The sequence below is a fragment of the Mesoplodon mirus genome (assembly GCF_964341445.2).
Source record: "Mesoplodon mirus genome assembly, chromosome: 2".
Taxonomy (NCBI): Eukaryota; Metazoa; Chordata; class Mammalia; order Artiodactyla; family Ziphiidae; genus Mesoplodon; species Mesoplodon mirus.
Window position 1 is genome coordinate 205,286,956 of NC_138977.1, and position 72,089 is coordinate 205,359,044.

The 72,089-nt window shown below is 42.8% G+C and overlaps 1 protein-coding gene across 5 annotated transcripts; it reads right to left on the reverse strand.

The window, feature by feature from the left end:
- Nucleotides 1–18,956: 18,956 nt before the first annotated feature.
- On the reverse strand, nucleotides 18,957–59,821 carry STN1 (STN1 subunit of CST complex). Of its 5 annotated transcripts, XR_014295103.1 has the most exons (11): nucleotides 59,432–59,820; nucleotides 58,872–59,064; nucleotides 51,532–51,627; nucleotides 46,683–46,751; nucleotides 41,969–42,127; nucleotides 41,119–41,242; nucleotides 39,827–40,001; nucleotides 34,974–35,096; nucleotides 31,963–32,035; nucleotides 19,971–20,114; nucleotides 18,957–19,791 (listed from the first exon to the last, which is right to left on the reverse strand). XR_014295103.1 is itself a non-coding variant. In XM_082633684.1 (10 exons), the coding sequence occupies exons 2-10, from the start codon at nucleotides 59,002–59,004 to the stop codon at nucleotides 20,098–20,100; spliced, it is 969 nt and encodes a 322-aa protein (XP_082489810.1). In that variant the 5' UTR covers nucleotides 59,005–59,064; nucleotides 59,432–59,820; the 3' UTR covers nucleotides 18,957–20,097. The 5 variants fall into 5 exon arrangements, 4 of the variants coding, with proteins under 4 accessions (XP_082489810.1, XP_082489807.1, XP_082489808.1 ...); XM_082633684.1 differs by having other exon boundaries at nucleotides 18,957–20,114; XM_082633681.1 differs by lacking the exons at nucleotides 18,957–19,791; nucleotides 19,971–20,114 and adding an exon at nucleotides 22,949–23,717 and having other exon boundaries at nucleotides 59,432–59,819.
- Between the last annotated feature and the right edge of the window lie 12,268 nt (nucleotides 59,822–72,089).

Consider the following 72,089-nt stretch of genomic DNA (forward strand, 5'->3'; position numbering starts at 1 on the left):
TCCATCCCTGGCTGACCTCTGGCAGGAAAAAGCAGGAGGGCCTGGTACCAATAACCTGCCAGTTTACAGACTATAAGCAGTCCAGGGTGTACATGCATCTCTTTCTTCTCCTTCTTTCTCTCTCTTTCAAATCAGCCCTAATAAGCAAATGTTTGGGGAGTGTCTTGAGAATGGTCTTTCCTGAATTTGGAGTAGACAGTAAGATCAACTTCCGTTTTCTCCAGAGGCAAGTAAATTACTGGCCAGACTTCTCCTTTCCTTGATTGCTGGGGAATGGGACCAGGATGAGACACCAGAATTGCCCTGTCTGCTTAGCCCCATTGTTTGTTAATTGCAGCCATAATAACAGGCCCCTCTGCTTGCCAAACCACAGGTGATGGAAACCACCTTTCTCTGACTGCCAACACAGTAAGTTCATCAGCAAAATCTCAACGGGCTTCTATACAAGATGCCATGGAGAGTCTTAGCCTCCTGTCTTAGCCTTGACTCTGGTGAGGGTCCTTATGCAGCAGAATTTTTTGATAGAACCTTGTCAAGTTCCAGCCTTAGCAAAGGACCATGGCCCTGGAATACCAGAGGGAAATCTGCTAACTTGCATGGCCAAAGAAGCCAAGGACACAATTAGAGTCACAGAGCAAAAAAAATATTATTCCATAATTCCAGGCTGCATCCCTAACACTGACAGGACATCTGGTCCCCAAACTAGCACACTGTGCTTTAAGAACTTCAAGGATGAGGGTGTGGATGGTTTCACACATCTATCTCAACTACTGAACATGCCTTCAAGTGTATTTCTGCCTGGTAGGGGCTTACCAGGATCATTTTGGTACAAAAGATCAGTGTGCATAGTTCCATTTTAACCATATGCCACCACAGATTTTCTTTTGCAAAATCCCCTGGATTTTCCAGGAGCCAGTAAACCCTGAGTTGTCCACTGGATGACAAAAAGAACAGGGAAAAAAAATCCCTTGGGGAATTCAAAGGCAGTTTCTTAAAATAGCCTGAAGCCACCAATAACCAAAATTATGAGTCTGGTTTTGGTTTGATCGCTTTTTTTTTTTCCCAGTTCTCTATTCAGAAATGTTAGAAATTACTGTTCTTCATCCTGTTTGCATCCACATGTCTATTTCAGGTGAAAGAGTCAAGACTCTCAAAAGTCAAGTCTGGCTCCAGCTCACGTCCTGCTCTCTCTGTCTCAAGCAGAAGATATCCCCATAGTTGGTTCATTTCTTACCCAATAGGCTAGGGCAGGTAGAGGAAGATTTAGTAGGCTGGGTTTTCCCACCTAGGTGAATCTGACTGGGATTCTGACTGTCATCCATAAGGTGTGGCCCTAGGCAGATTACTATGATCACTTTGATTAGTCTTGCTGCCTAATATATAAATAGCATGTTTCAGTTGAGACTCTTTGGTTTACAAGTGCTAGAAATTGAGCTGAGCCAGCTAAAAAAAAGAGAAGGGGCTCTATTTCCAATGTACCATGGTGTCTCATTATCCATGGATACTTGGGCTTCTCAGAGCAGAACCAGGAAGTAGCAAATCTTTGAGAACATGATACTTTTCTCCATTTCTTATCTGTGCTTAGCACTATGTTTCTGTTTTATTCTTCTCAATCTGCAGATGGTTTTTCTCTACTTCTTCACCCACATAGCAGGAGTCCCCTTCTGCCCAAATGTCTACCAGTCCCTCAATTCCAGACATACCTGAGACTGGTTGCCTCTGCAGTCTTGATCCCAGGTCCCAGGAAAAACAATCTGATTGGCCCAGCTTGGGTCATGTGTCCACCCTGATCCAGTCAATTATCAGGGGGTGGAGCCACATAGCACAAAGGTGACTATCAGAGCTAACTCATTGGGCTGCGGAATTAATTCTAAGAAAGAGGGCTGGTGTGAGTGGCTTACACACCCCAAAACACACCTGCCAAATTATTGTTTACTTTTTCAAGGACATTATTCCTTTATTTATCCATTCAGTGCCTATTTGTTAAGTTACCAACCTGTGTCACCCACTTTATTAGGAACTGGGGCTACACTTGGGGTAAACCAGACAAGGTCCTTGTCCTTAGGTAGTTTTATCACCTTTGGGGAAGATACACATTGTTTTACAAACCATCCAAATAAATGTAAAATTATAATTGTGACAAATATTGTCAAGGTGGCACAAACATATACTAAAGTATGAATGGTGGTACTCTCTGGGGGTAGAGATATAAGTTTAAAATTTTTAATATCAATTTATTTAAACCTTAAAAAATTCTATAGTACTGTACACATGTCCTTCTGTAATCATAAAAGGATTGTTTGGGGTTTTTTTAAATCTGCATTTTAAAAGGATCAGGATGGTCCCCTGGTGAGGGGGCCTGCCTGGAGTATGAGGGGGGCATTTGGTAGATCTGCAGTAGGATACAAGAGGTGATGACATTGATGTATACACACTACTATATATAAAATAGATAACTAATAAGGACCTACTGTATAGCACAGGGAACTCTACTCAATCCTCTGTAATAACCTATATGGGAAAAGAATCTAAAAGAGAGTGGATATATGTATATGTATAACTAATTCACTTTGCTGTACACCTGAAACTAACACAACACTGTAAATCAACTATACTCCAATAAAATTTTTTTTAATAATTAAAAAAATAAAGTGTTGACCTAATAAAAAAAAAAAAGAGGTGATGATAGCTTAGACCGGGCTGATGGTCCTGGGTAGAGCGAAGGGAACTTTAGAAGGTGAAGTGGCTTCTGTTTGGTGATGTCTGTCAGGGATGAGGTAAATGGAGGTGCTAAGGACAATCATAGTTTCTTGGCCTGCATACCTGGAGGGATGATGGTGCTACTTAGTTTTCAAATCTTTTTTAGCCTGTAATATACAGGAGCTTTTCTAGTCAATATTAAAAGTTCCCTTTAGCTATAATAATAATCATCATCATAATAATAGTAACAATAACAATAGTAATATCAGCAATTGTTTATTAAGCCCTTATGTGTTGTACCAGGCATTGTGCAGAGTAAGCACTATGTTCCTGTATTTATTCCATAAATGGGAATTTAGTCACAAACAAGAGTGCCCTCCCTTGTGGAGCTCACAGTCTAGGTGGAAGAAAAGATGAATTAGATAAGAAAAAAAAAAAACACAAGACTTTGGGCCCCTTCGACTCTCTAGTATTTTTTTTTTTTTTTTTTTTTTTGCTGTACGCGGGCCTCTCACTGCTGTGGCCTCTCCCGTTGCGGAGCACAGGCTCCGGACACACAGGCTCCGCGGCCCTGGCTCGCAGGCCCAGCCGCTCCGCGGCATGTGGGATCTTCCGGGATCGGGGCACGAACCCGTGTCCCCTGCATCGGCAGGCGGACTCTCAACCACTGCGCCACCAGGGGAGCCCTCTCTAGTATTTTTTAAATATTTGTTCAGCATCTATTTAATGAGGGCTGGAAGAAATAAATTTTCTATTAAGTGTGCACTTCTTTCCCTACATTCAAAGTAAGGTATTTATTACATGGGCTGAAAGCAGTATTTTCTAAGCCGTCTTTTATTTCATGGTTTTTTCATACCTGGATAATGTCACTCACCTGCTTGCTATGAGTAAAAGTAACTTACGTGGATACAGCTTTAAACTCTTAAGAGATGTTTTAAGAGTTTGTTTGTTTGTTTTCACTTTAATGGAGGTCAGATGTTTCCTATTTTTCTGGAGTCCTTGTTTTCCCTTTAATCTGGGGGGGGGGTGGGGCGAAGAGGAGGAAGTTTCTGAATAGTTGACTTCTTGGGAAGCATATTCAAAGGTTTGAAGTTACTTAAAACAAATCATTCCTTCCAAGAAAACAGCACTAGGCCTGCACTACTGCACGTTGACCTTGACCTTGCAGCTGGGGGTGACTACTGCCGACACACTGGGCTATCTGCTGGCCGGAGTCAGAGCTGGCCCAGCCCAGCCCACAAGGGCAAAGCATCCTGCACCAGCACCCTGCAGGAATACTCCACAAAGATGGGACGTGCTAGTGAGGAGGGATTTCGAATTTCCACTTGAGGATGCTGTTTCCTGTGGTAGGAACTGGACCATTTGTCCCAAGAGAGCCTTGGAAAATCCCACTCTTTCAGGCCAGTTCGTCTACCCTGCCTAATACGTGAAGGATCATCATTGCTCAGACCTTTAGAAACAAAATAGAAAAAATCTCACCTATGGACAGTTAAGAAACCATGTAGATAATGTCTGATTTTTTTTTTTTGGCCGCACTGCAAGGCATGTGGGATCTTAGTTCCCCGATTTAGGGATGGAACCTGTGCCCCCTGCAGTGGAAGTGCAGATTCTTAACCACTGGACCACCAGGGAAGTCCCCATAATGTCTGAATGTTAATTCATGATATTACTGAAATATAAAAATGCCAGCTCTATAAGCACAGGGATGTTGGTCTGTTTTCTCACCATGTCACACCCCCAGTGCTGAGAACAACGGCTGACACATGACAAGTTTTCACTAAATATTTGTTAAACGAATAACAGTAAATATTTTCACCTTTGGGGGCCATATAATCTCTGTTACAACTACTCAACTCTGTCTAGTATACCTATACTATGACCTGGCAATTTCCTTCCTAGATATAGATCCAAGAGAAATCAGTACATACGTCCACCAAAAAAAATGTGTGAAAGTATTTATAGCAGCACTATTCATAATAACTCAAAACTGAAAGCCACCCTAATGTCCACCAATGCTGAGTGGGTCAGTAGTGGTGTTACGTTCATACAACAGAATACTATATACCAATGATAAAGAGCAAACAACAGCTTCCTGCAGCAAACTGGTTGAAGCTCACAGACACAATGGTGAGCAAATAAAGGCAGACACAAAGGGTACATACTGTATGATTTCATTTACATAAAGTTCAAAACAGCCCAAATTAATTTATAGTGCTAGAGGCTATATTAGTGGTTGCCTCCGAGAAGTACGAACTGAGAGGGGGCACAGAGAACTGTGGCATGCTGGCAGTGGTTTCTATCTTGATCCGAGTGGAAGTTTAGCTGTGCACCAGAGTTGTGCACTTCAGTGTATGTATGTTACAGCTTGCTATGGACTGTTTGTGTCCCCACAAAGTTCATATGTTCATTTAAATAAAAGGATTTAGCTAATAACAGCTTTTCTTGAATCAGATAGAGAGTAATTTCTTGCAATCATTTCTTTTCTCAATTGAAACGGTCATACTAGCATCTTGCTCTGGCCTGAAAAGTAAAAAGTAAATTCTGGATCTCACCGCCCATTTTATTACAATAACCCAGAAATGTCTGAAAAGTTTTCAGTGTGAAGACAGCACCTCAGCATCACTGAGATGTCACATGAAATGCATATTAAGATACTGTATTCTTGATGATGGCTAACGCTTGATGTGTGCATCATATAATGATGGCTTAGCCCCGGTACAGGCACAACTTCATAGAAGCCACTGCTTCCTCACTTTTCCCCCATCATTGTTTTCTCCCCATCTGAATGTCACTACTACATTTTTGCCAACATTTCATGGCAGGTTAAAAAAAAAAAAGATATTTCTCTTGATAGCTTTTCTTTCTTTCTTTTAAATTTATTTATTTATTTTTGGCTGCATTGGGTCTTTGTTGCTGTGTGCAGGCTTTCTCTAGTTGTGGCGAGCAGGGGCTCCTCTTTGTTGCGGTGTGTGGTCTTCTCATTGTGGTGGCTTCTCTTGTTGCGGAGCACGGGCTCTAGGCGCGGGCTTCAGTAGTTGTGGCTCACGGGTTCAGCAGTTGTGTCTCGTGGGCTCTAGAGCTCAGTGTCAGTAGTTGTGGCGCACAGGCTTGGTTGCTCCGTGGCATGTGGGATCTTCCCGGACTAGGGCTCAAACCAACGTCCCCTGCACTGGCAGGCGGATCCTTAACCACTGTGCCACCAGGGAAGCCCTTGATAGCTTTTCTGAATTGCATATATGGCAGAGGAGTGAGGTGAGGCGAAAGTGTGGGTCTAGCTTTGGATTCCTGCTCTACTGTTATTTTTTGTGCACCTTTGAAAGTTGTTTCACCTCTCTAAGCTTCTGTTTCTTGTCTGTAAAGTGGAGATAATAATGCTTACCTTATGGAGTCATTGTCAGGTGAACGTGAGGTCAGTCACAGAGAATGGTCAGCACAGTGTGGGCACATGGTAAATCCTCGGTAACTGTTACTCATTATCATTACTATTATTATCATCATTTACTAAAAGAAGCACCATTTGTTCTCTGGTCCTGCTGGTCTGTACAGATCGTACATAACTTTAATCTTCAAACATCAAGCAAGTTGGCTTCGTTCATTCATTCAACATTGAGAACAGTCGGGGTTCCGCATCCACAGGGACAGAGGGCCGACTCTACTGCGCCATTTTACATGCAGGGCTTGAGCATCTGTGGATTTTGGTATCATCTGGGTGTCCTAAAAGCAACTCCTCATGGATAGCGAGGGACCATAGTATTTACTCTGTGAATAAGATAGACCAGAGCCCCGCCTTCAGGGAACTTGCATTTCTCGTGCAATTTGTGCGTTTGCGAATTTCTCTCTGGGCAGAATGATCTGGCAGCAGCTATCGCTCTTTCCCAGCAGCCTGCTCTTTCCATGTTCTCGTAGCCTGATCGCTAATAGGTCTTATTAACAGGAGCTCGAGTCTCCCTAAGCTCTTCCTTAACGGATGTCCTCCTCCTTCATGCACTGTATGTGCATTGCCATCACCAGCCTTGTGTATGTTTTTACAAAAACATTAAGCGGTTCATTTTCCGTGGAATGAAACAGAAAGTTTGTTTTGATGCTCCGCTGTGTTTACTCTCACTGCTTGGCAGGGTCTATACAACTAATGTGCAAAATGTACTACACAAAACACATTTAGGACTTGGGTAACTTGTACTGCCATAAAAGGTGACTTTCCCAAACAAGTAAATATTATCATTCTCTCTTGTCTTCGAGTGGTTTTTTTTTTTTTTTTTTTTGCATGAGCATTTTCAGCATATTGCTTTCATCAGCTATTGTCAGTGAGGCTGATGCTTTGAAGAATTGGTCTAAGGTGGGATATTTGGTATCTTGGTCCTGGTGGAACTCATCACAACCAAATTTTCTTCCTAAATGTCCTGTTTTTCACCTGTGAAATCCATTTTCAGTGTTAAGGGTAGTTGTTTAAGTCTGCTTGAGGAAAATCTTACATTAATATACATTAGCTACTCAGGCACTCGTATCTAATAGCTAGAGTAGGATAGCGCCTCCATGAGAGGTGTAACATATAAACTAGTTATTGCAGGACTGACTTTTTTTTTTTTTTTGCGGTACGCGGGCCTCTCACCATTGTGGCCTCTCCCGTTGCGGAGCACAGGCTCCGGATGCGCAGGCTCAGCGGCCATGGCTCACGGGCCCAGCCGCTCCGCGGCATATGGGATCCTCCCGGACCGGGGCACGAACCCGCGTCCCCTGCATCGGCAGGCGGACTCTCAACCACTGCGCCACCAGGGAGGCCCAGGACTGACTATTGAACTATAATGAGGGCATTAGCCCTGTGGTCACCAGGATTCCCATGTGGAATTATAGCTCACTGGGATGTGGATATTGTTGTTTGAGTTTGAAACATAGTTAAAACATAGTTTTGAAGTTTCCATTTTTACAGAATAATGTGTAACAGAATTCTGTTTACGTAAAGGGATTTACAGATGTGTATCAGGCACCATCAGTGCCCTGCCCATTTGCCCTCAGCCACTGCAGAGATCTGCGGCTTCAGCGGACTTTCCTCATACAATTGCAGCTTCTGCCTTCAAGCACCTGTGTCTCTCTGTTTGAGAGCTTTCTCTGGCTGTATGCTCCAGAAGCTCTAGCCCCACAGGAGCAACTTATAACCATGAGGGATGGGAGTGGTGGATAAATTCCCTAACTTCCTTGTCCCTTGGACAATTCTGCGGTGTGTTCTACACAGTCTCTCAAGGGGCACAGTGGAATTGAGACCACTTGCCCAAAATGCTAATCTGTTCATTAACACACCTTCATTGGCTTTCTCCCTTTCCTGTCTCACTTTCCCACTTCTTCACTGTGCTCTTTGGATCATATCCCTCCAAAATTACTTGCATCCAGATCACTGACATGGGCTGCTTTGAGGGGAACCCACAATGAGACACTATGTAATACATACTAAATGATGTGGATTCACACCTAACTGATAATGGTGAAGTCAGCACAACTTGAAATGGCTGTCCAGCTCACAATAGTTGTTCCACTTACCACATATATGCTACCTCTTTCCTTTTGAAGAACTGTTCTCCTTCCAAAGGGAACTGTCTCCTTTGGCCATAGTTATTGGTTGGGGTTGGGGATCTGACCGAAGCTATTAACAATACCCAATCCCTGGCAACTGTGATTGGTCTATAGAGAGAATGTAACCTACACTGGACAAATCAGAGACCTCTCCTGAGATTTTCTAACTGGTGCTATGGGAAGAGATCCCCCTTCTTCTCAGAGCTAGAAGCTATGAGCCCACAGCGCACTTCAGCCATCTCTCTCATCACATAGAGAAGCCTGCTCACAGTGAGACTGTATAGAGCTAATTCTCAGGCAGAGGCGAGGGATGAGTGACAAGAGCATCTTCATGGCATTTGAATCCCTAGGGCAGATAAACCCAAACCAGCTCCACTCTGCCCCTCACCACAGTCTGGCTATGTAGGCTGGCCTACACCTCATCAGATGGGCATAAGCCAGCTAAAGTCTTTAACACTTACAAGCAAAGAACCTTGTTGCGGATGTTTAACTCTGGGGCAGAAAGTTGGATTGGGAATGAGTATGTGGAACAGGAGGATCATTTTTCAGATACTGTGCTTTTCAGGTCTACAATTTCCATGTGACTCTTTTATACAGTTTTCAGATCTCTCTGGAATTTTTCATCTCTTCGCCAAGTATATGAATCTTTTACTGTAGACTCTTTAACATATTAATCAAATTTATTATAAAGTCCTTGTCTGCTAATTCTGACATCTGGGTTGTGTAAGTCTGTTTCTATTGACTGATTTATCTCTTGGTTATGGGTCCCATTTTTCTTTTTCTTCCCATGTCTAATAATTTTTGTAGAGTGAACACTGTGAACATATCCTAGAGACTGGATTCTGTTATCTTCCTCTGATGAGCATTTTCTTCCAGTGGTGGATCACATCACTTAAAACTTGCTTGTAGGTTTGGTTAGGATGGGTCTATTTTAGTTTTAAACTGAGTGCTAGGGTTAATGCCTTAGTTGTGGAAAAAACAATCAAAATGGAATGGTATTGTTAAGAGAGCTCTCTAAAAAGGAGCTGGGAGGGCATTGAAGAAGTGTGACTGATGCATCTCTCAGCCCAGGTGGGATGTGAACTTTGACCACTTACTGTCTTAATGAAGGCTTCCAGAATGTCTGCCCAATGTTCCAGAAACTCAAGATACTTATTGGACCCTTACCCTAAGATAACTCATGACAGCCTACCTACTTATTCAACCCTAAATAACTTGTGCACAACCTATTCCTTGAGGACAAATGTTTCCTTTCTTGCATCAGGATCAATCATAATTCTTGCCAAGCAACTTTAACAACCTTGTGGCTTTTGCCTGTATAAGCCCCAGACTCCTTCTCATCTCTGGAACACTCTTACTGTTTTACCCAAATCAGTGTCTCCTGAATTGCAATTCCTAAGACCCCAAATAAATTCTTTTCTTATCTGCAGCCTTCTTGGTCAACATAGTCAGAGATGTAGCCTTTGCTCTTAGAGTGTAGCCCTTCCATGGTTTCAGTTGAAAGCTGCAGTTGTTTACCAAACCCCTATCACTTGGTGAGACTTTCAGGTCTAAACTTTGTCACCCCCGTGATGGGCAATGGCTAAAATCTCTGCTCAATCTCTTTCAGCCATCAGCTGTTGTTTTTCCCATGGATCCCTTGGAGTCTCACTTGGACATGTACAGTTCAAGAGTCAGCCAAGGATTTGAGGAGAATTTATACACATATTTTGGGGGTTTCCCCCTCTGTGACTCTCTCCTCCCCAGAATTTTCACCACAGTTTCCAGCCACTCTTATTTGCAAACTCCTTCTCAGAATCATCAGGCCACTAAGCCTGTGGCTTTAGTCCTTCAATGACCTCTACCCTGTGTGAGCTGACAGTGGTTCTCAAAGTGTGGTCCTTGGACCAGTAATTAGCATCACATGGGGAATGGTTAGAAATGCAAGATTTGGGGCCCCATCCCAGACCTAGTGAATTAGAAACTCTAGGTGGAATCTAGCAATCTGTATTTTAACAAACTCTAGTTTGAGACTGACTGCCTTAGTGGTAAAGCTATAAAAATGTGGGTCTCACCAGAGTGGTTCCCTTCCTTTACTGTCTGGATGCCTTTCAGTGCCATCAAATAGGGTTTTTTTTGAGGAGGGGGTCCAGAATTTATTATTATTATTATTTGTAGAAAGGATTAGCCTTAAAAGAGCTACTCTGTCAAGATAGGAATTTGGGCATTCACTTTGTAGTATATATTTCATTCTATATACTGTTTGATCCCCCCCCACCCAAGCATATAAACTCTTTGTAATTTAAAAAATAAATTTAAATTATTTTAAATTGAGATTTGAATAAAATATTTGTGAAACCCTGAAAGCGCCTTATAGTTTTATGGAACACAGCTTGAAAATCTCTAGTTTAAACCACGTGATTGACAGTATGGGTCAGGATTAGCTTCAACCATGCATAGCAGTGTCTCCATGGCAACCGTCACCATAGCATCAGGCCTATGACAGAGGTGGTAAATGAACTTGTACAGAGTGGGGAGGAATGCAGTGTGGTATCTTCCTGGTCCCCCTTCCAGGAAATCCCAAAGACATGCCTTGCACCTTGATAGAGGAAGCCTGCAGGTAATGACCAGATGAAAATGACCTCTCTACTAAGAGCAGTCACATTTCCAGCATTCCAACATGTTTTCAGAATGAGGCTCTTCTAAACTCCCATGGGTCAGATTCGTATCAGCTTTGTTTCATCAAGCCTCACATGTTAACCTTACCTGCTCACCTTCCCCAAAGTGCAGAGGGTCTTTGTTCCTCAATGAGAGGAAGGGACTCCCCCTCAAGAGCCAACTGACCTCTTTCAACTTCAAGAAGAGGGAATACCTTTACAGTATTCTCACCCTACCAGACATGTAGAATGGAGAGAAAGTCCATCTAAAAACTCACCCCAGCTTCTCCTCCTTTCCCTGCCTCCACCCCAACAGACCCACTTGTGTTGATTTATCCACTGGGGAGCAGGCACTGGGCAGTACTTTTCCAACTTTAATGTGTACACAAGTGCCCTGGGGATCTTGTTAAAATGTAAATCCTGATTTAGTAGGTATTATGGACTGAACTGTGTCTCCTCAAATTTCATATGTCGAAGTCCTAATCCCCATTACCTTAGGATGTGACTGCATTTGGAGATACAGTCTTTAAAGAGGTAATTAAGGTAAAATGAGGTCACTGAAGTGGGCTCTAATCTAATATGACTTGTAAGAAGAGAACACAGACAGACAGAGGAAAGACCACTTGAAGACACAGGGAGAAATCAAAGAGAGAGACCTCAGAAGAAACCAAGCCTGCTGACACCTTGATCTTGGACTTCAAGCCTCCAGAACTATGAAAAATAAATTTCCATTGTGTAAGCCACCCAGTCTGTGGTACTTTGTTATGGCAGCCCTAGCAGACTAATATAGTAGCTCTGGGGAGGGAACTGAGATTTTGTATTTCTAACATGCTCCTGGATGATGCTGACGCTGCTGGTCCAAGGACCACACTTTGAGTAGCAAAAACCTGGAGAATCAGATTTCCTTTTTGTTTTATGGCATGGTCAGCAGCTTCCCAAATCACCTAGCAGGTTGGAGAGGAGGACACTTTTTCTCTAACTCTGCTTTCTTTAGGATGGATGAGGCAATTGTTCTCAGCCTTTTTATATTTGCAGTATTTTTGAAATATTATAAATACGGTGGCACCTTTCACGGGATGAGTCACAGGTTAGCTTATGCAAACGAATGAAGTGGGCTGGATAAACAATAAGACATGATGGATGCAGTAGGTAAACTAGGGAGCTCACACCTCATCTAAAGTGGGCAGATCTACTCTGTCTCCAGGCCAGAATATGAGCTTAATGTGGTCAGATTTCCCAAAATTTCAAGAGAAGGTAGAAATTTGGATTTTTATATTAAATCTCTAGAATTTTAAACTTTTATTTATTCATTTATTTTGAGTAAATGAATCTTATTTTATTTTTTAAATTAATTTTTATTGGAGTGTAGTTGCTTTACAAGGATTTAAAAAAATTTTTTTTAAATGTTGGCAACTCTGTCAATTTATTTTTGAAATGTGAGGCAAAGAAGTCCCCTGAGGTCCTGGACATGTTATTGATCTATATCTTGTGTTGGGTCTTGTCTTATTTACATGTGTAAAAATTCATCAAGCTGTATGATTAAGACTTGTACAATTTACTACTTGTAAGCTATGCCACAATAAAATACCTGCATTGGAATGATGCACATCAACCTCAAGGTAGTTGTTACCTGTGGGAGTGGAGGCAAGGAAGGAATGGGTTTGGCTTTATCTGTATCTCTAACATTACGTTTCTTTCAAGAGAGAGAACTGAAGCAGAGATGGGAAAACATTAATCAGCTGCCTCATCTCAGTGGTATCTAGGTTTTCTGCTTCATTATTTTCTGTATGTTTGAAATGTTTCATCATTAAACATCTTTAATATTAAAAAAAAAAACCTGAGAATACCAATGCTGCATGGGCTAAACCAAATCCCTTGGAGGTTACTGAACCATATTCTCTTGGTCTTCCTCTGGGACCACATTGCTGTTTAGATAGGAATGTTTGCTGCCTTGCCCCAGATTTCCTACATGCTTCCGTAAATACCTGCTCCCTCCTTGCCACCAGTGTGACATGATATCACCCCACCCACTCAGCCCAGCGTCCCATATAACCTTTATCATCAGAAGTGGTGTTCTTAATGCAGGCTCAGCTGTAGCAAAAATAAAATCTATATATCAGCCTAAATTTGAAGACACTGTGTTGAGTTCACAGTTCAGAGGCACCAGAGAATAGGCTTCTCTGATCATGAAAGCAGTACAGCCTAGTGGTTAAGCTCACTGGGTAGAAACCTGGCTCTTCCACTTACTAGTTGCATATACTTGGGCAAGATAGTCTTGGCCTCAATTTCCTCATCTGTACAGTGGGAATGATACTAGTACCTACTTATTTAGGTTTATGTGAAGATTTAAGTTGGTTGGGTGATTGGTACATAACTGTTCAATAATCATTAGCTATTATTAAGTACTTAACATTAGTGTGATTTTACTTTGTTTGTTTGCTTGTTTGTTTGTTTTCCGGTACGCGGGCCTCTCACTGTTGTGGCCTCTCCCGTTGCGGAGCACAGGCTCCGGATGCGCAGGCTCAGCGGCCATGGCTCACGGGCCCAGCCGCTCCGCGGCATGTGGGATCTTCCCGGACCGGGGCACGAACCCACGTCCCCTGCATCGGCAGGCGGACTCTCAACCACTGCGCCACCAGGGAAGCCCCTACTTTTTTTTAATAAATTTGTTTATTTATTGCTGTGTTGGGTCTTTGTTGCTGTGCACAGGCTTTCTCTAGTTGCTGTGAGCAGGGGCTACTCTCCGTTGCGGTGCGCGAGCTTCTCATTGTGGTGGCTTCTCTTGTTGCGGAGCATGGGCTCTAGGCACAGGCTTCAGTAGTTGTGGCTTGCGGGCTCTAGAGCGCAGGCTCAGTAGTTGTGGCTCATGGGCTTAGTTGCTCCACCACATGTGGGATCTTCCCGGACCAGGGCTTGAACCCATGTCCCCTGCACTGGCAGGCAGATTCTTAACCACTGCGCCACCAGGGAAGCCCCTGATTTTACTTTAAACCTCTTGGACTAAGTCTGAGGTGAGGCCACAGTGTTAATAAATTGATATCTGACCACAGAGTCTCAAAGGGAAAATATTTTCAACTCTGATTCAAGTAGCAAATGAGATAAAATTTTGTCATGCACAGGGAAAGAGAGTCACAGAGGCTCTAGGCTAGGTCATTTACTGGTTGCCTCAAACCTCAGGGCTGGGGCACCTGCTCCTCCTCTTGGATGGTGATGTTGCCAGGGCAGCCCGGCTTGTTGACATGCAGTTGCTGTTTGGGGCTGGTTGCTCAAGGTAATCCTCCCAGGACAGCACCCTGCCGGCGGTTCTGTGACCCAAAAAGGGCTTTAGCAGTGACTAATAAAGCTGTAAAGGATGCACACAGATCCAAGAAAATCCATTCCCTAAAGGAATATGATTTAAACTACTTCTCAGTTGGTGCTTCTTTGTCTTTTTAACCACAAGCATCAAGTATTTCTGTTTGAAATTCTAGTTCTCCCATGCTGTGTTCTCCAGAGAGGCTGTTTTCTCTGGAAAATCACTGAGACACTACTGCTGCCTGGAATGGGGGACAGGAGCTATTTGCCTCTGAGAGCGCGTTTCCTATGTGGGCTTCTCCTTGCATTTCAGGAGATGCGCTCTTTCAGGACTTCTGCTGCATCCAGTTGGGAAGGCCCACACATCTCCTGAGCCCTGTCTCCCTTCCATTTGTTTAAGGCTGCTGTGGCCATCACCGTGGTGTGTCTTGCGGACCTGGGAGTTACCCTGGCCTTTTCCACACTCCTTCACTCCTCAATCAGTTACCCACCTCAGGTCTGTTTCACTAATGTCTCTGTCACCCGTCTCCCTGCCTCCGTCCCGGTTGAGGTCCTCACCACCTTTCCCTGGATCCCTGCAGGCACGTCTCTCTGGTCTACCTGCCCCTGAGCCACGCTCCTCTACTCTGCTGCCGAAATATTCTTTCCAAAATGTAAATCTGGTGCCAGCTTTCAGCTTAAAGTCTTTTAATGCTGCCCTTCTGCCCACCTACATACTGTTTCCAGACTAAATGTTCCCAGTACTGTCAGAATCCTGAGTTGCCAAGAAAAATGCAGGACTTCCCTGGTGGCACAGTGGTTAAGAATCTGCCTGCCAATGCAGGGGACATGGGTTCGAGCCCTGGTCCAGGAAGATCCCACGTGCCACGGAGCAACTAAGCCCATGCGCCACAACTACTGAGCCTGCACTCTAGAGCCCGCGAGCCACAACTACTGAGCCCACATGCCACAACTACTGAAGCCCGCGTGCCTAGAGCCTGTGCTCCGCAACAAGAGAAGACACTGCAATGAGAAGCCCGCACACCGCAACGAAGAGTAGCCCCCACTCGCCGCAACTAGAGAAACCCCACGCACAGCAACGAAGACCCAACACAGCCAAAAAAAATAATAAAATAAATAAATAAAACATTTTTTTAAATGCTCTAAAAAAAAAAATCCAGAGAGCTGGATTTTGGTGTGAATTCCCCATCCCTTTTTTGTTTGTTTATTTGTAGAGGTATAGCATTTTACACAATAAAAATTACAAAACATTGCAATAAATCTGCTACCCACTCCCTGCTCCCAATTCCCTATCTGAAGAGGCCAACCCTGATACCAGTTTCTTCTGTGGTCTTTCAAACACACACGCACACTACATTTTTTAAAAAAATACAGATGGTAGCTAATTTTTTATGTTGGTTTAATATTTTTAACCATAATAGTTTTAGTATTTTTAAACCCAAGGGTCAAACAATACCATGTGCATCCATGGGTTTTAAGTCATGTAGGCATGTGCTTATGATCCACTTGACTGAAAGTTCCCTGGAACTTTGGTTGGAGCTTTGTCTTGGCATCCCCTCTACACCTGGCACAATGCCTTGCACACAGTTGGCACTCAATAAGTACACTGCCCATCCACTGACACATTTATCAAGCACCACTCTGTGCCTACTGCTGGGTCCATCACAGAATTCCAGGTGAACTGTGATGTGGGCAATCTCTGAGGGAACACGTGGGAACAGCTAGTTAAGTCTAGTTAAGTCCCAGAACTCAGCTGGCTATAGGTTCAGAACACGCCCACCTCCCATTTTTCCTGGTTACCTGGGTCCACAAGAAATGGACAGAAAAGGCAGATCACTCCCCCTCTCAGGCTCGCCCCAACAGGGTGTGTGCTTGGGCTGACAGCCCAGCCCCTGACAGAGTGCTGATACCAGCATTCTCAAGCCGGCTGCCATTCTCAGGAGCGGCGTTTCTATTTCTTGCCCTCCACCAGGTCAAGGCAAGCTGGGACTGGACAGAAACCACACAGGCTGCTTGCTGACTCTTCCTGAGGTGCTGGGCTGGGCTGGCTGCTGGATGAGTCAGGCCTTTTCAAGCTTCTTCATGTTGGGAGAAGACTCACTGTTCAGGTGGTTTGGAGCCTTCTGCTAAGTTAGATCCTCTTTGCTCACTTGCCTGTGGTCCAGGTCACCTCTGGCTGATCAGCATACATGATGGTTGCAGGACACGGTGATATTTTCAGCTCATGATAAGACGGACCTCACTGAGGAAGCATAACAAACTCTTATCACATTGCCCTCCCCCATCCTCTGAGGCGGTGATTTCCAATTGTTTCCACAGTGACGCAGCTCTGTGGGAGGGTCATGAGCAATTTCCCTGGAACCTTACCATGACACTGTACCTTTCTTTACCACTAAGAGACCATTCTGGAATGCAAGTGGGTGGGAATGTGACCTTGTTCAAAAATTCATCTTGACATGATTCTAACTGTAGTGATATGAATCCTACTCCCAAAACTCAGATGGGTGAGACATCATATTCCTTTTTTTATTTCAAGTTAGCTGGGGCTTGGCGCCTTCATTCTCTGCTGGAAAGAAAATAATTTTGGTAGTAGTTGGGTGGGGCAGGCTCTCCCCTTCTCTAGAGATGCGTGAAAAACCATCACATAAGAGGGTACGTGGTGCCTGGAAAATGGGTGATGTGTCCACTCTTCTAAGACCAAGCCTTCTGCTGATATCCCCAGTGTGTCCCTTTAGAGAAGGAGGCTTGCAGAAGCTTCCATTCCAAGCTTAGGAATCTCGGCTGAAGCTGGGGATCATAGGCCAAGGCTTTAAGTCTGCAAGAGACACTGCAAAACCTCTCCACAGAAGTCCTGCCAACCTGTCACCTGCTGCAGGCACCATGGGCAGCACATTCTGGTCTGCAATGCCTGGAGCCCACTAATCTCCAATCCCTCCCAGGCTCCAGGCTTCCAGAAAACATAAGCCAGCTTGTCTGCACAAACAACTTCTGGATTTGGCCTCCAAACCAAACCTCCCGGAGGCAAGGCTGGCCTCTTGCTCGGAAGAAGTAAAAGACAGGAAAAACAAATCCCATGCTAACAGCTCAATATATTATTCTGCCACCAAATTTATATTAGAATAGACTAATCATTCACAAGTTTCAGCACATGAGAAAACTTAGTACTTATCACAAGTTCACGGTGCCACGTATCACAGCTATGTGACACAGCTGTTGCTTTGCTCTAAAGTAGAGCTTAAAAAAATGGAAGAATGCTCTGTCCTCACCCCTACTTTACTTCCTCCATTCACTGATTGTCCTCAGAACAAAAATGAAAAAGCTTCTCCCTGAGGATGCAATTTCTAGCCAAGATTACCAAAATGGGTGTTGCCCAATGTCCCAATTAACTGTACCAAGCCCCAGTCAATGATGAAAATGCAAGCATCGCCTTATTATGATAATTAGGCTATGCTGATTAAAGTGGAAGCAGCATTAAGACCATTTCTATTACTAAAGCTATCTTCTCCACTTAATTAGCACTTTCTTAAAAACATCTTTAGTTTTTCACATTTATCTGACTGGGGACAGAGTCACTGAACCAGAGCTGAATGGCATCTGGTTTATGAGAGGTCTCAGTTCATAATATGGTGATTGGTTTTTAAAAGATTGCTGCCTTCATGTATTATATAACATTTGGGCAGGCATGTGTCCAAGCACTTGAAGTAGCAAATTGGGAACAATGAGGTTTGAGGTCTTCAGGATGTTTATTCCAGCTGTGTATTAGCTAGGGCCTCAGTGTCTGGCCTTGGACTGTTTCTGCAGCTGACACCACTGCTAGAACATATGACCCGGGCCTCCCTCAGCCTCTGCTGGAAGCAATGGCTAATGTCCAGGGCACAAGGCATCTGTCCAAAGGTTGCCTGGAATGAACTGATGCTTGATGCCACTCATACCTAAAGAAGTAAAAATGTAAACAAAACCCAGAAATTGTTTTTACCTATCAGATGGACACTGATGAAAACTGTTGATAACACAAAGTGTGGGTGAGCTTGGGACTTTGTGACAGCCCTGACAATCAGAATGCCATGGAAGAGACACTGTGTGGTTTCTGGGGTTCTGCACAAAATGGCCATGCAGCTTCCGTCTGGGGTGTGCTCTTCCTTGGGATGCCTGCCCTGGGAACAGGGCACACTGTGAGGAATCCCAACCTAACCCACATTTCAGTGGTTTTGGGTATACTCAGGGTCGTGCATACATCATCACTACCTAATTCCAGAAAATTTCTGTCACCCCAAAAAGAAACCCTGTACCACCAACTCTCCTCCTGCCCCTACTAATCTATTTTTTGTCTTCATGGATTTGCCTATTCTGCACATTTCATGTCAATGGAATCACACAATATGTGGCCTCTTGTATCTGACTTCTTTCACTTAGCATACTGTTTTCAAGGTTCATCCATGCTGTAACACGTATCAGCACCTCATTCCTTTTTATGGCTGAATAATGTTCCATTGTATGGATATACCACATCTTTTTATCCATTCATTAGTAGTTGGACATTTGGGTAGTTTCCACTTTTTGGTTATTAGGAATAATACTGCTGTGAACATTTGTGTACAAGTTTTTGTATGGATGTATGTTTTCAAATCTCTTAAATTCAAGTACTTTAAAATCACCTATTAATATTAAATGGTACACAATACATAAAAATTAAATGATACTGAATAATAACAAATGATATATAATTTAAATAATTCTTATTCATTAAAGCAGCTTTCCTCAGAGCGGCAAACCTGTTCCCTTATAGTAATTCAGACATAATATGAAACACTGGGTAGACCGAAAGTCATAAAATGGCACTATTTCAAACCCAGGTTTTTCACTAGTTTACACAAAACTTTCACCACATCAGTCTGAACTAATGAGACACCACTTTACTGTTTCTATCTAAAAAAAAAACTAGGGCTATTATGCGGTCTTCAAAATTCCTCTTTTGATGTTTCAAAGTAAAACTTATCTTTTTAATTTGACATACAGGGAGAGGCTGGAGTCTCTTCAGGAATTTGGGGTTTGATTTAGAATTTTTGTGAACACGTAAAACCTGGGACTGATCTGTTTGGGTTTACCTAATAAAAGTTCAATAAAAATAGGCTGTTTTGTTTTTTTGTTTTTGTTTTTAAATTCTGGATTAAGTAAAAACTCACTTATGTGGGAGTTTGGGATCACATTTAGAGCCTCAATCAGTAGCCTGCTGTGCAAACAAAAACTCTATTGCAAGGTTCTTCGTCCACAGACATGATTTCCCTTCAGGTTGGTCCTGCTTCTCTTCCCGGTGTCTGCTGCTGTCTTCTCCAGCAAGCCTCACCACGGTCTTCCTGAGTTTGCCCGTGTGCTTCTTGTAAATCTAGTAAGGAAACCATGAGGTGCTTTTCTGGGGGCAGTTGCTCTACAGGCCACTTGTAGAGAAGAGACCAAGCTAATAAAAAAGTGTGGATGTTTTCTCCAGTGGAAAATTACAAGTTTGTTTGATTTTCATCCTTGGCACCAAGTCTTGGGTTCCTCATCACTGAATAGACTTCTTTCCGCTCGGCTTTCTCCCAGCCAGTGTCCTGGCACACTATCAGAGGGGGAAATAATTAGAAAGAAGTGTCTTAAAGGGATGAGAGGCACTGGTAGCTTACCAGATGGGGAAAATCATGGATCTTCAAACAAACCCTCGACCAGACAGAGAACTATTTGTCTTCTCGCCTGCATTAACTATACACAGTGTTCACAGCTCCTGAAACATGTACGCACCGAGAGAGGGGGAGGATGTCTGCTCAGCTTCCCTCCTTTTCAGGGGGACCCCTTGGTTGCTCTTCGGTACATGAGCGGTGACCCAACTGTAGCCCCAGAGAGTTTTCCAAGAGCTTCCCTCAACTTCTCATAGTTCTTCTGTTGCTGTGGAGGAAAAAGTCTCATCGCATTCTTGGTTCACTCATGATTTAGGTTATGTGAGTGGGGGGTGGGAAGTGAGAGACGGCTTTGTTATTTCTGTATAATGACACTTGCTAATTGTAAAACTATCAAAGTATAGATATGTAGGTTAAAAAGCATCTGACATCTCACCTTTCAGGGGTAACAAGTGTGTCACTCTGGTGAGCATTTCTGGTAATCTCTGTTTGATGTGCATAATTATTCATAAGAATTTATCAAATATATTTGTGAACATAGTGTTGTGTTCATCCAGAAGCTGACCCTGAGACAAGGATCAGAAAGGAAGCAATTCATTTGCAAGGTGCAGCAAAAGGTAATGGAGAGTGGGAAAGTAAGACAGGAAGGTAAGGTAGCCAATTAAGGGTGATTATCAAGTTAGCTGCTGCTGTGGGTGGATGGAGCTTAATCCCACAGAGAAACTCTGGAAAGTGCTGTAGAACAGGAGCCTCAGAGATATCTCAATGGAAGGGTGAGGGAGCAGAAGTATTTATACCCCAGGTCCCACTGGCTGAGGCTGCCCCTGGTGGGTGTTAATTCTGAGTACTTCCAGCCTGAACAGGCTTCCAAGACATTGGAGAAAGTCCCCCAGGAAAGAGAGGCAGCTATTAGCAGGTGGAGGGCAGCCAGACACACACATAGAAGTGGTATTGCTTGGAAGATGTGCCAGGCACTGTTCTAGGTGCTGGGACACAGGAAACAAAACAGAGAAAAAGTCCTGCCCTCATGGAGCATTTTTTCTATTAGGGAGAATAAATATTGAATAATAAGCAGGGTAAGTAAGAAACATACGGAATGTGTTCCACGGTGACAAGGAATGTGGAGAAAAATAAGTACTGTGGAGTTCTGGGGAGGAGGGAGAAGGGGATGGTTGCAATCAGCAAAAGAGGGATCAGGGCAGGCCTCACTGAAAAGGTGACACTCAAGGGAATGACCCAGAGGAGAGGAGGGGGAAGCCCACCACATGGTTATCCAGGTGAAGAACATTCCAGGCAGAGGAAACAGCAAGTCCAAAGGCCCTGAGTCAGGAATGTCCCTGGTGTGTGTGAGGAACAGCAGGGCCTGAGAAGCTGAGCAGAGGTGAAGGGGAAATGTCAGGAGAGGAGGCCCTGCAGAGCAGAGCCCTGGTGACACTGTGCTGCCTCAGGTGCCGGAAGCAGAGGACGGCAGAGCCTGAGTCAAGCTGTGCTGCTGTGCTGACAGTGAACTGAAGAGGGGCCAGGGGAGCAGGGAGGGCAGTAGGAGGCCCCACAATACTCCAGGTGGTGGCGGTGGAGGAGTGAGATGCTGCCGCCATTGTGCGCAGGTCGGATGTGGGATGTGAGAGAAAGGAGTCAACGGGTTTGGCCTGAGCGACTTGAAACATGGAGCTGCCTTTTCCTGAATCAGGGAAAACTTCAGAAGAAGCACGTTTGGGGTCAGGGGTGGTAGGGGGCCTGGCTTTGGGCATCTTATGTGTGTGATGTCTGTTGGACACCTAAGTGGGACTGTCAGCAGAAGGCTGAGTGTAGGTCAGAAGTTCGAAGAGGTCTGAACTGGATGTAAACTGGGGAGTTTGTCAGCGTACAGATGATCTGAGACTGGTTGAGATTGCCATGGGAGCAAGGTAAACAGAAAAGAGGCCTGGGACCAAACCCTAGGAGTGGAGTGGTCAAATGTATGTACGTGTATACACACTACATTTATACAGATGGATATGAGAAACACGCTCTCTGTTTAGATATATACATACACACACACACAGGTAGTTTCAGATCAGTGGTATTATATAAACAGATCTCAATTTTCTTCCCACTAAATCTACTGGGAATACTGCTCCATTAAATTAATGGCTGCATAGTATTCATAGTGTACATTACCATAATTAATTTTCCTCTCTAGACAAATATTTTTCCCAATTACGGAATTTTAAATTACACAGCAATGGGCATCATGTGCATTCATCCTCTCCCATCTATGTGATCATCTCCTTGGGATAAACCCTAGAAGTGGGGCGGTTGTGGGCGAGGATGTGTCCTTTTTATGTTCTGATGCAAGACTCCTTCCTGGCAGCTCCAGTCATCTGAGATGTATTCAATATGGATCAGCTGCCGACCTTACGGAAGAACTACTGGGATGTCATTCTAGGTAAACTTTGTTCTACAGGGACCCTTCTCAACACGGGGCAGCTTTCTGGGTAATCGCTGTTAGCAACAAGGCACAGAGGTTTAGGTCAAGTCAGAAAAGTCCAAGACAGGAAGCAATCTGTCGGTACTAGCTTTTGGTCTGACATATGGAGCTACAGCCAATTTCTAAGTGTAAAGCCACTCCATTTCCACACAGAGCAGAACAACGCGCCAGGCCTGCAGGCTCTCCAGCAGAGCCATTAAAAGCTTATTACATCAAGTGCAAATGCAGCAGCCAAAGGCAGATGTGCCTTTTGTGAAATGACTGTAATTAACGCCAAATCTTTCTCCGAACTTTCTTTTCACTGGCTGGATTTGTCATCGTCCTGTAAGAACAAGCCTATTACATACCTTGGATTTTTTCCCTTTACCTTGTCGTTCTGAGCAGAAGCATGACCCATCACCTGTCTGGGCAAATACTGAGTGTTTGGATGGTGTCAGGACGCCCTGCACGTTCAATGGTAACCTTGAAAATAACATCTACCACTGCCAAGTAATTGGTCAGCAGCCTCTGCCAAGAACTTCAGGGTATTAAGGGATAATGTATTTAGTCACAGTGTCCTCAAGCACAGGGAAATGTACTGAAACACCTTCTGATTCAGAAGGAAAATAAGGAAAACGACAAATACAGAGCCATGCCTTGGATCCTGTTTATTCCCATCGATGGGCTGGTCTGTAGACAGAATTCAACCCAAGACTCTGGACCCATCACTGGTGTTTGACCCACAGAAATTGTAGGTCAGCGACACTCATCCAGGGAGAACGAGTCCTCTATACCAGGTTCTTAACCATCAAGATACACCAAGAGAGTACCTGATAGTCTGAAGTTTTAAAAAGTGTCTGAACTGGTGATCTGTATGCTCTTCAGCTCCCGCAGTACAAGCGCCTTTTCCACGGGATGCCCCTTTACCACAACAGAGCCTCCAACCAGTTCAGCTATCAACACTGTTTCTTCCTCTTCTGCTCTGTGAGTGATGCTTGGTCCAGCCAGGAGGCCAATGAGGAGGGTTTTCTTGTATGTCGTGGCTGAGATAAGTCTTTTATCTCAGGATACAGCGGGCAGAAGGCAGCCTCCAGAATTCATGCCAAGTTCCATGCTTCAAATTACCATATTTCATAGTTTATTATGAGACAATTGCCACCAGACCTATAAGCCTCAGCACCATGTTACAATGAGAGCCCGGGAGTGAATGCCACCTGTTTTCTCCTCCTCCCCTGCTCCACTCGTGCTGCCTGCCGGCCTCTCCTCAGAACGCAGTGTAGTAGTTCTCTGTGGTGCTGACGATGTCACTCTGGTCCTCCAAGAGCTCCAGCACTTGCCGCAGCACAGTCTCACTCAGGCCTGGGCTGAGGCTCAGGCGAGCACAGGCCAGGATGTGCAGGAAGTGGCAGCCCTTCTCCACGTCTGCAGGAAAAAGGGAGTTGGCTAAGCTTGGACACACCTGTCAGACCCTCCTCTCTCTCTCCTGTCCTCTCCTCTAAATGGAGTCCTTCTTCATAGTTCCTGGATCAGAACCTGCAGCTTAATAAGATCCCCAGATGGTTCTTATGCACATTAAAGGAAGAGATGCACTGGCCTAGCTTATCAGTGAGAACGAACCAAAACGCCTGTTCTCAGGTCTGTGCCATGGACCACTGCTTGGGGATGCAGACCTTCAACCTTCCAGGATTCCCAATCAATAATTTTATACTCGTAACCCAGTGGGGATTTAGTGCTTGAGAGGCTTTTTTCTCTAATGAAGTTACATGTAGGAGCACATGCATTCAGTTCTAACCCCCTAGCTTCCCAGGCGGGAGCCCTCTTGTGGCTGACAGCAGAGCCGGCTTGCAGCAGCCTCCATATTCCTTCTGTAAATCCTGGATGGTGGGACTGCGGTGGTGACCTTTGGCCTGTTCTCACTCCTCTCTGCCTAGGCTTCCAAAAAGTCTGCCTGTGACAGCTGTATTCTAGGAACCTCTCACCCTCTACCCAAAACAAATGAGACCACTCATAGCAGTTCAGGATGAGTGACCGCTTTCCTAGTTGAAATCAATGATTTGGAGTAGTGGTATTCACACTGAAGGTATGACCATTAGAGGATCATGAAATCAATTTAGTGGGTTGTGGTGAGCATTCTTTTCTTACCAAACAGACTAGAGTATGAGATTACAGAATGTATTGCATTTCAGGCATGATAAATATTGAGAAACTTTATATTGAACCATATATGTATATGTATAGTTGAAATAAAATTTATAATAAAATTATATAATTTACTAGGTGATGATGTAAAATTTATTTGTAACATCGAGTCAAAGTGAAACCTCATTCCTGGGAACAAACCCTCCCCAGTTTCCACCAAAACCCCATTCACAGGGCCAGGCCTCTCACCGCCGTATCCCCAGCATCTGGCCCACTAATGCTCTGCACAGTCACTGAATGTTGTTTTCAGATGATAAAATGCTTTAGGCTCCAGGAAAGTCCTCAAAGAGGGGTTGTGGTGATGGGCAGAGCATGGTTGGGATTCTGTTCACCTTTGTGGCTTTGGGCAAGTCACTGCATCTTTAAGCCTCAGTTTTCTGACCCATGGGGAGTGGGGCTGGGGGGCACCTCTGAGGTCCTTCCCAGCGCTAAGGGTCAGGGATGCTCACAGGCAGTGGTCCTGGGCTAACAAAGACTTGCAAATTCTGACCTCTAGTGGCTAGTCAACTCATTATTCCTCCCGACTGGGTTACTGTTGGGAAACTTGCCACCTCCCCTGGTCTCCATATTTCCAGGCTATTTCTTCAACATTCATTCGATCAAGATTTCCTGAACGGGCTTCCCTGGTGGCGCAGTGGTTGAGAGTCCGCCTGCTGATGCAGCGGATGCGGGTTTGTGCCCCAGTCTGGGAGGATCCCACATGCCGCGGAGCGGCTGGGTCCGTGAGCCATGGCTGCTGGGCCTGTGTGTCCGGAGCCTGCGTTCCGCAACGGGAGAGGCCACAGCAGTGAGAGGCCCACGTACCGCAAAAAAAAAAAAAAAAAAAAACAGATTTCCTGAACACCTACTACATGTTCAGCGCTGAGCAAGGAGAAGCAAGTACAGAGTGCAGACAGAGAGCTGACTCTGGAGTCCAAAGGACCCGAATAAAAATGCTGGCTCTATGACTGGGGCAAAGTGGTCCAAGTCTCTCAGTCTGCATCCTCATCTGTTAAATGGGAAGAAAAGCACCCACTTCACTCGTGGTTGTGTGGGTGAAAGAAGACCCATGGTGGGGGCTTCTTCCATGGAGAATTACTATGATTCTATCGTCATATCCATAACCTAAGAAGATGTACATAACCTTGTCCCTGCTCTAAAGAAGCTTTGACTCTTCCCGAGAGGAAGGGTTGATGACGGAGGGTGAAGGACTCCAACCAAACTGGCCTTGCACATGGCAGAGAGGAAGCACTGGGAATTTCAGCACTGCTCGGCTTGTGATCTTAGTTCTTTTAAGACCTGGGTGCTCAGGCTCAGGGCTCAAGGTGACTTACAGGCATAAGTGGTCAGCAATGCTGACTGCCCCAAAGGCCTTACACTACTTCTTCACAAAGGCCATTCTGCCGTCGAGGGTTCTCTGGCAAGGTTGTTCACAAAGTGACCGTCCATTCACGTGGGGAGAAGGATTGGTGTTAGTTCTTTAAATGTTTGGAATTCACCAGTGAAGCCATCAGGTCCAAGGCTTTTCTTTGTTGGGAGATTTTTGATTATTGATTCAATCTCCTTACTATGTATCTATTCAGATTTTCTATTTCTTCAGGATTTAGTCTTGGTAGGTTTTGTGTTTCTAGGAATTTCCATTTCACCTGGTTATCCAATTTGTTGGCGTACAATTGTTTACAGTACTTTGTTATAATCCTTTTTATTTCTGTAGAATCAGTACTAATGTCCTCATTTTCATTTCTGATTTTAGTAACTGGAGTTTTTTCTCTTTTTTCTTAGTCTACCTAGCTAAATGTTTGGCAATTTTAGGGATCTTTTCAAAGAACCAACTTTTGGTTTCATTGATTTTCTCTACTGTTTTTCTATTCTCTATTTCATTTATTTGTGCTCTAATCTTTATTATTTCCTTCCTTCTGCTAGCTTTGAGTTACTTTCTTCTTCTTTTTCTAGTTCCTTAAATTGTAAAGTTATGTAAGTGTTCTTAGCTATACAGTTCCCCTCATACAAAGCTCTTCTGTGTCCTAGAAGTTTTGGTACTTTGTGTTTTTGTTTTCATTCATCTCTAAGTATTTTCTAATTTCCCATATGATTTCTTCTTTAGTCTACTGATGAAGAGTATGTTGTTTAATTCCCACAAATTTGTTTTCAGTTTTACTTCTGTTATTGACCTTTAACTTCAGAAGATGCTGGTCAGAGAAGATACTTTGTATGATATCTACCTTTTAAAATCTATTGAGACTTAATTAGTGGTCTCTCCTGGAAAAGGTCCCATGTACATGTTGTATGCTGTATGTATGCTGTTGTCAGGTAGTCTTTTGTGTGCGTCTGTTAGATCTAGCTGATTTATTGTGTTATTTAAGTCCTCTATTTCCTTATCTTCTGTCTAGTTGTTCTATCCATTATTGACAGTGGGATACTGAAATCTCCAACTATTATCATAGAACCATTTACTTCTTTCAATTCCGTCAGTTTTTGCTTCATATATTTTGACGGTCTGTCATTAGGTACAAAATGTTTTAAGATTACTATGCCTTCTGGCTGTATTGAACCTTTTATTAATATATAATGTCCTTCTTTGTCTCCTGCAACATTTTTTTAAATTTAGTTATTTATTTATTGGCTGTGTTGGGTCTTCGTTGCTGTGCACGGGCTTTCTCTAGTTGTGGTAAGCAGGGGCTACTCTTCATTGGGGTGTGCAAACTTCTCATTGTCGTGGCTTCTCTTGTTGTGGAGCATGGGCTCTAGGCGCACAGGCTTCAGTAGTTGTGGCACGTGGGCTCAGTAGTTGTGGCTTGTGGGCTCTAGAGCGCAGGCTCAGTAGTTGTGGCGCATGGGCTTAGTTGCTCCATAGCATGTGGGATCTTCCCAGACCAGGGATTGAACCCATGTTCCCTGTATTGGCAGGCGGATTCTTAACCACTGTGCCACCAAGGAAGCCCTCTTGAAACATTTTTGATTTAAAGTTTATTTTGTCTGATATTAGTATAACTGCCCCTGTTCTCTTTTGGTTACTATTTGCATGGGATATATTTTTCTGTCCTTTCACTTTCAACCGATCTGCGCTTTTGGATCTAAAGTGAGTTTCTTGTAGTTGGCATATAGTTGGAATTCTCGGGGTTTTTTTCTTCAATCCATTCTGCCAATCTCTGTCTTTTGATGGGAGAGTTCAATCCATTTACATTTAACCTAATTACTGATAAGAGGGACTTACTTCTGACATTTTGCTATTTGTTTTCTAGATGTCTTATAGCTTTTGGTCCCTCAATTCCTGCATTACTGTCTTCTTTTGTGTTTAGTTGATTTTTAAAATAGTGAAATGTTTAAAATTTCCTTTTGTGTATATTCTAGAGTTATTTTCTTTGTGGTTACCACAGGGATTACATTTAGCATCCCATAGTTATAACACACTAATTTGAATTTATTCTAGTTTAACTTCAATGATACATAAAACCTCTGTTCCTTCTCCTTTGCAGTTCTGTCTCCACCCTTTTCAGGTGTTGATGTCACAAAACCACAACTTTATACACTGTGCCCAAGAACACAGACTAATAATTCTTTTAAATGTATTAGGCTCCTAAGATTCTTGGTTTACAGGGTTTTTTTTCTTTTAGCATTTTGAATATACCAGCCTACTGCCTTCCAGCCTCCAAAGTTTCAGATAAGAAATCTGATCATCTTACTGATGTGACAAGTTGTTTTTCTCTTGTAGCTTTCAAGATTCTTTCTTTTGTTTTGACTCTCAAAAGTTTGATTATAATGTGTCTTGGTGTGGTCTCTTTGAGTTCATCTTAATTGGAGTTAACTGAGCTTCTTGGATGTTTATATTCATGTCCTTCATCCTATTAGGGATGTTTTCAGCCATTATTTCTTCAAATATTCTCTCTGCCCCTTTCTCTCTTCTTCTGGGACGCCCACAATGCATATGTTGGTCCATTTGATGATGTCCCACAGGTTCTTTAGGTTCTGTTCACTTCAGATTCTTCCTGCTCAAATCTGCCTTTGGATCACTGGTAAACTTTTCATTTCAGTTACTGTACTTTTCAGAACTTCTTTTTGGTTCCTTTTTAGTTTTTGTATCTCTTTATTGATATTTTCTATTTTGTTCACCCATCATTTTCTTGAGCATCTTTAAGACAACTGTTTCAAAGTCTTTGGGTAATAAATCTGCCATCAGGTCTTTTTCAGGGACAGTTTCTGTTGCTTTTTTTCCCCTTTGAATGGGCCATAGTTTCCTGTCTCTTTGAATGTCTTTCGTTTTTAGTTGAAAACTGGACATTTGAATCTAATAATGTGGTAACTCTGGAGATTAGATTCTTCACCTTCTGTGGTGTTTGCTGCTTTTTGTTATTGTTTTTATTTTTTTATTTTTTGGTTGTTGTAGGCTATCTCTGTGCCAAGGAGCAGCCTGAGATGGAAACCTAAGGTCTTCTCAGGTCTATTTCTGGGCCTGTGCCTTTTCCTGGGCATGTGTGGTCGCTTTCTAATTTTCCCCATATATGCAGGTGCTTTTGAATGTTCTAGTCTTTCTTTTCTGGCTCCAAAAGGGGTAAAAAAGAGAAATGAAGGGGTTTAAAAAAAAAAAGGGTGCCAGTCTTTTAAACCCCCTGGAAGTCACTTCAGCTGTTGGGTGAGGAGCTTACAACAATGGGAGGAGATATAACAATGGCCACCCACCTCTCTGCCTGCACCTCTGTGATCAGAAGCAGCAACTGGTGATCAGAGCACAAATCCCTGATACATGGAGGACTGGGTCCTTTTTGCCCCTGCTAGCTCCCACAAGCTCTGTACAAACTGCTCCAGAAACACATGCACAGCCGCCTGCCATGTAGCTGGGGATGGGAGATGAGTAGCTGTTACTAAGATCTGAAAATTGACTAAAATTAACCCCAATTTATTGTCCAAACATTCCTCTGGAAGTTGCTAGCCTTGACAGACTCCAGAGTTCCAAAACAGCTACATCAGACAGATGCAATTGTTGTCTAAGTGGAGGGAAGGATTCTTGGTTTTCTTACTCTGCCATATTCCTAAGAGTTTCATAAAACACCAATTTATTTCATCCTCATAACAACCCACGATGTAGGTATGATTATTATCCCTGCTTTGCGTATAAAGAAACTGAGGCACAGACTTGCTCAAGGCCACACACCTACAAAGTGGCAGAGCTGGGATTCAAACCTAAGCAAGGTGGCTCCAGAGCCCAACTCTTCACAACTATGCATGTGGCCCATCTTCAGACAAACCCTATATCAGTGCTTTAGGGACCTAAAACTGGCCCATGTTTATAATCCTTTCATTATTGTAGGTTTACCCTCTGCTGAAATATTCATAAGTGACTAAAGGTTTTAGGTTCTCCTACCAATCATACTGCCAAGGAAAACTCAATGCTATGTTTCATACGGAAAGGTTAGAAACAAACTGAAGGTTCAGTAGGAATACTTAAGTAAATGGTTGAATATCTATCAATACATATAGTGGAATACTGTGCAGCCATTAAAAAGACAGGTACTTTTACACATACTGTTGCTGAATGACCGCTAGAAGCCAATGTTAGATTTAAAATACAAGGTATAAAACACTGAGTATTGTATGCTAAGCTTTACTTATGTTTTTTAGAAAGGATAAACTATACAAACATGTTTATAAGTGCATATAACATCTCTAGAAGGATATGCCAGAAACTAGTAACACCCACTGCCTTTGGAAAGGGGAACACAGAGCCTGGGGCTCAGTGCTGGGAGGGAGTCTCACTTTTTCTGTGTGTGTTTTTGTACTTTTTGACTTTTTACCCTGTGCATACATTATTCAGAATAATTTTTTAATGTCATAGGTATTTCTTATGAAAAGGGGTGGCTGCAACAGACTCTGACAGTTCCTACAAGGTATGTTTACTGGTATTCTCAGTTACTCATGCTCCAGAATTTGTCTCCTGGGGGTTTACTAGTTCCAGAGAATTGGCGTATGTTTTTTAAAGGCTCCCATTTACAGACTGAGTAGCAGAGCCTGTCCACCTTGACACACACACTCACCAAAGCAGGAGCTGGCCTGTGGATTAGAAGTGGATATAAAACCTGCCACTTTATAGGCCCTCAGGTCACCAAGGCTGTTTGGTTCTCCTAAGAAATGAAGTGTGGATTGCCTTCATTTGCTTCAGCAGGCCCTAGGATTACTTTAATCCACCCTGTTCCTAATGCACATCAAAACGAGGATCTAGCCAGATGGCGTGGGACTACCATGAGTGCAGGAATGTCACCTGGGGACCAGCCTCTCCTCTCATCCCTTCTTGGTTGAAGAATCCCACATTTCACAGCTCTAAAAAGCTCCTTAAACTGTGGATAGGTGGTTTCTCCCCCAACTAAAGGATATTTATCCTTCTTGTTCTGAATGACGTGAACAATAGTTAGAAACCTTGCATTAAAATAATAGATTGCTTTCAGTTTATTTTAAGAGCTGTTGTCACACCACTCTGGGAGGTGACTTCACGGGTCCTTAAAAGCTAAATAAGGCTGCATACCATAAACACCAGGGCTGGAGATCTGGTCCAGCTCCACCTGCTGACTCAGCCTGGAACAGGTCCAGGCCCCAGGGATATATGGGCTTTAAGGACTGGAGATGGACCTCCCGGGAGAGAAAGAAAGCAGAATGAGGAGGCCTGTGCTCATTAACAAGCCTTTCCACTTTTCTTCTGGCGTCATTTGTTGACATATGCCAACATTTTTTAATAGCACATGTTTGCAAAAGGTAGACTTTGAAAAGTCACCTTTAAGAGTGATCAGTGTACACAGGATTTAAACATAGGACTAATGCTTTCTTCTCTTTCTAACTCGTATGAAAATGGTAATGTCTGTTGTCAGACTCTCTACAGTTTGAGTTTCTAACCACTAGGGGCTGACCTAACTCCACTAAAACCAACTATTTTCTCAACCATTTCTTTTGCAAATTATCAGGTTTCAAGATGACTGAATTACACTGTTCACAAACTGTAATGTCTAGAACCATTCCTCCCAACCTTGAAGGGCTTGATGTTAGAAGAGAGGAAAATGTCAGGTTTCAGTTCAGAGACAAGAAGGAAGAGTGGAACAAGAAATAACACAAATTACAGAGGACACGAAACCAGAAGGATGTTAAAAAGTCCTAGCCTAACAGCTGACCTTGCTGTATCAGAATCACTTGAGGAGCTCACCTGTCTAGCCCCCATCCCAGCCCCTAGTGAATCAGAATCCCTAGGGGTGGTACCTGAGTGTTGTATGTTCAAAAAAGCTCCAAGGTTGACTCTTACGTGTGGCCCATGTCAGAACAACTGTGCAAGGCTAACGCTCACTTTAGAAAGGAGGAGTCTGAGGCTCAGAGAGGGCAGGTATCTTGACCAGTCATGCTTCCACGTTGTTACTGGGAAAGGCCCCAGGTTTCCTGACTCTCCATCTAGTGCTCTCCGGGAAGGAACAGCCCCCTCCAGGGCACCGAGACACATGTACATTACACCACTTACGATTTGGTTTCTGGCAGTCTTCTTGAATGATCTGGTGGATCTTTCTGTGCAATTCTTTGTCTTCTCTGGTTACCTAAATAGGAAAAACAGTTCGGAAAGAAATGTTAAGTAAAACAGAGGTTGTGTCATCCAGACTCCCAAATTAGTCTTTAGGATAGTTTCTAAAGATTTCATAACAATCCGCAATCCTACACCAACAATGAGTGTCGCTTTTCATACCTGGCTAGTTGTCAAACCAGTTCTGTCCCTAAGTAGCTCACTGCTCTGAAGTCCACCCACAGGCATATTCCCTTGGGAGGTGGTTTACGGGGGGGCTGTGATAGAAAGAAAAGCTGGAATCCCTTGCTTTCAAGGGGCAACTTTCTTCTTAAATATTCATAACACATTCATAAAATTTCTCTTATTCATTAGATTCTTGGGGGAGGCACAAGTGATCAACCCCGAGGACTCTTTCCTCTTGTGTTTCTTCTTTTCTGTCTTGGGTTTCACATTCCTTCACCCAGCCATGGGGAAAAAAACAAAAGAAATAAAACTGTAAGGCAAAGCTAGCAAGAGAGTAAATCTAGCTTATGAATGGAAACACTGTCTGTTCTCAAAGGCAAACATAACCAAGGTTCCTTTCTCAGCCAGCTCCGGTAAGAGGGAAGCAGCCATCAAATGGGTTTCACCATCATGTTCAACAGTAAATCTAAAATCAAAGAGAAATAAAGGGAAAAAGAGGAAGAAAGGAAGGGGGAAAAAAGGAAGAACGGAAGGAGAAAAAAAAAAGTACGCAAACAAACACATATGTCAGGAATGCTCCTTGGACTGACGGACTTGGAATGAGCAGATTTAAGAATGGGGATTCTGATAAGGACCCTTCTCTGGACTTACAGGGTGTTGGGAAGATTAAGTACGGTAATGTGGGAGAGCTGCTGAAAGCTGGAAAGCATTATACAGAGAGAAGATAACTCTGTCCCTGAGGCAATGCCCTCAGGAAAACAGAAACCTAGGAGCCAGGGTTGAGGTAGAGGGGCGGAGTGAAGTCAGAGAAGGGGGGTGGCTCTGCTGAGGAAAATAGAGCTATTAGAGCTGGATCACCCCATTCCAGCTCAGACTGATTCACAGGAGGAAGTGCCCCAGCCCTGCCACACCTCATCCCTGGACTGCTGCCCATGGTCTGCTGTTCCTCAGGAAGAGCGGCTTCCTACTGACCCAGGAGGCCACGCAGAGCCTCCCGGGGGGCGATGTGAGGGTGCGGGTGGGAGTGGGAGGGTGTTAGGGTGAATTGCCCAGCATGAGCTTCTCCAACCCCACAAGAAGCAACCAGCTCCCACCAGGCCTGCCCATCCTGGGAGGTGGGGGGAGTGGGGGGCTGCCCTCACCCTTATACGGAATGGAATACCCTTTTCAGAAGTTATTTAAATAGTATTTAAAACATATCTTAATTGTTTTAAATGTTCTAAAATGGGGAATCACTAGAGTTAATCAACATCAAGAAAATGTCCTATCAAGGAAAGCTTCCCCTCGGGAATCATGCCTGTAAAGAATGAGGCTTCTGACTCTAGGTCCATCCACCTCACTACAAATTTCATTTCTTTTTATGGCTGAGTAATATTCTATTGTGAAGTAAGTCAGAAAGAGAAAGACAAATACCATATGCTAACACATATATACGGAATCTAAGAAAAAAAAATGTCATGAAGAACCTAGGGGTAAGACGGGAATAAAGACACAGACCTACTAGAGAATGGACTTGAGGATATGGGGAGGGGGAAGGGTAAGCTGTGACAAAGTGAGAGAGTGGCATGGACATATATACACTACCAAACATAAAATAGCTAGCTAGTGGGAAGCAGCCGCATAGCACAGGGAGATCAGCTCGGTGCTTTGTGACCACCTAGAGGGGTGGGATAGGGAGGGTGGGAGGGAGGGAGACGCAAAAGGGAGGAGATATGGGAATATATGTATATGTATAGCTAACTCACTTTGTTATAAAGTAGAAACTAACACACCATTGTAAAGCAATTATATTCCAATAAAGATGTAAAAAAAAAAAAAAAAGAATGAGGCTTCTGGGATCTCTCAGAGTTCTGATCTGTCTTCAGGAGAATCGCTCACAGCTGAAGCTACATCTACGCTACTAAAGTGGACATCAATATCGATAACAATATCAGTATCAGCTTGGTTCCTCCCATATTAAAGGTGGGCAGTGAGAGGTGAACTTTTAACTCAAAGTATGAGGTAGACAAGCACTTGTACCCCTGCTGGGAATGTTAATTGGTACCACTTTTGGAGGAGGCAATCAAAAGCTTAAAGGTACATGCCCTTTACTCCAGCAATTCCTCTTTTAAGAGTCAATCTTATGGAAATACTTACATAAATCCACAAAAAAACAGACATAGCAACACTATATGCGAGGACAAGAGTTGGAAACAATATAAATGTCCATCAGAGATAAGTGGTTAAACAATTTATGGCAAGTTCCCACAATATGGAAAACCATGCAGATGTCAAAAAGAATGAGATAGATTTATAAGGACTAATATGGAAAGATGACTGTGATGTGCTATTTTGGCATCCCAAAAAGTTGCTGAGCATTATTTAGAGCAGTGGTTCTCCGCTGTGTCAGGGGACACTTGGCAATGTCTGGAGTCGTTTAGGTTGCCACAGTTGGGAGTGCTGCTACCGGCATCTAGTAGGTGAAGGCCAAGGATGTGCCAAACATCCTACAATGCAAAGGACAACACCCCACAACAAAGAATCATCTGGCTCAAACAGTGCTGAAGCTGAGAAATCCTGATTTAGAGGAAGATCACATTTTTTTGGTAACAGGAGCATATATTTACATGTGTGCCGAAGGCTGTACTGTTAAAAGCGGTATCTTGAGGAAAGATAAGGGCCAACTTTCACTCCTTACTTTGTGTACCTCCTAATGACTGATTTTTAAAAAACAGTAAATAAACAATCCTAAGTAATAAATATATTTGCAATTGAAGCTAAGCAAAAAAATTAAGTTGCAGGTCTCTTACATAGAATAGGTTATCAAAACCACCATCTTTCTGGAAAACAAGTCCTTCTTCCTGCAGCAGCTTTATAGCATTCCTAAATATACTATGAATTGCCTTGGAAGTGGTGTCATTCTTAAAATCCACCTGTAGGAAGAAAAAAAGGAAAAAAAAAAAAGAAGAAAAAAAATAAGTCCCATCTTACAGCACTTGAGGGCAACTCCCTAGACCAACTGGTTATAAATTCACCCAACAGGCTTTTTATCTGCTGAGTCAAAAAGATTCAGGTACGCACGGGCCTAGCAGGATGGTATTTAAGGAGGATTGGGAAGTTTGCTCCGGCAGAATCACACTCGATAACTGTTCCACACCTTGGATATGATTTTTTGTTTGTTTAATTCATTTAACTCAATGATATAAAATGGAAATCTCAGAATGACAATCTTTGATTTATTTTTTTATACAGAGCCAAAAATTCTACACCTACTGGCTCACTTTTTTCATTAAAATTGTGGCCATATATACAACTTCTTCCTATGGACATCAAAGAATTTTACACACATTGAAATAATAAGTTGGGGATTCCAGCACATAGAGAGTATTAAATAGACTCCTCATTTTAAATGGAGGACAGTGGAGCAAACAGCTGTGCAGAGATCTGTCAAAGGGGAGGGTCCATGGGCTGAAGGTGGACAGGGCCCTAGGGGAAGCAAGAACACCATGAGGAAGGACCCTCTGCTGCTGTCAGTTTGCTCTCTCCTCAATTTCAGTATCCCTTCCCTTCTCTAAGAGTCAAGTTTGCCTAGAGAGGTTACCAGGTCATCCTACTTCTTATTTCAAGGAGGCCAGGTTTTCAGCTATGTCCTACCATGGTTAACTAGATTGTGTGCTTCTTGAGTTGGGGACTCATCTCGGCCACCTGCTCCCTGACACATAGTGGGTGATGGAGAAAATATGTGTGCAATCAGGGGAAGTACCCCATATAGGTAGGCGATATCCTCCTAATTATTCCATTAGGGATTTTCAGTTCATTCCTAAAACAAAGGAAGTGGTAAGTAATAAGTGTCCTTCAAGGTACAGATCCATTTGTAATGTGACAGAAATACATCAAGATACTAGAAAGATCAAGAGTGCCAAAGAAACATGGCAAAGCTTCCAAAAGGGTGTTTGAAGGCACAGTCCTACTCCTCTAATGGAAGGTCCTTATGGAGGCTGTCTGGGGCAGCACCCACAGATGTTGAAACAGAGAGCGGGCCTGGGATTTGCTGATGACATTCCCACAAAGTGACAGGGAGAGGAAAGGAACTCCCAAATGGCCTCAAGTATTGACAGTTCCATCCTGAAAGAAACCTTGGCTTTCTAGAAGAGGCCTCCCAGACAGGCACTGTCTGAATCTAACAGATCTTGGTGATGTTTCACAAATGTGCTCTCTCGAGCTGAACAGGAGAGACTGACATTCTTAATTAATAGCCTAGGTTTTTCCTCGACAGAACAGGCCTGGAGAGCCTGGCCAGTAGAACAGGAGGGCCTGAGAGTTGACAAGCACTCCAGGTTATGACAGCACCCATTTTCTGAAGGGAGAATAGGTTGAGAAATATTTGATGACTCCCACGGGCAGAAAAGCTATCTGGGTGTGTGTAGAATAAACACCTCACCCAGCGATCCTCAGTCACATATCTTTTTATTCAGGGGGGCTTGAGGCAAAGCTGTTTTTAATTTCATACATGAGTGCTGTGACTTAGGAAAAGAATGCTCAAGCCAACACAGGCTCCCCTACCTGACTTTATAACTACTTCATCTTCATAATTCTCAGGAGATTCGTCTTCTTTGGTCAATTTAATATAAGGATCCTAAGGGTCGAGTTTATGAGGTCTCTTACCAATATAGAAATAAATTGGAAACTGACTAGAAATGTTGTTGCATGATTATTCCTGTCATTAAAAATGACTCTTGGTTATCCTCAGACCATACAGAAAGTCCGGTTCCTCCTCCCGGATTTCAGTCAGATCAAGCAGCAGGAAGAGAGGGTGTGAGGCCTGGGAGAGTAAAAGCAGTTTCTGCTGTGAACAAGGAGGACCCAGCAGAAAAGGTTCTCTGTAAATATAAACAATATGTGAAGCTTCCTTTCCAAAAACATTTGCCTCAGCTGACCTCAGGACATAATTCCCTGCTGGTTATAAAGACACAGTCTCAAGGATAAAGCCTCCAATCGTCCCTCTAGCTAGTAGCTTTTCCTGGCCTGAGATGTGTGTCTTTCTTGTCTTTTTCTAAAGAGCAATGACAGACTCATCCCATTCAGGAAACCAAAACTGTTCAGAAACAAAAACAGTGACCGGCTGAACGGGCTGAGCCTTAGCGGGGCCTCTCCTTGTGGCAGGTCAGGAACTGGGTGGATCTCTGAAATATATATATAGTCTTCATTCCCAAACAAACTCAACATTTATCGAGTTGTCAAAGAAACAATGGCTTTGCAAGGTTTGCTTATCATGTTTCTGGATTTGCTAAAAAGGGCCACTGTGGAAAAAAAGAAAGGGGGAAAACATTCAAACCCACTCTCCCCAGCCTCTAAGCTAAGACAACATCACAATGATTTTTTTTGTTAAGCTTTCATCTGTATGACTACAGAAAGTGCCAAAGGATCTAAGGTTTCACCATCATTGTAAAGCATCCTGGGTCTCCCAGGCTCTATTAAACAGAATTCAATTTAATGACACTGACCTCCCCAACCAGAGCCATGTGAGGGAATAATTCATAAATGATGGAAAAGTAGTTTCCAAAGACAAAACAGATATACTGCCATATTCATTTCTTTTTAAACATATAGCACCGGGCAGACACAAATTTCTGCTCTAAGCATTCTCAAAAAGATATCACACCAAAAGTCCTCCCTGGAATGTTCTGAATGGAGAGGCCTTTTAGTCCTCAATTCTCCCTACTTAATTATCGCAGAAGAGCTGGCTCACAGGAAGAATGCGGTCTTTGCTAAGCTTCAAAGTTTCCTTCTAAACATGCCAGGAGAGTGGTCAGAAGTCCTGGGAGGCCAAGTTGGCATTGAGCCTCCTCTAAATGATTAAATGGGAGGAAGGTCACTCCTGCTGTCAGTGGACAGCTGGGGAGCTACAACTGTGCAGAAGCAACGGTGGCACAGAACAAAGCGGCCAGTCCTGACCCTCCCCACCTCGGTGTTTCCTGAAACAATATCCCTCATCTCCATGTATGAAATTGCGGGTCACTGGGCATGCAGCCTGGTGACAGGAAGAGATAATCAAGTTCACGAATGAAACTGAGAAGCAGTGGTCATGCTTAGGAGGTCAGGACAGGGACCTGGTATCTCTTCCACCAGAATCACAAAGAATAATTATGTTACCTCACAAGGGTACTCATGGCAGCCCTGGTGGTAATGGCAAAAGACTAGAAAACATCTAAACAGTCCAGGAATGGAGAGACCCCTTAAGGAAATTATGATACACATAGTGAAAGATTATTATAGAGTGGCAAATATGTAAGTATGGCTAGGAAAGGACCTATAAGACATGCTGTCCAGTGAAAACCTAGGTAGATACCATGTTTAGTATGATGCCATTTGTGTAGAAAAGGGGATACAACTACTTCTAGTTTATATATGCAGATTATCTCCAGAAGGATACTCATGAGACTAGTAATGGTGTTCGTCTCTGTAGAAAGGGGAGGAGGAAGGAGGATGGGAAGGAAACTTAAAAACTAGACAGTTTCCTGGACTATTCCAACTTTTATTTTTTATTTACCTATTTTTGTTTTCTCGTTTTGGTTTTTGGCTGCGCCGCGCAGCTTGCAGGATCTTAGTTCCCCGAAAGCAGTGAAAGCACCGAGTCCTAACCACTGGACCACCAGGGAACTCCCGGACTATTTGAATTTTTAAAACCATTCATTCCTTCAATCAACAAATAATTGTGGAGAGCATGCTTTATGCCAACCCTGTTCTAGAGAGCAAAGAATGAGACAGACAAAGCCTCTGCTCTCAGAGAACTTAAATTCTGGTGGGGTAATAGGCACATAAACAAATAAATGCCAGTGCTATCATGAAATGTGGAAACAGAGTGATAACACAGTGAGGAAGCTGGTGGCTATCAGAGCAGAAGGTCAGGGAGGGCAAGAAGGTGACATTCAAGCAGAGCTCATTCCCAGTGGAATAAATGAAATAAATAAATACGAGTCGTGTTACAGCAACAAAAAACCCAAGGAGTTGCAATGAAAAGGAAAGCCTAAAACCAAAGTCTCAGATAATTCTTAATTCCAAGCAAATAAGTAAACACCAGAAAACTTGAGTTCACCTCTAACACTATGGGTGTTAAAAAATGAGGACAGCTCTTTCTAGGATGAATAAAAAATTACTTGAGTATTCTCTGCAATTTTTACTTATAAACCAGACTGAATACAACTTGATCTTTATTCAAACTCCTAAGACATGACAGATCAACCTTATTCTGGAGAAGACAGAACAAGCCATTAAAAACCTTGGTTCGAGTTCAAGAATCATCTTGCTGATCAAAAAATAATCTTGGAAGGATAATTTTAGCTCTTCTCATCTATTTCCCCCTCAGTTGGTTCCTGCTGACATTAAATACTCATCTCAGTGAGTACTAAGTGCTATGAACCTTATACTATTTTTTTTCCTACCTGATGATTAAGCTTTATGAGATTAAGGAGGGGAAGAGGGCATGTCCATTCTCCTTTCAAATTCCCTGTGGTCAGTGACCTTTCCAGAATAGAATCAACATAACCTCTATACTCCGGGTACACCCTGTGAGTCTCAATGCCACAGTCATGTCCACCCACACCCTCCATCTGCAGATGTGGGGCAGGGGCCTCGAATTCTCACATGGGCATGCCGCACTTACTCGCCCGGAGCAGTCGCTGTGAATCACAGGCTGGTTGGCAAGGGACAGCAGGGACTCCACCGTTTCCAACTCCTGCTGGTAAAAGGTTTGCACTCTGTTCTCCACAAGGAATTCTTTGACTTTTTCACTCAGCAGATACGTGAGACTGTCAAGGTCCAGGGCGCCTGGATTGCTGCTGGGGGAAAGTTTTAACAAGCCTTGCAGAAAACGATTACTTTTGTTCCTTTTGGACACATGTAAAACTGAAACAGCTAGCAAGTGCAATACTACACTGACACATGTTTTTGACATAAGGAGCAGTTCACCCAGTGAACACTGTGTGGTTGTTTAAAAGGATGAGGCGGAACTGCAGGAACTGATATTCGTGATAGATTTAGAAAAAAGTCAAGCTGCAGAATAGTATGTAAGGGACGGTGCCATTTTTGTAAGGAAGCAAATGACAACCCACACAATACGTGGGTGGATAGTCATGCTTGTGTACGCAACCAAAGAAAAACGTCTAACAGGATACACACATCAACCTCTGCACAGTGGGAACCTCTGGGGAATGGTACTGACCGCGGGAGACAGGAAAATGGAGAACTTCCACGTTTTACTTTATACAGGTCTACAGTTTGGGTTTTTTTAATATAATTTTTTGGAATATGTAATCTATAAATATTGAATATGTTTAAAAAATGGAAGGGTACATGGTGAAGAGTCTCCTTTCTATCCTTCTTCCAGTCCCCCTCCCACCGCCCCCCCCACCGGCAGCCACTATGATTATTTCTGTCTCCTGAGTTATTTGAGGCGTATAGTAAAAATATACATATATTCTTACTCCTCCTATTTATTTTTCCATCCCTGAAAGAGAATAAAATCATCCCTGGTTGAGAGCGACTGGTATTGTTTCTTTGATTATGATGTGCCTTGGTGCAGTTTTCTTCAGGTTTCTTGCCTTGGGGTTCATTGAGCTTCTTGGATCTGTGAGTTTACAGTTCTCATCAAACTTGGAAAATTTTCATCCATGATTTCTTCAAATATTTTTTCTCTGCTCCCCCCTCCACTCCTTCAGAGACTCCAATTACACATATATCTTCCTTACCAAACCTTAGAACACCTGCACTATGAACACCTTCACTTTACAGGTGAGGACACTGAGGCGTCCAGAGGGGGACAGACTTGCCCGGAGCCCCACAGTGAGTGAGTGGACAGTTCAGGATTTGGACCCAGGCCCACCCCAGAATCTGGGATCCCACTGGTTGGCCTCATTGCTGTGGTCACATCCTCGGCAGTCACAGTCCAGAACTTACCTCAGTGCCTCTTCTTTCTCGAGGGCTGGGTTGCGGAAAGGCTGGTCATAAACTTTCCTGTAGATGGTGGGCAGCTCAAGCATCCTTGCAATTTGAATGTTGCACACTGGATCATCCACTTTATCTAACAAGCCACAGGGGAAAACATGCCACAGAAATTACACTGAGATTAGTTCTTTCCCGTGTCCAGATTGCTGCCAGGACAACAGTAAACGTTGCACTTGGTGGGTCTCCTTCCTCATGGATGCCCAGGATCACAGTCTAAACGCACTGAATGGTTCCCAGTCATCCTGCGAGAGGGGATGCAATACCCTAAGTGACACAGGCATGGCCAGAGTAGACCAGGGCTAGGGAAAGCGCATGAGTGTATTCACTGATCTGCTACAATGGTGGACAACTGGGCTGTCCCTGAGATTTCCAAGTACAAACCAGCCAGAGCGGTGCAAAGGGCACCACTCAGATGACAGAGAACTGTCACACTTTTGATTAGCTGTTTTCTTTCAAAGTTAATGGACTCAATGGTGTTCAAGAAATTTCCATCATTTTGAAGACTATGAACACTCTTCCCTAAATGGATTCACACTCAGAGACTCTACTATGTTGCCCAAATATTGAATAAAATTTGTCAGCCATAGACAATAAATCACTTGTTTTCTTTCCCGATTTATTTATAGTCACCTCTTCAAAATAAAATTAAGAAATGCTACTTTTCTAAAGAAAGCATGTTGCTCCTTCATTAGAGTTAAATCTTTTTATTTGAACTTTTTAGAAGTTTGACTTTTCGCTAAATGAGTTTGCTGGACACACACACAGAATAACGACCAATTTGGCAGAGGTATCTTGTGCTTACAATAAGCAGTGGCATAAATTTCTCGCTCTCCTCTGTACATGCGGACGTGACCTCTGATCCGGATAATGTCCCCAATTTCTACCTTTGTCCTCTGTGCAATGGTCTCTTGCAGCTTCTTCAGCTGTGAGGTTAAGCTCAGCTCTCTTGTACTCGTAGCAGCTGCAGTTGTTGGGGCCAGAAGGAAGGAGAGAGATGCGTTAACACAATCACTCCACCACATTTGAGAGGGAGTCTGTGCTAAGACCGACATGAGACATTTATTTATTCTACTTCTGACTGGTTGCTCTACTGTGGGAAATCTGCGTCATCTTTCGAAAGCCTCTACTGGATAAAAGGCATAAGGCTTGACAACCCAGTGCGTGAGTTCCAATGTCTTCTTTCCTACCCCTGCATCGCCTGTGCAAAGGGCTCTACGCCTGCCTGAGCTGAATTCTGTGTGAGTTCAGCCGGGTTTGGTGGCAATAGCTCTAAACAACCCTTTAAAGTGTCCTTGCTGGGAGATAGAGGCCTGGCCTGAGGGGAAAGGTGCCCAAGAGTCTACATTTGTGGTTGTTTATGGGGAAGGCAAATTAGCCAGAGTTTGATTTTCCACCAAGGTGCTCAACACCCTAATCTCTCTCTTTTCTTTGTTGAGTAGCTAGGCTAACCTTCTCTTTCTCTCTCTCTCTGTTCTAAGGACTTTATAACCTATCAGTGCATCCAATCCTCACAACCACTCTTATTATTAGCCCCATTTTTCAGATGAGGAAACTGAGTCACAGAGAGGTCAAGCAACTTGCCCACAGTAAAACAACTAGTTAGCAACAAAGCTGGAGTTCAAACCCTGGCAGTCTCTGACTCCAGAGCCTTCCTGCTTATTCTTTATTCTCTGCTGCCTGCCCCATGAGTATACTTATATTTTCCATGGTTATAGCTCATGTGTGTAAACAATTTTGTGTTGTTTTTCTGTCTAGCATCACTTCAAATACACATACGTATCCACAGAATCTATACAACTCAGCATTTTAAATAACAAAATAGCATTCTGTCATGTTCATATGCCACAGTTTGTTTAGCTAATCTTGTTAAATATTTCTTCCTTCTTTCATAATTTTTTATTTTGGTTTTTATCACTAGCACTGTATGGGGCTGAGAGGTCAGCTTGGGTGAAGGGAGTCAGACAGACCTGGCTTGAATGTCAGGTCACTTCTTATTAGCTGTGTGACCTTGGGCAGACTGCTTAACCTTGCTGTACCTGTTTCCTCAGTTATGATGTGGATTTAACAGTCCCCTTCACATATGGAGCTGTTGTGTATGATCCTAGTTAACCCTTACATCATGAGCTTTAGTGCAATGTCAGATCTATAGGAAACATTCAATAAATGTCAGCTACTTGTGAAAATGAACAATTAAGCCCTCAAGACAAAAATTTTGTTTTCTTTGGGGCCTTTCATTGGGGATTACTGGATAGAAAAGTACAAACAGGTTTAGAGCTCCTTACATATTATCAGAATGCTTGCAAAAAAACCCAATCAAACCATTCTCTTTTTACAAGGTGTCACCAGCAATGTGTGTAGGCTTGCAGCTCCTATACTGGCTTCAGTCATTTGGATTTTTAACACCTTAAAAAATACATAATGATTCTATAATGTTTTATTTTTGCTTTTAAATTGCCAGAGAGACCATGTGTTTTTATATAAGATGATCTGCTCTCTGCATTTCTTTATGTATAAGCCCTTCATCTCTTTTGAACACTTTATGTTCATTTCTGAAAAAAATGCAGGGAAGCTTTATCAGTTATGCTTATTACATCCACTCTCCCCATTCTACTGCTTTCGTTTTTATGTTTATTTGATTTCATTTTAATACATAAAAGTCTGAAAAAAATGTTTTAGTTTATCCCTCTTGTCACTGATGATAGCTTTCATTGCTTTAACAGCTTAACATATAAGAGCTTAACATAGATACCCCCATATTTATTGTGATAAATACACAACTCTATCTTCTTTGGGTTATTTTATGTAAGTTGTAAGACAGTGATCACAGTTACCTCTTTTTTAATATTGTTATCTACTTGAACCAACAACATTTGTTAAATGCTTACTTATTTCCTGCTGTTGTATTATTTCTGCTTTGTCATATACTAGGGTTCCTATAATGGAATGAATAATGGTTTATTGATCAAATTTTGTGCTTCCTAATCTAATACAACTTAGATAACCATGGCTCTGTAATGTGCAAAGGCATTATTACTTTTAACACACTGACTATAGTAAGGGAAACAGCAACCTAAGGAGCCTGGAGAACTTTGCATAGACCAGTAACCAATAGCTTGGAATCTAGACACAATCAGCATTAATGTTACTCAACTTACTGGGTTTCTTCAGAAAATACCCAAGTATTACTTTTTAAAAGGTTGTTCTGTCTGGGTTCCTATCCCTAAGTCCTCTTCCATTTAGGCTGAACTTTAAAAGTATTTATAAATTTCACTGCCATGATTCAGACATTATAGGTGATAATAAATGCTTCATACAGCACTGCTGAAATGATCAGACTGAGGGCTGGTCTGAGAAAAAGAGGCTCAGCTTTCATTTAAAGGGTGAACCAAACTGCCAAAAGAAGGTCTCAAGCTGTGTAATTTAATGAGTATAATGAGATAGTTGGAGCCTGACAGAATTTCATTTTAAGTAGCCTATTCCTCGCTGAGAGATAAATCCTCTTTAAAATTCTAATATTAAGCTCCAAGCTTTCTTAACTTTTCTCATAAGCTAAGTCCAAATGGTACAATCAGTGTGACATTTATAGGAGTTAATATTATATTTTTATACTGTAACTGACTAGAACATGATTTTGACTCAGACTAAATTTTGTTTTAAAAAATTAGTCTTCAATGGACACTTTCCAGTGGAAAGCTTTAAAACCGAGGGCGATTAAATTAAAGGAGAGAATGGGCTAGTTGGGAACAATTTTAAAATATCACTTCATATATAACATGATGAGAATCACTTTCAGGCTTTCTCCTTGTACCCTTACCCTCACTTCTTATTCTCAAAGCCATTTCTGATTAAGTCTACCAACTATGACTGTTCATCTATTCATCTACTTACAGATATTTTAAAAATCTCACTTTCAGTATTAATAGACATTTTATCTAAAAAATTACTGAATCATATAATATTTCTGCTGCCATTTATTTTTTAAAAAAGAGTTGATTTTGAAAATTAAAACAATGTCAAAAACAACAGTTGATAAACTACAGCCCATGGACCAAATCTACCCACAATCTGTTTTTGTAAATAAAGTTTTATTAGAACACAACCATGCTTGTTTGTTTATGTACTGTCTATAGTTGCTTTGGTGTTAACAATGGCAGTGTTGAACAGTTGAGATGCAGACCATATGGCCCACAAACCAGAAAACAATTATTGTCTGGCCCTGTACAGAAAAAGTCCGCTGACACTTGGTTTAAAACAAGAATGCGTATTGAAACTACACCTTCTGATTGAAGATTATGACAATACCACAACCATAAATCTACAAATAATTTTAATACCCTGGACATATATGAAAGTTCAAATATCTGATTGTCTTATAGGTTTATTTCTTACCTCTGAGATATCTGCACAAAAACCTGTTGTCTGCCTTAAGTTTTTTCTAATCTACAAAGCTTCCTAAGCTAAGTAGTACCACTGATATAGATGTTCCCAAATTAGGAAATAGGAATACCAAAGTTATATGAAAGTGATGGCCAAATTCTAAATATAAATACATCAGAAAATTAAGCAAAGGAGCATCTCACTGGTCAGTACAGTCAAAGTAGGAAGTTGAGATTCTGACAGGTAATGTCAAAAAAAAAAAGAAGAAACTACTCCAAGTGTTACACATTCTTACCACGCGTATAACAGGAGGACATAGATAGTAGATGTTAGATATCAGAGCAGGTAATATTTACTGAATAACCCCAGTGTATATGGCATCATAATGCATATGCTATAAAACAGAGAAAAACAAGGCCCCAGTTTCCATAGCTTCTCTAGAACCAAAAATGATCACCACTATTGCACAATATATATTTTTTTAATATTATGAACTTATGCAACTCAAAAAACTACCTAAGGACTATTAAAACAGGCTCAAGAAATTCCAAATGCTGTTTCAGTTATAGTCAATGAGTTCAATATACTATTTTAAAGTTCTTTTTTAGTTTATATTATTTAATGGCTAACTTCAAGGGAATCCTATCTTACCTTCTCATCAGTCTTAGAACTCCTGGCATATTTGTTTGAACAAGCTAGAGGTTTCAGAAAATTTAGATCATGGGAGCATAGATGTTAGTGGCAACCATGTCAGGGCAAAAGCTTTCAAAAAAGCTTTGTCAAGTGATATGCCCAGAGCAAGGGGATTCTCACCTGATCAGCAATTAGGCTAAACTATCTTGACCTGTGGAATAACTGGCATGGTAAAAATGAGACACTGAAACTTCTAGTAACCTATTCACATTCCTGTAGGCTTAGGAGGAAGTGAGCTTCATAGAAATGAGAGCAAGAAAAGCAACTGGCTGCCCACTAATATCAGTTTGCAGAGCAGCCAAAGTTCTGGGTGTAGTGCTTCAAGTTGATCAGTGTAATTCACCAATGAATAAATGTGAAAATTACTCCAGCTAGTCTGCTGAGCTACCCTGAGTAAAATCTACTGGTTAGCTGTAAAGGTAAAGAAGCGTGGCAAATAAAATTACCTGATGAGGATACGGTATTATTCAATTTCTTCCAGCAGATGCAGTTTATAACTCCAGTGCTATCATCCACTGCAAGAGAAGCGTAAAAGTGTAGAAAAGAGATATGGGCATTCCAGGTGAATTAGCACATTGCCATTGCATTCAGCCGAACTGAAAGATGACATTTTCAATAGCCTGGTTGGGCAAATCCCTGAGCAAACTTTTCTTCCACCCTTAGAAATAATCTCTCACCACACTCCAGTGGGAATTGCTTGTCTGCAATGTCAGTGTAATACATAAGCCCAGCAGAATGTAGTCAGCGTTTCTCTTACCCCATCTCAAGGGTATTAACCTCTCCTAAAAATGGTGTTCTCAGGAAGTTAAGTGCAAAGATCTCAATATCTGCTAACATGTAAAATCAGCCTTGCACTCCAACCTGCAACCAGAGACCACTGCCTGATCTGTGGTTAGAGGCACTCAGAGCACAGCCATCTGTCACCATGTGCCTCTCTCGCTAGCTTGCTGACTTACCAAGACAAAGCATCCCAAGTCTTTTGGCCTGGGCTTCTCTTTGAAAGAGCTTCTGCCCAGTCCTTACTACTGCAGGGGATGTAAGGAAAGCTAAGCATATCACAGAAGGGCAAAGTTTTATTTTCATAATAAAAAATAATTATACTTTGGTCACACAAGCAGTACCTGTCTGGCTTATTTTAGCCACAGTGCAAAAAAAAAAAAAAAAAGAATTTCCATTGTACTTGGATTTATAACTGCAGAAAAATTTGCAGACGTTTCAAGGATGATAGGATCAAGGAATGAGAGGTGTTTCTCTTGGCCTAATTTTTGACAATCTCAGAACAGAGGTTGATCAACATGGGTTAAGTGGGCTTAATGATTTTTAAAAAATCATCAGCTAGACTGTTGTAAAAACACATGTAATTTAGAAGAAACATATGGCAAAATTCCTTTATTGCTTGTTTAAGTCTGTGTTTAAAGCAGAAGCTGAGAAGAATACTTCTTATACTGAAATAAATTCTAGATGGATTTTATTTTATTAAATACAATATAGGTGAACTTAAGAAGATGAGGAAAAAAATGGGTGAATACTTTCAATCCTGGGCTTACAGTTGGTGGGGGGAGACTTCTTTAAACAAACCTGAAAATCACAACTCATTCTAAAAGTCTGATATATTTGACCAACTAAAAACTAACACTGTATAGCAATTTTCCAAATAATGGAGTTAATATCTTAATATATAAAGAACTCATATAAATTAATAAGGAAAAGACCAAAACTATAAGAGAGAAAGTGGCAAAGAAAAAGAATACGCCGTTCATGGAAGGTACAAAAATGACCAGCAGACATATGTCAGTATGCTAAATCACTAGTTACCAGAAAAAAGAAAGCAAATTTAAATAACTTCTCAACTACTAGAATGACAAATATTAAAAATACTGATACCCTCATATGCTATTAGCAGGAGTGTAAATTCATACCAAATTTCTAAAGACTAAGTTTGGAAATGTGTATCAAATTTTGAAATGTATATATCCTTTGACTTAGTATTTACTTCCAGTAATTTATCCTAAAGAGAAAAATGGAACAAATGCACAGATATATATATTTTGTATAAGGCTGTTCATTATAATATTGTTTATAGTACTGGAAGTTGGAAATAACCTAAATGTTTATAAATATATAAGTGGTTAAATAAATTACAATGGCAAGGCATATGAGAATACAAAGTTATAATAAAGATCCACGGTCATTGCTATTAATCTCATTGCAAAACAGAAATTATATATATATAGTCATATATATCATATATAATCTAATTTATGTAAAACATTAAATAGTGTGTTTTGACAGAAATGACCTTAAGACATGAAAATGCTAACAGCAGTTTCTTCTGGAGTATGTAGAAGGAACCCCATATTCAATGTATACATTGACTGTAAGCCTAATTCCAGAAACATTAAAAACAGAAAGAAATAAGGCATATCTATATTTCTTCATATTAGGAACATGTTAGAAAAACCAGGAAGGATGTTCACCTAAACACTGATATTGTTTTTATCTGATTTACAGCATTTCACATGAGCTTTATGTACTTCATTAAAATTTTCTCTAGCTTTAAATTTTATTTCATAGTGAGTATCATTTTAAGAAGCAAAAAAAAATCAATAAGGAGATTTTGAGTTAAAAAATAATGTATGACACTTCTAGGCACACTACTTCTCTGGCCACTTTAAAATTTTGCCTTATAATTCTAAGTCAAAAAATATTAGCACATGAGCATTTGTTCTGGAAAACGTGAGGTCATTCTGGTCTTGACTGTAGTCTCCCAGGATTCTAGGTCTGAGCTTGAGTTGCTGCCAGGTGCTCTGTGTGCTCAGGGCACTGCCACCAAACTCTCTGACTTCCCGGTTGGTAACCTCTCCCAGCAGACACTGCCCTGGCATCCCGAGGCCTGGCTACTGGAAGGCCCTGGAAGGGGAGTGTCCTTGCCATGCTGGGCAGTGTCCTCCCTAGCTAGGCAGCATGGCCTGGGCTGCCGGCCTTTTGTTTCAGCCATGGGACGAATCAGGGTGAGCAGGAAGTAACCCCAGCATATAGGCCTGCAGTGAGTCAGGAGGAACAGGACCTGGGACAGCAGGAGTAGCCACCTGGCAGGTGGCCCGAGAGCCAAGCTGGGCCTGAGAACATCAGGGTATGTGCAGCTCTCCCTTGAACAGGCCTCACAGGAATTAAAGTCCCAAGTGTTTATACTCTCAATTACTTCAGCCTTCAGACACTTTTCATTTCCCCACAAACCACAGATGTGCCATGCTCTCACGACATCCAGTCTAAGAGAAATGTTTACTGGGGAAGAGTCAGCCATATTGCCTTCATCTCTTTATGATGGGAAAAGGGGTTAAATGAAACGCCTTTAGGTCAGAGGCATTATATCTGGCCTGGTTCTACAGCCAGGACTGATGTCCTCAAATAGCCTCATTCTGATCTAAAAATCAGAAAATTAAAAACCAGATGCAGCTGATTTTTTGGGGTGGGGGGTGGGAGGAGGAGCATGGGACAGAGAAAAATCTCTTTTTCTTTTTTTAAAAAATTTTTTAATAGACTTTATTTTTAGAGCAGTTTTAGGTTCACAGCAAAAGTGAGCAGAAGATACCGAGGTTTCCCATTATCCCCTGCCCCCTCACACATACAGCTTCCACATTACCAACATCCCCACCAGAGTGGTACATTGGTTTCAACTGATGAATCTACATTGACACATCATTATCACTCAAAGTCCATAGTTTACATTAGGGTTCACGCTTGGTGTTGTATATCCTGTGGGTTTGGTCAAACGTATAATGACACACATCCACCATTAGAGAATCATACAGAATAGTTTCAGTGCCCTAAAATTCCTCTGTGCTCCACCTATTCATCCCTCCCTGCCCCCTAGCCCCTGATTAACACTGATAGAAAAATCTCTTTTTCTTTTAGAATTTGAGTTATATGGAGACTACACAGCACACTGGAGTCAGTAAAGAGACTGGACCCATCAGTGGAACCTTGAGCAAGTAACTGAGCCTTAGTTTTCTCATCTATAAAATGGAAATAATATCTGTCTTTTCCCATTTCAAAAGATTGGGAGGAGAATAACATGAAATTATGCGTGCATACGTGCTCTGTAAACTGACAGATACTATCATTTCATCACTGGTACTTGGAGAGGAAGTACTATAATGTACCACAGATAATGTACTTGCCAGCAGCTGGGTATGCTGTAGGAACTTAGTGAATGTTTGTTGAACTGCCTGGAGAAAAAGAGAACCAGTATCTTTGGTAAAATAAAGCAGAGAAGAGATCCAGTATGGGGATGCATGACAAGATAATCTATTTCAGAGTTTTAAAAAAAATATAAGCTGGGAAAAAGCAGAGGGCATGAGAAATCTCATCTCTCACATGTTATTGTATAAGCACAAGACAATCATCCCCAGGAAAATGAATATATGTTGAAGAAACTGTATCTGTAAATTATCAATCATGCACAGACTGCCAATGAAATGTTCTTGGTCACCTAGTTCAACTGCCTTCTGTTTTTCCCCAAGTAGAAAAAGAATACAAATCCAAGTGAATACAACAAAAAGTGACAATGTTAATTATAGCAAAGGTTGGAATTCAAAGTTAAGCTTCCCACAGAATATCCAGCTTGGCCTCTTAACTACAGAGAATCTGAGGCAATATATTAAAATGATTACATTAAACTCAATGCAAAAAAAAAAGTCAAGACCCATGACACTAAAATCATATTCTAATAGTTCACTGGTGTCCAAACTACAGAAACCCTTTACTTAGTTTCTATCATCATAAGGGAAGGGAAATTTTCTGATAATGGATATTTACCCCTTTGGGTACTAAAAAGCTTTTTTTTTTTTTTTAACTGTTCTGGATATAAATCTTATAAATTATTTTTCATATCTCCCTGTCTTCTTAAAGAGTCTACTTTAATGTTAATCTGGCCTTTTATTTTAAAGGTATCAATATAAACATATATTACCATCCTTTGCTATTTATAGCTATGCCCTAGGTATCAGGTATCTGTCCCTGATCAACCAGTGACCCTAGACTAGTTTAATTCTTCTGCCTCCTAGCTCCCCAGCAGCTGTCACCTGACAATATTCATCAGTATCATTCCCACCCATTGCCTCATTTTACACTTAGTCCACGTTGGTGGCTGCAAATGGTTCCCAATAGAGGACAAGCACATGGGGGTTATGAGAGGCCCCAGTTGCTCTGAAAGGCTGGGGTTGCTTCAAATTCAATGTCCAGCTAAGTGGGGTCCTTCCACATAAACTCAGTGTCAGACACAATTGTTCTTACCTCCACAAATGTAGAAAGCATCTCTTTCTCTCACTCCAATTACAGTTCCCAAGATATCTACCTGTTTTATTGGATGCCCATTGTAAAAAAATACACCTGAAATTAAAGGGAAAAAAAGGCAAAGTCCATATAACGTATGATGACATTTTCTGCTTCAGTAAATGTTAACTGTGTCAAAAATCAGTGGCATGCTGCTTGCTAAAATTTCAGACTTAAGAATCAGCTCTTGACAAATGCCAAACCCCAAGAAATTCAGATGTCTTTTCCTCAAGGGTTATAAATAGAAAGTGTGGCTTTAAAGAAGCTTGTACTAGCACAGAAAAGAGAAAACCAATATTGTCCAACTAGATCTGGTTAATCTTCTTTCCACTTGTGAAAATGAAATGCACCTGCCTGTAGAACTCTCATAAGGGGCCTAAAAACAGCCGCAGTATTATGAGACACAACACAGTACTATGTTTTGAGGGACTGGAAAAGGAAAGAGAGAGGAAACCAAGAGAAAAGGCTTTTCTAGGAAACCAGTCATCATTTCTACGAATTAGCAGTAGCACTTTTTTTTTTTTTTTTTTAAGAAAAAGAGAAGATAATTAGGTTACAAAACACTACCCTTTGGGGCCAGATTACGACTCAAAAACTTCTCTTTTTAAAATTCTATTTTCAAAGCCTAGGCAACAGATGCCAGCAGGCAGGTTCCCGCCAGAGGAGAAGCGTGAGAGGAAGAACCCTACCCACCGACTCCCAGAGGCCTTTTTTGGACTCCGTGACGGAGATGGAACAGAGGGTCTCCTGGCAGTGGTGAGCCCTCAATTCCCACCCAAGACCCCAGCGCTGTCCCGGCTCCCGTGGGGCCCCCAACATCCTTACCTGAACTGCCTGTTTGGGCTTAAGCTACTTGCATTGTGTTCCTGTCACCTGCAGCTAAAGAGTCTGGACTAAAATCCTCTCCAGGCTTTTTTTTTTCCTCCCTACGATGAAAGAATTCTTTACTTTCAGAAAGAGGCTATAAACTTTTAAATGGCGACTTCCTTTTCAAATAAATACATGAATTGCAAACAAAGAATCAGTCATCACTTCAGGTATTTGGCCACCCTCACCCTCTCCGGTCCTCGCCAAGTCTGGTCAGTCTGTCTTCTCCACATCCATGGGGGGAGGGGACCCCGCAGCCTGAACCCTGAAGCCCTTCAGAACCCCCAGAATGGCCTCCACTGATGGTTCTCTTGTTTCCCATGTGGACAAAGGGGCTGGGGACCAATCGCCCATGGCCACGTCCCCAGGGGATGGACAAGGAGCTTCTGAGCCTCAGTTAGCCAGAGATTCCAGGGGAGTGAGATGTGGTTGGAAGATGTCAAATTCAGCCGAAAGAAGGGCCCTCCCCCTAGCAGAGGCATACTTCTAAAGATGACTTAGTGGACTGGAGACCGTGCAGAGGGCAACCTTGGGGGCCAAGAGCTGAAACGGCAGGGCCACATGAGGGAAGGAGCCTGGGTCCCTGTGTCATCTCCAGAGCAGAGTCGCTTCCCTCTAGGAACACTTGGACTGAATAGGGTCAAACTGGTTCCACAGAAGATCCATGAAATCTTAAGAGCAGGACAGTTCTGATTGACTTCTCCTCAGTTCTTACCATTGAAACCCAGTGATGACCTGTGGGGAGACCCTCAGTCCTCCAGCCCTGCCTGCCTGCACTGATCAGACACAAAGGAGAGAGGGCACCTTCAGAGGAGGGTGACCCCCATAGGACCTTTGCTGGCAGACTTGGGCTTACTGCAGCAGAAGGGAAGCTTAAATGGGGAGAATGAGCCTACCCCAGGGTCAGGGGCATGGCATCCTCTGCTGAATGAAGTGTGCCCCACCATCATGCCCTGACACGCTTGTGTGCAGAGACAGGCTATGGTATGGCCCTGCTTTGGTCCAGCTTTGCTGTAGGGCTGAGGCGGGGGGATGAGGGTGGCCTGAGCTCCACACTGGTCTCTGGCTGCAGTCAGCCCTTTCTGCTTCCCCAAATGCGCTAGACTTTCTATCTGTGCGCTGAGCAGAGCCAAGTTAGAGAGAGCTCTTTCCTAGACCTGACTGGCCTCTGTCTCCCCCAGCCTAACTGATGGTCTGTCCTGGTTGCCGGGCATTAGAGACAGTGTGCTCCTGGTGCCATCAGAGACGGTACACCCCCCCAGGGCTCTGCGTGGCTGGTGTGGCTCCCAGGACACCAGCAGTGGGAGGCCCTGTGGACCCATGGAGGGCCTGCTGCCTGCCCCTGAAGAGTCTTTCCAGCTGGTCCAGAAGCCACTGTGGGGTGCTCTGCTGGTGATGTTGAAAGCTTGAGACAAGCCCCAGGATTCTTTGGGTCTTCCTGGGACACCCTGGTATGTGCCGCTATGGTGGTTTTTATAATGAAGAGCCGACACGCTTTAAGAAGGGGAAAAGAGCCAGCCAAAAGGTGTTCTGCCTGGGCTGAAGTATACAGAAAAGGCAAGTATACAGAGAAGACTGGACTGACGACACAAGCCAACAAAGTCGTCAAGTCACCTGTGGTAGATGCCAGTCCTCCAATATTACCAACTCTGCACTGGGCAACACTTGAAAAAACCTGAACAGGTCTCCACTGGAGGGCACAGTAGACTTTCTTGAAAAAATACAGAAAAGGGAGCCCCCTAAACTTTCTTTTTTAAAATTTATTTTATTATTTATTTTTTTATTTTTGGCTGTGTTGGGTCTTCACTGCTGCCTGCGGGCTTTCTCTAGCTGCGGCGAGCGGGAGCCACTCCTCGTTGCGGTGCGCGGGCTTCTCATTGCGGTGGCTTCCCTTGCTGCAGAGCATGGGCTCTAGGCACACAGGCTTCAGTAGTTGTGGCACGTGGGCTCAGCAGTTGTGGCTCACGGGCTCCAGAGCGGAGGCTCAGTAGTTGTGGCACACGGGCTTAGTTGCTCCGCGGCATGTGGGATCCTCCCGGACCAGGGCTCGAACCTGTGTCCCTTGCATTGGCAGGCAGATTCTTAACCACTGCACCACCAAAGAAGCCCCTAAACTTTCATCTCATAGACTGACAATGCTCGTCTTCAAGGAGAGAGTCGCTCAAAGATGCGAAAAAACAAGGAAAAACATCATAAAAGCAACAGAAAAAGAACAATGGAGGACAAATTAGCAGAAAATAACAGATGGTTTGAATAAAATCACAAAGAGAAAATTGATTGAGAAGGATATAAACTGCTTGGAAATAGAGAAGAAAGTTGCCCCAGTGTATAGAAACTTGAACTATACACGTCAGAAGCACAACCTGAACAAGAAGAAGGAGGACATGGATGGGACTTCCCTGGTGGTCCACTGATTAAGACTCCACGCTTCCAATGCAGGGGGTGCAGGTTTGATCCCTGGTCAGGGAACTGAGATCCCACATGCTGCACAGTGTGCAAAAAGTAAAAATAAAAAAGAAGGAGGACATGGAAAAAGCAATGGAGAGAACCACTTCCTTCTATTAACACTAGAATCTCCTCTATGAGAAAAGAACTTGAGAAAGCTGGATGGCAGCTCTATCGACTGAGAGAAAGCTTGATGAGCTAAGAAAAGAAAATAACAACAACAGATACTGGCTAATGCTGAGTTTAATTTGCAGCCTTTCCCAAGTGGTCCTTTCACTCCTGCTGCCTTTGGTCTACATGCAGCCCACAGAGCTCCAACCATATCAGGGGATCCATCCCCTGGATCATCAGGCCCCCAGGAAGGAGGAGGGTCACTCTGGAAGGGCTCAGGGACCCAGGGTCACAGGTAGCTTTGATTCAGCTTTCAAAGCAGTGACAGCTACATCCACAGCAAGACATCTGCCTTTTTTCTCTTTTTTAAAAGTACTTTTGGGACTTTCCTGGTGGCGAGGTCGTTAAGAATCCGCCTGCCAATGCAGGGGACACAGGGGACACATCCCAAACCAAACCACCACAGTCAAACTTCACGATATTCTATTAGTTTAACTCTAAATTCACAGGTTAATTTCGGGGAGGTGACATTCTACAACCACTTTGCAAGGCAATTCAGATGCTAACTAGCCAGAGTAAGGTTGAATTTCACAGGTTAAGGATACTGTCTCCCTCAAGAGACTCTCACTTCAAGCATCAGCCCCAAGTTTGAGGGTCCTCAGGCCATGCACACTTCTGAGCAACTGGCTACCAACACCCTCCACAACAACCTCAGGTTTGATACTTTAATAGAATGACACACAGGACTCAGGAAGGTGCTATACTTAAGATTACAGTTTTATAATGAAGGGGACAAACCAGGACTAGCCAAATGAAGAGATGCATAGGACAAGGTCTAGGAGAGTCTAAGCATAAAGCTGCCATGTCCTCAGGACACATCACCCTCACACATCAAGTATGATTACCAACCAGGAAAGTTCATCTAAGCCTCAATGTCCAGAGTTTCAATTAGGGTTTCATTACATAGGCAAGATTGACTGAATCACTGCCCACTTGACAACTCAATCTCCAGTCCCCCTCCCCTCCTGCGGGGTAGGGTTGATGTCACCTGGCTCAAAACCAACCCTCTACGCACATGGTTGGTTTTTCGGGCCTGAAAGGCCCCCACCCTGAAACTACCTAGCGGCCCAGCATGAGGCATCTCATCAGCATAAACTCAGATGTGGTTCAAGGGGTCCACCATGAATAACAAAAACACTCCTATCATTCCAGAAATCCAAAGATCTTCCAGGAACCTCGAACACAGGCCAGCCAAATTCTTCATTACACATTTGTTTCTTTTTGTGTGTGTAAGATACTCTTTGCTGTTTAAACATTTCTAAATTTTATGCAGTCAAAATAAAAGGTTTATTTTTTTATGACAACCAAACCAAACACAACAACAAAACAATACAAAAATAAAACCTAGACTAGTAGCATTTCCCAGCCCTCAGAACCCTAGAGTATAGTCTAAAGAAGATCACTCTATGAAATTATGGTTAATGTCTTCTTCAACCATGAGGTTTTGAAACCAAGCAGGGCCCTCCTGGATACAAAAGCATTTCCGTGTCCCTCGTTTCTTTTTTGTAGGAAAAAGGCTTCAGGATCCTAGACCTTCCCTGAGTTCCAAAGGGCAGATTCAAGTAGTTACTAATTAGGGGAGTGAGGGAATGCAGAAACAAAGAAAAAGCAGTCAAGAAACAATAGTGCAGCAATAAAACAGAGTCCTAGTTCCCCCTCAAGGGATATACCTAATAATCTGATATACATCTTTGAGTTGTTCTGCAGAAACTAAGACCCTCACCCAGGTGGAGGATGGTAACTACAAGCTGAGACCCCAGACTGGTCAGAACCAGAAGGTTGATGATTGAGATTCCTGGAATACCACCCTGTTACCTCACCACCAACCAATCAGAAGAAAGTCATAAACCCTGTAGCCCTCACCCCAAATGTTGCTTTTAAAAACTCTCCCCTGAGGGGACTTCCCTGGTGGCGCGCGCAGTGGTTAAGAATCCGCCTGCCAATGCAGGGGACATGGGTTCGAGCCCTGGTCCAGGAAGATCCCACATGCCGGGGAGCAACTAAGCTTGTGTGCCACAACTACTGAGCCCACATGCCACAACTACTGAAGCCCACGCACCTAGAGCCCATGCTCCGCAACAAGAGGAGCCACCACAATGAGGAGCCTGTGCAACGCAATGAAGAGTAGCTCCCGCTCCCCGCAACTAGAGAAAGCCCACGCACAGCAATGAAGACCCAATGCAGCCATAAATACATACATACATAAACTCTTCCCTGAAAACCATGAGGGAGTTTGGGTTTTTTGAGCCTGAGCTGCCTGTTCTCCTTGCTTGGCCCTTGCAATAAACCTCTCTCTGCTCCAAACTTCAACGTTTTGGTTTGTCTGGACTCACTGTGTGTCAGGCACACAAACTTGGGTTTGACAACAGTTTCATTTTAAAAACTACATCTGAAACATTACCACCAGTGACATAACAAAGATCACTGGGAGAAGTTTTCCTTGGTTTGTTGTTACTACATTATACAGTTCTTCACCCACAGGAAGAGTTAAGCTTCTATAGCATCCCTGATACTTCCTTGAGTACCTACAGAAGATCTTTACGCAAGCCTGGCATTTGGTGTGAATTAATTTCTTCCTGAGGAGATGAGCTATGAAGACTATCAGACTGTTTTGGAAAACAGACAACAGTGGGGGAGGATGGCTGCCTTCCAAGGAAAAAACCAGATCATTTCCAACAATGCTTAGAAAATGAAGGTGTGGTGAAAAATCTGCACAAAAGACTTTAGTATAAGGTCATCCAAATATATCTGTACATAGAACGGGAAACACACAAAACGTGGTCTCATTAAAATTGCATGCTTGAGATTCTTAACTACTTCTGACTCATAGCTTTCTATTCATTCAAAATAGCAAAGAGAGTTTAACCAAACTTCTCATATAGCACAGTAAACATGTGAAGATACATCCACAACTATGTAAATTACTTAAATTTACCCTAAACTATATTTGCTATATTTGGGGGTATGAAGATCCTATTTTTAGTGACCACCACTCTAATTTAAAAAAATGATTTCTTTAACTTTACATTTATAATGCTTTGTTGCTCCAATTACTACTACTTGAGAGCCCACCAGAGGCCAGGCACTGTTTAAGTGCTGGGATTACATAGATGAACAAGGCACATGATGTCCTCCCTCTCAGGGAGTTTATTTTATTTTGATTCTCATCTATTCAAAATAAAACCAGGGCTTCCCTGGTGGCGCAGTGGTTGAGAGTCCGCCTGCCGATGCAGGGGACACGGGTTCGTGCCCCGGTCCAGGAAGATCCCACATGCTGCGGAGCGGCTGGCCTGTGCGTCTGGAGCCTGTGCTCCGCAACGGGAGAGGCCACAACAGTGAGAGGCCCGCGTACCGCAAAAAAATAAATAAATAAATAAATAAAACCAACCCCCACAAGAAAATCAGGCATGGTTAATCCTCATTTTACAAAGAAGACACCTAAACTTTACAAGTGAGTCACATGCCCAGGCCAGGTAAGTGGTGAAGTTAGGAAAGGGAGCAAGGCCTGAGCTTTCCACCACAAGCAGGCCCAGAGAAAAACTGAGTATTTTTAAATATGAAAGACCTCAAACCCAGGTAAAAAACATTCTTCAGTACAAAGTTACTCCCCCAAGCATCTATTTAAAAAATAAAAATGAGACTGTTTTTAACTTGCACAGAAATGAACTTGTTTGAGGATCCAGGTTATGTCAATTTCAAAGCCTGCAGCTGGAAAGGCTCTGCTAAGCCCCTAAGCCCCAGATTTCTGTAGCTTTGGGGAAGGGAGGGTGGGGTGCAGATGCAGCACAGAGCAGCCACCAGGCCGACCAGCCACATACCTGGCACCTGGTGGGACTCCTTCAAGTCCAGGATATCCCTGATGTAGAGTTTTGCGAAGGCTAGAAACACAGGATCCAAACCCCACAAGAGGGAAGGAGTTTCCTCTTCACACCGGCTGGATTCAGACTGCATCAGGAGGCTGGGCTGTGGCTTCCAGCCAACCCTGAAAAGCTCTGCATTAGAGCCGAAGAGCTGGATGGGAGACAAAAATCAGGACGCAAAGCTGTTAACGTGGATGAAATCCACACGGCCCCTAAGCTATTCCCAGACGGGCATCCCGAACTCTGGAAGGGGTAGATCAGGGGTCCGGGGCCTGTCAAACTGCACGCCAGGGGCCTCCTAGAGCCGGCGGCCTCCTAGCGCCAGAAGGGCCGGGCCTGCGTGCTCCGAGGACCTGTAAAGAGGTGCTTCTCCAGTGAGGACCCGTGAGTTCCTTATGGCTCTTCCCCAGGAAACTCCTCTGCCCCATGGGAGTGTTTCTCCTTCTCCAAAAGTACCAATTTCTAAACGGTTAAACACCGGCTTTTCACTCTGGGGACAGATGGCCATATATGCGTACCCTGAAACCGCTTTAATGGGTGGAGTCCAGAGAGGAATGGGCGTCCTCGTGGGCACACAACAGAGGGGCAGAGTGGGTGGGTCTGTCCGTAGCCCTGCCGCTGCACCTTCCGGTGTTCAGGATGACACTGAGAAAGGGTGGAAAAGGAAACGAAAAACAGATCAGCCGTAGCCCCTCCCGCCGGGCCCGCGCCCGCGCCGTCGGCCCGCAAGTCCCTGGAGCGCGCAGGCCCGGCCCTTCCGGCGCTAGGAGGCCACTGGCGCCCAAGGCCTGGAGGCGCCGCCGCCGGCCCCGCCCGGAGCAGGAGCGCTAGGCCGAGGTCACCTCTGCTTGCTCCCAGCGGGGGGTGGGGGTAGGGCCTGACACCCTCCCTCGCGCTAAACCAACCACTGTGTCCCCGCCCCGGCCTTTCCTTCGCACCGCCCGCGGCCTCGCCCCATCCCCACGAGGCCACGCCCCACTCCGCCCACGGCCGCGCCCCATTTTGCGTCTCGCGGCTGCTTCGCCGGATGCCCTTTTCCAGGTGGTGGCGGGGTTGGTAGGATTACGCGTGGTCCGTTTGACTCTAGCAGCGCCCTCCCTGAGCCTCCCCGGGAGCGCAGAGCCCAAATCACCGAGGCCTGGGAGCTGGCCCTGAAACTCCCGCTGCCCAGACCCCGCCTTCCAAGTCCTCCTTTCATCCCGACCCCACCAGTCGTGGGACCCTGAGCCATGACCTCCGAGAGGTTGGAACTGGTTCAGACAACTTTTTTTTTTCTGTCCCTGATATTGTAAATGAACACATAAACAAAGCAATACAAAAGCAGGATTACATTGTGGCGTATTTAAAATGTTTATTTACACTTGATAGATGATTTATTAACACGCAATCTCTGGTACTGTACAGTCTCACTTTAGATAATGTCAGGATCTAAATTTGAGCCCACGAGGGAATGCGAGGCCTTTGCTCTGCCCAAGACTAGCTTTTTTTGCAAGATCATGACAAAGTTTGTCTCCCTTCCTCTTACAATGTCTATACTACGGAATGTTGTACATTTAAGAATTTTGAAAACTGGCGTTCTGGTAAATTATGGCCACCTTGATGGTGCCTGTCCCCAGTAGTCCTAATTTAAGGTGAGAAGAGGTAGCCATGTTGCACTTTCATAAATAAATAAATAAGCCACATCATAACATTACTTGAGATGTCAGGAGTTCTTCCTAATTTACAGGGACTCTGTAAAATGGCAGGAGTACAGGTCATGTTGGCAGGCCATTCCCAGGCGAGGTAAGTGGTGGCCAAAGAGATAATTGCTAAACTATTTAGCAGAGAAGGAACTTCAAGCAGCTGGAACAGAAAATGTATGTCATTGGAATCATGGCATTTAATTACATCCCTGGCCACTGAAGAAGCTAAAAAACAGAATCCTTGGTAAAGCATTGCCCAGACTCTACTGCGATGAACAGTTGGATCTGTCAAGTTTAAGATTTAATTAAGAGAAGACACCTTTCTAATAGAGGGAGGTCCTCTTCAAGGAAGGACACCCAGTAGGACGGGTGCTTCCAGCTGACTTGTAAGATGGGGAAAGACAGGTTGGGCAACATTTTTTGACTGTACACATCTGCTCCAGGGTGGCACTCAAGAAGAAAATCACTACTGGGTGTACACAGAGCCCGAGAAGTTTTCGGCAATGACTCTTATGACTCTCAAGTGTAGAGTGCTAGAAACAAGGGCCCTTGGGGACTCCAAGCTTACTGCTGGCCTTGGGGAGGGTCACACCCAGTTGGGGTGACCAGAGCAGACTGCCCCTGAAGTCATCATTTACAGTGAAGTGAGGACTCTTTGGAGTCTAGGGATGCTCCTTTTGATCTGAGCTCAAAATGTGGAGTAGGGTGTGGAATGGAATTTTCTAGACTGCTGAAGCATCTAGAGGAGTATGGGAGGATCCTCTTCCCTGTCATCTCCATCAGGATAGATTCCAGTTTCCCCAGGCCGCTGCCTAGATGTGCAAAGGGACTGGAGGGCTCTTCAGCTGGGGATTCCACAACACGGCAAAGCAGATATTTCAAAACTCAACAGTCAACACAATGCTAGGAACCTTTCTTATGGCTTCTCAATGTGAAATAACTTGGTTTTGCAAGCTTTTTTGACAGACTAGACAACCCTTTCTAGAACGTTAAGACTTTAGGAAATTCTTCTGGAAAATGAGGTGTTGAACTGCATGTCTTCTACCTCAAAACACAAACTGTCTTGCCTTAACCATTTTCGGCATTTTAGAATGTCTTTCGACAGGTAGAATAGAGTTTGTCCACTTGCAAGCTGAGTTAGATTTGAAGTTTAAATTAGCGGATGAGTAGTTTGAAGTTTATAATAAAGACAACTTATCAACATTCTTACTATGTTAATGTTATAACCCTGGGGGGCCATTTTCAGCCGCTCAGCATACTTTGAGCACTCTCTGTATGCTATGGGGGAGCACTAAGAATTTTTATTTCACTGGAGCAAAAAGAGGAATATATTAAATAACAAAGCAAGAGGCTAAATTGCATGGTCTGAATAATAACTATGGTGGATTACAGGAGGTAAATTGGGAGGGAAGAGAAGGGGGCTCATCAAGTAAGATAATATATGTAACCACTGGAACAAGGTAAGCACTCAATACATATAAGCTATTATCATCATTCACTATGGAGTGGGGATTTAAGCTGGAGTTTGAAACTATGGAGGAACTATTCATTCATTCATTCGTTCATTCATGAAACGTATTTGTCAAGCACTGCACTGGACACTGCGGGGTAAAGAGGAGATAAGACAGATCAAGTACAGCCCTCATGGAGCTTCCATCCTGTTTCAGGGAAAGAGAAAAGACAGTAGACAAATAAATGAATAAAATAAGTACAGATTGTTCTTAGTGCTTTGAAGGAATTAAAAGTATATTTGATCACTCATAATGGGGTGGGGGATCTACTTTATACAGATCTACTTTGATTGGATGAGATGAGACCCGAAGATGGGAAGGAGCCAGCCACGAAAAGTGCTAAGGAAAGAGCATTCCAGGCAGCGGTCAGAGTAAGCGTGAATATCTGGAGGAAAGAAAATACTTCCCTATTGGAGGAACAGAAAAGAGCAAAGCGAGAGTGGTTGCATTCGTAATTGGAGACATAAGCAGAAGGCAGATCCCAGAGGACCTCGTAGGCCATGACAGGTTGGAATTTTATTCTCAGTCTCCCTATAAGTAAAGAGAGGGATAATATTGTGATGGGGTGAGAGCAGGGCAAAGGCGCAGGATGAGCAAGGCATGTCTGTGGGCAAAAGCCAACACAGCAGCCTGGCTGGGGAGGGCAGCTGCAGCAGAAGCAGGCTGGAGACCAAGGTTTTAGCTAGATTCTGAATGGCTTGAATTAGTTTTTATTTTTATTCCCTGTAAGCAATAGGGTGTTGTTGATTATTGATCAGAGGAATGATTTAATGAATTTAAAAAATTTCAGAGAGGGCTTCCCTGGTGGCGCAGTGGTTGAGAGTCCGCCTGCCGATGCAGGGGACGTGGGTTCGTGCCCCGGTCCGGGAAGATCCCACATGCCGAGGAGCGGCTAGGCCCGTGAGCCATGGCCGCTGAGCCTGCGCGTCTGGAGCCTGTGCTCCGCAAGGGAAGAGGCCACGACAGTGAGAGGCCCGTGTACCGCAAAAAAAAAAAAAAAAAAAAAAAAAAAAAAAAATTTCAGGGATACCTGCTGCATCTAACATACTACAGTAGGGAATCCAAAAATATGTAAGAAGACTTCTCTACCCAATTTACTGAATCTATTCTAAAAATTGCGTCTAGGGATATTCACCAAATGACAGTGAAGACTAGTGTAAGAAAATACTGCTGGGTCTATTGCAGGGGCCTCACCTGTACCACTTCTCCTGCCTCCTCAGCAGTGTTGCTCAGTCCCCTGCCATGTCACCTGCTCCCGCTCTCTGGCTTCCCCTGGGCACATCTGCAGGCTTTCTCCTCTTTTTAAATGTCATTCAACTTTAAGAAAACAGCATCTCTGAAAACCCCAGCCCTTGAATTACTGTTCTCTCGCTCTCTTGCTCTCTGTTCAAAGTTAAATTTCTTGGAAGAGTTATATGCATTCCTCATCCACACTTCCTCATCTCTGATTCGATCTATCATCATTTGGCTCACCCTAACTTAACTTTCAACTATCTCTACCCCAGTCCACCACTCCACTGAAACTTCCCTCCTAAAGTTAACAATTACATTCAAATTCTCAAATACAATGGTACTTTCCTTTCCTTATCATGCTTCATCTTTTTTTCTGATTTTCTAGCTTTAGATGTTGATCTGATCATATTCTCTTCCTACCCACCTTGGTTTCCTGTTATCCTTTTGGGTTTCCCTTCTAACTTTCCGTTTCTTCCTTTGCAGTGTCCTCTTCCTCTGTTAATCTCTTACATATTGATGTTCCCCAAAGTTCAATCTCCTGCCCACTTCCTTCTCATCCCATGTACTGTTACTGAGTAGCCTAATCCAAACCTATGGCTTCAACTGAACCAATATTCCAGGGACTCTCCCCTCTTCACGTTTAGCCCAGAGCTAAACGTGAGCTCTCCTGAGCTCCACATCTGAAGTTCCAACTGGACACTCCTGGGTACTGCAAACTAAACCTCTTCCTCCATAGTTCTGTCTCTCTCTTCCCTGACTCATGAACATCACCACCACCCGCCAAGTTAGAAAACTGGAATGTTTCACGGATATCTCCCTCTCTCTCACCCTTAGATGCAATTAGTCACAAAGATCTGTCAACTCTGCTTCCTAAATATGTTTTCTTAATTTAGTCCCTCCTCCCTGCTCCCATTTGCCATAGTCCAGACTTTCATCATTTATTGCCTGGATCACTGCCATCACCTTCCAACCAGTCCTTCTGCCTCTAGTTGTGTCTCCCTCCAATTTATCATCTATGTTACTGTCAGGATGATCCTTATAGAATGTAATTTAGACAGTGTTACTCCCTTGTCTAAAATCTTTCAATGACTATATGTAGTCTGCAAAGTAAAGTTCAAGTTTCCTTGTATTTCATACCAGGTTCCTCATGGCCTGGCCATGACCCAACTCTGTGGGCTCTTCTCCCACCAACCCCTCATAGCTATCCTACTCTCTAGGTCAGCATCCCCAATACTGTTCTGAGCTGCACTTCCTCAAGATATTAATAAAAGTCTGGGCAAATGAGTTTGAGAAAGGATGAAAACACATTTCAACACAGTAGTATGCATTGAGAATGTCCAAGAAATGAACAGAGTGGGTCAAGTTTGAGCACCAAACTCTATTAACATTTCAAAGAGTTCAATTTGGGAAATGCTACTGAAGGCATCAGAGTTCCTGGAATATACCATACTCTTTTTCATTTCTCCCCACTCTGCCTGGGTTGTCATTCACTTATTAATCAATTAATTTTTAAAAACAAACTGTATGTCCTAAAGAGTGAAATATACTGGGAATACAAATGGCAAAAAGGCTCTAAGTAAGCTAAATAAGTAAACCCATGATTACAACATGTCACGATAAATGCTATGTAACTTGGCAGAATAAGGTGGGGGACCTGACAGAGTTGGTGGGATCAGGAAACAGTAACCTTGCCTCCCCTTTTTTCACCTGGGTTATTTCTGAGATAGGTGTCAGTTTTCACTTTGTGTATTTTGAGTCCTAGCTGTTAAGTGCACATATATTTATAATTGTTAAATTTTCCTGATGTATTGACTCTTATCTTTATGAAATGTCCCTCTTAGTCTCTAGTAATATCTCTTGTCTTAAAGTCTGTTTTGTCTAATATTAATATAACCACTTCAGTTCTCTAATGGTTACTGTTTGAATGGAATATCTTTTTCCATCCTTTCACTTTCAACCTACTTACGTCTTTGAATCTAAGATGTGTCTCTTGTAGACAGCATATAGTTGGATCTTGCCTTTTTATCCAGTCTGACAATCTCTGCATTTTGATTGGGGTGTTTAGACTCTTCACATTTAATGTAATTATTGATATGGTTGGACTTATATTTGCCAGTTATCTATTTGTTTTCTATAGCTCAATTCTCTTTTTCATTCTTCTTCTCTGCCTTGACTGGCTTCTTTTGTGTTAAATATTTTCAGTGTAACATTTAAATTATTCTGTTAATTTTGAAAAATAATTTAGTCTTTTTTAGGGATTATAATCTAAGGATTACAATATGCATCTTAATTTATCACAATTTACTTCAGACTAATACTAATTTAATTCTAGAAAAATATAGAAACTTTGCTTCAATATATCTCTATTCCCTTCTCCCCTTTTGGGCTATTATTGTTGTATATGTTACATCTATATATGCTATAAAACCAACAACACGATGTTGTAATTAGTGCTTTAAATAATTGTATGTATTTAAAGAAGTTAAGACATGAGAAATAGATAACTGCAGTCTTTTATATTAGCCCATATAATTATCATCTCTGGTAATCTTCATTTCACCCTGTAGGTGTGGGCACGCCAAATTGAATGAGCCCCTTCAACTGTGGCAGAGGTACTGTTGGTACTGACAGCCTGCTCTGCCCTGACAGAACATCTACATTGGCTAACCTGGGGTGGGGGCAGGGAGGAGAATGGGAGGGGCCAGAATGCCACAGACTCCCACTGTTCTTACCTGAAGTTCAAGCATGAGCACTTTTCAGATTGTTTTGTGTCTTTGATCTATTCTCAGAGGGCTGAAATGGTTATTTTGGTCTTTTTTTTTTTTTAAGGCCTGCAACATGCGGGATCTTAGTTGCCTGACCAGGGATTGAACCTGTGCCCCCTGCATTGGGAACGCAGAGTCTTAACCACTGGACCGCCAGGGAAGTCTCGTTTTGGTCAGTTTTGTCCAGTTTTATGATTGCATTTTGGGGAGATCATTGCTGATCTTCTCAACCAGCTATGGCTGGAAGTCTCTGATGGCAGGGCTTTTAGTTAACAGCGGATCCATTGGGTCAGGCAGGATAAGGTAGCCAAGAAATAAGAAGTAAAGGACTGAATCTTAGAACAAGGTCAGAAATTACCTAGTTGGAGAAAGCAGTTACTCACAGCCCATCCTGCCACATGGAGTTTGAGAAGATTCCTAAGTCAGCAGAAGGCACTGTGTGAACCAATGCAATCCACTGGAGCACTTTCTGGAACGGGAAGAACTGGAATTGACATTAAGAGATGGCTGAGGGTGAAATACTGTCTAGGTCCTTACATTTAAATGAAGTAACCTCTCCTTCCTGCCTAAGTGGTCTGATTTCACCAAAGGGGATCCAGACATTAGGATGATGACCTCTGTAAAGATGAAAACAGCAGGAGGTAATGAGCTGGGGTTCATCCTGGAGGGCAGAGAGCGACTTCCCATAAGGAAAACTTGTGTCCCAGGAGCCTGGCTTGAGTGCATGAGAAAGAATTTTGCATTTTGTATTTTAAAAGTCCGTATCTCAAAGAAAGAAGAATGGTGGTTGCCAGGAGCTGGGGTGAGGAGTGAATGGGGAGTTATTAGTCAGCGAGTACAGTGTTTCAGTTTTGCAAGATGAAAAGAGTTCTGGGGATAGATGGTGGTGATGGTTGCACAACAACATGAATGTACTTAGTACCGCTTAGTACCACTTAAAAATGATTAAGATGGTAAATGTTATATGTGTATGTTACCACAATTTTAAAAATTGGAAAAAAAAGCTTGTATCTCAGGGCAATACTGGGCATGGTTGTGTTTCACGGTGAGTTAACTTATGTGACAGGCATCTGTGCACTACATTATGTCTGGTCAATTAAGCCACAAATCTACACAATGTCTTGCCAAGGGTGGAGGTTCCTGTGCTTACTGGGTAGTTTATGAGATAGATGGACAATTTTGAATTGGAGTAATGCTTATAATGAGGTGAGTAGACACAATCAAACCTTGATTCTTGACTTTAAGTCTTAGATGCACATCCACTCTTCTGAGCAAGCCCTAGAGTGTTGCTCTGACAGATGACAGATGTCCTTACAGGGGCAGAGCTGGCAACATAACTACTTCCCTAGTGGCTACCAGCTACCAATGAGCACACCAGCTGGAAAATAAACTTCTGTATCTTATTCTTATATTCCTCTTCTTACTATAAACATGCTGCAAGGATTGTAAAGCACTAGGAGCTGACTAAGGATTCAGTTTTGGAGAAATGGGATTAATAGTCATAATAATAGGCCAGGATAAAAGGATTAATAAAAAGGTCAAAAAGAAATGAGAACTTTTCTGGGGAAGGAGGTGGGAGGGAGGGATAAATTAGGAGTTGGGATTAACAGATACACACTACTATATATAAAATAGATAGGGCTTCCCTGGTGGCGCAGTGGTTGAGAGTCCGCCTGATGATGCAGGGGACACGGGTTCGTGCCCCGGTCCGGGAAGATCCCACATGCTGCGGAGCGGCTGGGCCCGTGAGCCATAGCCGCTGAGCCTGCGCATCCAGAGCCTGTGCTCCGCAACGGGAGAGGCCACAACAGTGAGAGGCCCGAGTACCGCAAAAAAAAAAAAAAAAAAAAAAAAAAAAGATAAACAACAAGGACCTACTATATAGCACAGGGAATTATTGATATATTCTATATCTTGTAATAATCTATAATGGAAAAGCATCTGAAAAAGAATATATATATTATATATATAACTGAATTACTTTGCTGTATACCTGAAACTAACACAACACTGTAAATCAACTATACTTCAATTTAAAAAAAAAGAAATGGATATTTGTGCTCTTTAGAATTTAAAAAAACATGAGAACTTTTTATGCAGCACCTTTGTAAAAACTTATAATCTTGATCAAATAAATTATGTACAGACATTAAACTAATTAAAAATGATGGTGTGTTTTCCAATTTTTTAATGTTGACTAGATATTACTTATTTAATAACAAAAGTCATTTTAAAATTAGCATCCCTTGAATTTCACAAATGTGATGTTGGGTGAAACAAGCCATACACAGAAGAGAGTACATACTGTATGACTCTGTTTATATAAAATGCAAACCAGGCAAAAGTATTCTATGGTGTTTGAAGTCAGGATACTGGTTACTTTTCTGTTGGGGGTGGTGACTTTCCAGAAGGGAGCATGAAGGGGGCTTCTGAGGATACTGGTCATTTAATGTTTCTTCATCTGTATCTATATTTTATTTCAATAAAGTATTTAAAATTTTTTCATCCTTAGTATTTGAATTAGTTGCATTTAAAGTTGAGAGGAATCTGATGAGATTGATGAAAACATGATCAGTAGCCAAGGAAAAAAAATAATAAATAAAGTTGAGAGGAATTAAAAAGTGAAAACTTATTAAATTATAAAACCCCACATTTTGTGTTATTGTCACTTGCATAGACCATTTTAATGTTAATGTAATTCAAGAGATAAGATACAGCATCATCCTTCATTTTTCTTAATTATTTGACATGTGCCTATAGGCTCAAGTAGCCATAGCATTTCATAAGCATTAGCATAAAGCTGGCCGATGGAATAGAATTTTATTTCTCTTACCAATTTATAATTCTCCCCAGGGCTACTTTCAATCAAGGAAAAATTTAACTCCCCAGTGATGTCAAAGACAGCATATTGCAGAGGTTAACTGACGAGTCACCCGGAGAAGATGGAACAGCCATTGTGCTGACATGTTCAAGAGCTAATCGGTTCTGATGATGTAATTTGCAGTAGTGCTTGATGTCTATTAGCCTGATGTGAGACAGCTGCTGTGGGCCCCGAGGATTAAAGTGTGAAGCATGAGGGGTGAGTGCTTTCAAATGGAGAGAGACTTTTATAGAGCCAAGTGAATAAACCTGGTCATGCTGCTTACCCTACCTAGACAGCCTGCTCACTTCTTCCTTATTTATACAGATTGTACCAGGCCTAACACAGTCTCACCTCCAGGCTCACTTTATCCAAGACCACTTCAGTCAACACTGATGCTCCCTTCCATGAACTCCTGTGGAATTTACAGTCAGAATTATATGCTTTAGCACTTACCTCTTAAATGTTTATCATGTACCCTCAACTTGACCAGAAGCTACTAAGGACATAATTTTTTCTGTATCTCTCACTGCATAGAACCTAATGGTAGGCACAAAATTTAAATAAAAAATAATTGGGCAAAATATTGATAATTGTTCAAGCAGAGGAATGGTTACACATGGGTTTCTGCTACTATTCTTTCTACTTTTGTGTGCTTGGAAATTCCCTTGATAGCAGGGTTGGCAGATTTAGCAAATAATCATGCAGGATGCCCTGTTAAATTTGAATTTCAGATAAACAATGAATAATCTCTTATTATTAATAATTTATATTATATTTTGATATATCACCCATAATTTTTCATACCAATGAATTTAATCATATAATTTATAATAATATTATTCATGTATATATTTTATTAAAACATTATATTAATATTATATTATATTTTTCTATTATTATTTTATGTTCCTATGGGACATACTTTTACCAAAACATTATTTCTTATTTATCTGAAATGCAAATTTAACTGGGTGACCTGTATTTTATCTAGCAACCTGACTTGCTAGAAACTTAAAAACATAATTGGTGATTAATCCATGGGCTCGGAGAAAGTGGATGGTAGAAACAGTGCCTTTTCTCTTAGAGTGTGATCTGGTGTCACTTACCTGTTAAAAAGGCAGCTTCCTATGCTCCCCTACTCCGCCCCAGAGGTGCCAAATCAGTATTTCTGCTGGTGGGACTCTGCACTTGCAACAAGATCCCAGATGATTCTGATGCTGTTGCTAGCTAACCTGATGTCTATATTTTTGGTTTTTCTGATATGATCTTTTATTTCCTTATAGTGGCCTTATTTAAGCAACTTCTACTCTGTTTTTTTTTTTTTTAAAGGGCTTCAAATGCTTGGCTTTTTATTTATTTATTTATGGCTGTGTTGGGTCTTCATTGCTGTGCGAGGGCTTTCTCTAGTTGTGGCAAGCGGGGGCCACTCTTTATCATGGTGCGCGGGCCTCTCACTATCGCGGCCTCTCATTGCAGAGCACAGGCTCCAGACGCGCAGGCTCAGTAGTTGTGGCTCACGGGCCTAATTGCTCCGCGGCATGTGAGATCTTCCCAGACCAGGGCTCGAACCCGTGTCCCCTGCATTAGCAGGCGGATTCTTAACCACTGCGCCACCAGGGAAGCCCTCTACTCTGTTTTTATGTCAGAGACTTCACTGAAGAGATGTTGATATTCTTGTTCCATGACTCACCCACTAAAGTTTACAAGTCAAATACTGTCACAAATATTCTATTTGCCTTTTGCAGTAAAAGTTCCCCCTTGAATATTCATCCAATAGCCCAGCATCTTAACAACTAATTTATATTGTACTAATATTTATTCATTGTTATGAGAACTAGTAGTTGGCAAATTTGCAGCTCCCTTTGGTATTTTAAGGGATTTTAGGGTAACAAAACATCCTGATTTGCTTGGGACTGTTCCAGTTTCAGCACTGATATTCATATGTCTTGTGCTGTCCCTCAGTCCTGGTTGCCCCAGCCACCCTACCTGTAGTAAATGTCTCGGTAAACCACCCAGATCCCTACTTCAGGACCAAGGCCCTCTTTTCACCAGCTGCTGGTAGTGTCAGCTCACAGTTGAGACCCTACTCAGGCAACTGCCTCATTCCAAATTATGCCCTGCCTCCAGGAGCTGTAAGCCATTGACGTAGCCCCAATCCTCAATTCAGGATGTCTCTGATTGGCCATCCCAGCTCTAGAGCTCCCCGTGGGGACAGCTGAGGCCTCTGTTACAACTGCCTTGCAATTCAACTTCTCCTACTACCCAATCCTGCTTCCCTCGCTCCCTTGCAGAGGCAGCTCCTGAGGGCACTCCCTAATATACCCCTACAGGCAAATCACAGAGTTCGAGTCTGGAGAAATCTGCCCTCCAATAGCTGGCACAGAATTGGGGTGGTCCTAGGAAAGAGATTCTGGAATAAGATTTTGGAGCTGGGTTACCTAATGACTGGCTGGTAATGAAAACCCCTCACTAGTGGTAGGTGGAGGCCCTGACAAAGTAGCAGTGCAATTGTGAAATTTTCATCAGCAGCAAACTGGGGCGGGATGCCAGCGGAAGGGAATGTACTGGAGGGTGCAGCATCCTGGGCACCCAGAGGTTCAGGGAGAGTAGTAATTTAAGGACAACGGAATGGGTGTTACTGGCCACTATCTATGTATTGGGGAGAGACAAGAAAGGCTGACAGTGATTAATCACCAATTTGAGAGGCTGAACCTCCTGAGGTTGAGGCCCAGAACTTAAATCATAAGGTAGCAGAGCTCCAGTGAAGACAGAATTCTCAATCCTAACAAGTCGGCTGTGTCAAAATCATGGCCTTAATTGAGAAAGAATGAGATCCTGAGATATGGAATGAGGACATGTGGGCCGATGTCCTTGTAAGTCTCTCCAGATTTCCTCTGAATCCTTTGGGCTATAGAAGGGACCTACTCTCCAGGTTAAAAGTTAGCACTCTTCGCTTTTAAAGTTTATACAGGGATTTTTGCCTTACAAGAAAACACTTCCTATAGATACACACCACTTTATATAAAATAGATAAACAATAAAAATTTACTATATAGCACATGGAACTATATTCAGTATCTTGTAATAACCTATAATGGAAAAGAATCTGAAGCTGTACACCT

Coding starts and splice junctions, on each gene's coding strand:
- STN1 (XM_082633681.1), bottom strand. CDS start 59,004: ATGCAGTCTGAATCCAGCCGGTGTGAAGAGGAAACTCCTTCCCTCTTG. Junction 51,628..58,871: donor GGAGTCCCACCAGGTGCCAG/GTATGTGGCTGG, acceptor CTTTAATTTCAG/GTGTATTTTTTTACAATGGG. Junction 41,243..41,968: donor AATTTATGCCACTGCTTATT/GTAAGCACAAGA, acceptor GTGGCTTGTTAG/ATAAAGTGGATGATCCAGTG.